The 72,089-nt window shown below is 41.0% G+C and overlaps 1 pseudogene; it reads right to left on the bottom strand.

The window, feature by feature from the left end:
- Positions 1-39,702: 39,702 nt before the first annotated feature.
- On the bottom strand, positions 39,703-39,859 carry LOC149474769 (U2 spliceosomal RNA; annotated as a pseudogene).
- Between the last annotated feature and the right edge of the window lie 32,230 nt (positions 39,860-72,089).

Below are 72,089 nucleotides of genomic sequence, written 5' to 3'. Positions count from 1 at the left end.
TTTTCCTTTTGTTGTTTTGCATACCTTGAGAAAATTAATTAGCATGTGTACCTCATCTTTTATGTTTTCAATAAAAAAAGCTCTAGGATGGGCTTTTAGGCAATTCCTCACATTCCCAGCATGCCTCATTTTTTAACAATGCATTCCTTTTCTCGCCTTCTCCTTTTTTCTTTTCAATTACTGCACATTATCAAAACATTTTCCATAAATCTCTGCCACATCATTTAGTAACCTTCTAATGGAGACGTAATCTACAAAATGTGTTGAATTTTCTGGTGGTGAGTTTTAATTCTGAAGTGTTTCTAAAGTCCGTGTTTGTTTTGGATATAGTATGCATAGCACCCTCTAGTGTGCTACTAAAATAGTGTAGTGTATTGTAGGTAAAATCATTGTGTATAACTCATGGTAATTGTGTGAGTCTGTGTTTGAGGTCAGGTTATTGCAGGTCAGCTGGATGACTCAACAGGTTGTGGCTCTATCCCCTCCTCCTGAATCTGGAGGGCCATAGAACCTTCCAGAAGTTGGTAAGCAGGAAGGGGTAGACCTAATCTGCATGTTTAAGGGAGTCCGATCAATCCTAGGTTTTGAGGCCCTGGTAGAGTGGTGGACTGGCCCATAAATATTGGAGAGTCAGGCTGACAGAGGAGTCGGGTGGAAGTTGGAGTGCTGAGAAGACTGTCGGTGCCTGGGAGGGGTCCCCTAGGTCTGTGGGGGCAGCCTCCAGGCTGGGCTAGGGCTGACTCAGTAGGATACATTCAGCAGTGAGATGTGAATTGTATTGAGGCCTGGAGCAGCAGGGAGCAAAGAGAACAGTGTGATACAGTTGCACTTTTTGGGATCTACAAGGGGAAAGACTGCCACATGTAGCAAGCTTTCTAAGGACAGCACTGGGCTCAATCCTTTATCCTTGTTCTGGGAGATCACCCAAGAAGCCAGGAGGGCTGGTAGTGCTTGCAGGCTGTGCAACTAGGAGCAGCTCTAAAGGGGAGAGTGGAAGACGTCTCTGCATTTAGTTACAAGTTAAGTTGATTTTTGAGGGGCTGCTACTTCTTCGACCATAAAGGGCAGCAGCTACTGATCCGCATCGACTGACAGCTTTCAGGGAAAAAACAGTCTAAGATCTTCTCTTTTTACATAAGAAGGAAGTATCCCCCTTCCATTGATTCAAGCCAAATTGGGCATCCCATAATCCCTATTTCCCTATCCAAGTTGATTTCCCCTAATAAAACCAAGCCTATGGACTGATCATTGTCTTTGGATGCAAGTTTGTGTGAGAAATACCTGTTGCCTGGCTGTGCAGAGAGAGGCTACACAGTGGCTTTCACAAAGGTAGTGCTACATATGAAAAGGTGAGAACCTCTGTCCGGTTTTTATTGCTATCTGGGTCCCTGCTGGGAGAATCACTGTTTATTGGTTAGACATCTAATACTATATGTTGTCATTGCAATAAAAATAGAGGTGATATTTTGCAATAACAACTGTCTAAGATGGGATTTTCCCTTACTGCCTGTTGTGTCTTTTGGATATGGGAATTCTCCCCAATGGGACACACATGGTGAACAAAAACAACTGTGTGGCATTTTAAAGTGCAACTGAACCCTTTTGATTTACTACTGTAAGGGTTACCCTGTGCTTCCAGCACATAAAAAATTTGGACAAAAAATTGAATACACCCAGCTCTACTGTTGTCCGATAAGCCTCACTGAGAACTGCTCTAATCAACATTGCTCTTGTGCCCTGAGCAGCACTGTTGATTAGGTGGTTTTCAGGTAAGAACATGGGGAAGGGTGAGTTGGGCTGCTTCTAGAGTGCAGGACTCTTTATGGTGAGGGTGAGACTTGAGGCTGAGACAGAGGGTGAGACTTGAGGCTGAGACAGATGCTTTAACATACCCAGCTCTACTGTGGTCTGACACATCCCACTGAGCACTGCTCTAATCGGCATCACTTTTGCTTCTTGGGCAGGGCTGTTTAGGCAGTTTTCAGTCACAGAGGGGTAGCATCAGATAGCTGGGCTGCTTTTAGAGTGTAGGACTCTTACACGCTGCCAGCACATAGGAAAGCTGGACAAAGGCTTTAGTCTGTGTTTGAAGTTACTCACCCGCACACCCATCACATTAGAACCAGAGGCTGTTTCTTCATCTGCATATGCTGCATCCAAATAAACTTCAGTGGACTGTCTACACATGGCACTTTGAAGTTGAGATACAGCAAAAAAAGCGACCCGTTAATGCTATATGGGCAACATTGCTGGTGTGAATGAGGCCTAAGGGGTCTATTAACGTTTTCACTCAAGATTCACATATTTCTTATTGGATTTAACTGGGAAAATGTGTGAGCCCTGTATGTAAGTTGTGTGAATCATGTCTGTAAACATGTATAAATAGACCCTAATATCTGTGGTACTAATAAGACCCCAATCTGCATAATATGTCAGTGCCTCAACATCAGTGTCACTTGCAGATCTGCTGAATGAAGTTTTGTAGGGAAGCCCTTCTGTGTATGTATTGTGGGAAATGCAAATATACAATCAACAATTCATTTTATACCAAAAATAAATATACATACAGAAATAATGTTTGACCTAATGAGAAAACTTATAACTCAAGTCTTTGAATTGTTCCTTTACCTTTAATACTAAACAAATATTGTTTTCTTTAGAATCAGGTTTTCTTCTCTCCCTACGGATAACTTGTTGGTTGCTGTTATTGTGCTAGAGGCAGATTTATCACAAACACCATCTGCCATGTCCAAGAAATTTCAGTTTTTCAAACAGAATTTAAAACATACAGGGACACTTTCCAGCACACATACAATAACCAAGATTGTATTGTCAACTCCATTCACAACTGTTGCTGTAAGGAATAGGATTTACTAGCAGCATAACAAATATCTGAACACAAGAAAAGATTCTTCATATGCCATCATTAAATGGCAATAATAAGTAGTGTTACAAAGCTGTTGGCATAGTGTATACATAGACATACATCTATACAGATATAAGTATATATAAGTAAATAAGACTGCCCTCTTCTTCTAATCTAGGTTCTAACAGTGTAGTTAAAGTGTTACTAAACCCACAACAGTAAAATCAGTCTGTATATGCAGTAAAGTATGCTTGTTATACCTACTGTACAACCTAAGGGGTTAATCCTCTGCATTGTGTAAAAACCCTGTTTGATCCAGAATTCTCTGATCCTCCCCTTCTTCCAGTGTCCCCCTTTTATCTCCTGCTTGGGAGAGTGCATGTGATCAGCACAGGGCCAATAATCAGAGGTCAGGGATTCTGCATCCTCCTACAGCAGAATGAAAAATTCTTCCTAGAAGATTTAACATATGCTCTGCTGGACACTGATAGAAGTCACAAGACTGCTCTAACTGCTGATGAGCAAATATATTTAGCAGTTAATATTTACTAAAATAATTGCATTTCCATGTTCTGTGTTCTGCGGGAGACCAGATATAGTGAACACAGGGTCCTGGATTTAGTAACACTTTAACCACTTCTATATCGGGCATTTTCACCCCGTTACTGCCCAGGACAATTTTTAGTTTTCAGCGCTGTCGCACTTTGAATGACATATGTGCATTCAAGCAACACTGTACCCAAATAAAATGTTTCTCATTTTTTGAGACACATAGAGCCAAGGCTGGATCTAGTTAGTATGATATGGAGGTGCAGTAAAAAAAAAAAAAAGTCGGGGGACAGATGATATGAGGTCATCAGGGCAGTGTACAAAAACAGGAATTATTAGCGGAATGTACTGGGGGTCAGCAGGTCAGAGGATAGAGGTTAGCAGAGCGGAGGTTTTTAGGGCAGTGTACTGATCGACTGTACAACAAGCCTCTAGGAAAATTCCCACACAATCAGCACCGCCAGTTACAGCTGGCAGCACTTATCAGTTTATTCTGGCAGCAGAGAAGTCTCTCTACTGTCAGAACACAATACCTCAGCGGGATTGATTCCCCCATCCATGTCAAATGTGTAGAAGTGGGAATCTAGTTTTTTTTTTTTTTTTTGTTGAACCTGCTGTTGAACAAACAAAAAAAGATTACTAATTTATAGTCTGCCTTACTGAGCCTAACATAAAGATGAATTTCATTAGATCCAGCAACTGTGGAGACAATGAACACCTTGGTCAGGTCTATTTACTGTATATCAATGCATAATGTACAGAGTACAGGGGTCAGGTGTAAGTAATAAACAAAACAACATATGGAGTGCAGCAGTTGGGATGAGTGCCATGTTTCCATCAGTGTCCCCAGAGTGCCACCACCTTACACCAGAGTCTGGCAGAGTCCCCCTTAACATCAGAGTCTGACAGAGTTCCCCTGAACATCAGAGTCTGACAGAATCCCCCCTTACATCTGAGTCTGGCAGAGTGCCCCCTTTAAACATACCTTCACCGCCAATGGGCATCTGGGGGGAAAAAGAGTTACAAAAAAAATCCCCTTGTCGGCTCTGAACTGTGCATGCACAGTTCCACAGCGAGCCAATCGATGAACTGTTGGGTTCTGCCTCAACTTGTGTGGCGGGGTGTGTGAATATAAGCCATGCCTAAAAAGTGCTATGATGTCAATGCACAGGTGCACACCCAGACTCACCACACTGCCAATCTGAGGCTGAGCTCAGCAGTTCTCTAATTGGTTGGCCGTTGTACTGTGCAGTTCAGAGCCCATGACCAGGAGGTTTTTTATGGGCCCTTTTCTCCTGTCCGTGAAGATTTATGGACAAGAGAAAAGTGCTGGTTGCCCAGTATGTATGTGTACCACTCTCCAGTATCAACATGCATGTCATCCTTCTGATGAAGCCACATTTTGGCTTAATGCGTAAGTGTGTGGAGTAAGTGACATGACCATCATCCATGGAGTCTGCTTGCTTCTATAGCACCAGTGAGGAATACAGAGCGCAAGTTGTTACCGGGGAGTGCTGCTCATACATACTGGGCAATCAGCATTTCCACAAGGTGCCGTCTTCATCCAGGACAATTGTGGAGTTACATGTTTATTATCTGCAGTGCACCAGTCTAGTGCACTAGCTGTGTGAGTGTATTTCTGTTATCTTTTATTTACAAGGTTTTTTATATGGTATACGCTATGATGGTTTATTCTTTAGGCATATATACTGTTCGATACCATGAGTTTTAAAAGGTGAAAGTACACTAGCCAGGAGAAAATGTCCCACAACCCGGGGACAAAAAGAGTTAAAGGCGCAATTGACTGAAATTCCAGTAGGTCAAATGATTAAGGTGAGAGGCTGATGGTGGTTGTGATTCACGAAAGTGGTGCTATGCAGTGCTCATTTCTTTCTACTCAATGTAAGTAAAGAGAGCGTTTTTATGAAGATTACCTAAGGAGGACTTGTATCAGATTTATATGACTTTATACTACAGATTATTTATTGCTATATGGTTTCTCTTTTGTTCTTTCTTTTGTAGTGCTGTTCCGATTTTGCTACATCCAATAGTACTAAAGTTGTCTCTGAGTGCTAACTAGGCATGAATGGGGGGGGGGGGGGGAGAGGAAGAAGGGGAGAGAAGGGAGGGAGAGAGATGGGGAGAGAAGGGAGGGAGAGAGATGGGGAGAGAAGGGAGGGAGATGGGGAGAGTTCAGCATTGTGCAGCTCACTCACCCCAGGCTGGCCTGGGTGGCTCAGGCCGAAGCTGCAATCTTGCAGCCACAATGTAGTTGCCGACTGCAGTGTTTCAAGTTACTCGCCCACACATCTCAATTACAGCACTGACAGGAGGAGAGGGGCGAGAGGAGGTGGAGGTGCACATGGATCTCTCTCTCTCCTCTCCTGTCTGTGCAGGGAAGGGGAGAGGGAGTATGCTGGCTGGACTCTGTCACAGACACTAGACTTGATAGACACAGCTCAGCTTCCTGAGTGGCCACAACTGATATCTAGGGGGACATAGCTTGCCCCAGCACCCCCCTAGATCCAGCCATGGATAGAGCTTTCTTTTGGCTAAACATGTAAAATAGACAGAAAATTTTGAAATAAAACCCCTTTTCTTAATTGCATATTTTTATAACAGAAACTAAGTGTAGGGGACCTACCAGATCGGTCCCCCTATATTTGATCCCAAGTTTTGATCCCCTAAGTGTACAAGTAGTCAGAATCAAGGTATTTCCATCTAGGGGATATCAAATCTCACTCAATCTTCAGGTAGTAACCAGGCAGAAGTTGTGCTTTTTGTTGTTTTATTTGTTTTAGTAGAACTGCGATAGGGATTGGGAAAAAAGCTTTGGGATGCTCGGAACTAGGGAACTTGCTGAGGAAACTATCTTGAAATAAATGACCACAAGGCAGAGTTTTCCTCCACAAAAGGGTAGCAACAGCTTTCAGCCCAGGGACGTTTCCTCTATGGTGCAACCCTGGCAGCTAGGTCTGGAACAGTCCCTCTATCCGGAAGGGGTGCTCAAGCAACAGTTATTCTCTCAGGATTCTCTGTGGCCTACTGTGATCCATGTTACAAGGTATGCCAGAAAGATCCACTCTGGACTTTGATTCACGCTTCTACGACTTCAAAAATATGACTTTTCTGCTCCTCGGTGAGCTAGAGACATCTGTGATTTCTTTAGGCCTCTTCTAAGCCTAGAACGGTTTGACAGCATTTCCAGGCTAGGTCAATCTCCTGCCGGCGAAGGGCCATGCTACTCTCCGCTCTCACCCTTATATACCACTCTCAGCCTTTTAGTGATCACTTGTCTCAACGAGGGATTGGCTGAGTGTGTATACAGTACAGAGCCAGCTCAGACTCTACCCTCGCCATCACTATGTTTCCAGAAGATTCTGAGTTCTGCAGCTGCAGGCTTACTGGTCTCCCCCTGTCTTTCCAGAGTATACAAAATACAATTATGTCTCTACTTCTAACAGCAGAACCGAAAAGCTTTGCCTCAATTCTAGCACCTAATCTAGGAGGATGCTACATAAGTATATTTTTTCTTCACTGGTGTGGTCTGATGAGGCTGCACTGATGAGGCTACACTGATGGGCACTGATAAGCTGCCTGCAATGATGGGCACTGATGAAGAGGCACTGATAAGGTGGCGGTGACGGGCACTGATATGCTGCACTGATGGACATTTGGCACTGATGAGGCTCCAGTGATATTCTGAACTGATGGGGCTGCACTGATAATCAGGACATTGATGATTAGTGCCCTGATTATCATTGAAAATGAAAGCCGATATCGGCTTTCCTTTCCTCATACAGAGACAGCCCCGAGGAAAGGAAATGCCGATAACCGGAATTTGATTACATGTGATCAGTTGTGATTGGACACAGCTGATCGCATGGTAAAGAGCCAATGTCCTTGCTCTGATCTGTGATGTGCTGTGTCCAAAATACACAGCTCACCACCGATTGGCACGCAGAAGCGACATGACTGGGAGGGCGTCATATGACGTTCACCCGCCTGGCCGTCAATCTGCTATTGGTCAGGCAAGAACCAATTAAAGTAAAATTCCAATCAAACCCCTTCTTTAGACTTGTGAGTGGAAAGTTTAGTGTATGTGTCACATATATACTGCTTTCAGCTGGAGAGTACTTCCCTTAAAGTGGTTGTAGAGGCTCAAGATTTTTTCCTTCATGCATTCTATGCATGAAGGTAAAAATCCTTCTGTGTGTAGCAGCCCTATCTGATACCTACCTGAGCCCCATCAAGATTCAGGGATGTGCACAAGAAGCTCAGCTCTCTGGGGACTCTACCTCCTCATTGGTTGAGACAATCACTGCCAGTGAGCCAATGAGGGGAGACACGGGGAGGGGAAAGCCACAGATCTGTGTGTGAATGGACATACGGAGTAGTGGCTCACGATTGAGCCTGCTTAGGTGCTCCCCTAGGCAAGGTGCTTGCTCTGGGGGCACTTGGTGGGAGGAAGGAGCCAGGAGCGCCGGAGGGGGACCTGAGAAGAGGATCGGGACTACTCTGTGCAAAACCATTGCGCAGAGAAGGTAAGTATAACATGCTTTTTTTTTTTAAATTGCTTTTAATATTACTTTAACTCCTTTTTTAATGCAGGGAATCTTTCCAAAGGAGAAAGACATAGGGGCTGGTTAACAATACAACATCATGCACCCTGCATTAGGCAGCTCATTCAGAATCCGTGGACTGCATCGCACCACAATGCATGACTGATTTTACTTAAGGAAAAATAAGCTGTTCACTTTTCAAGATAATTTTCCCTTAGTTTAGTGAATATGCTGAATATTCAGTTTGCACAGGGGGGGGGGGCAGTAGTTTTGCTTGCACATAAATGAATGGTGGAAGTCGATAGAGCTTAACCTCTTTCACTAAGCTAATGGAAAATTCCCTTGCAAATAAAACTTTCCCTTGCAAAGTGAAAAATCCATTTGCTTTTGGCAGATCAACATCCTTTTATGCTGCATTGTGAAAGTGCCTTGGGGTGCCATTTAAAAAGAACGGCACCCCAAAATACCTCCACAGCTCATTCCACCACCATGCATGCACAATGCAAAATTGATGGCACCACAGTACACCTGTGCACTGATGGGATTTACTGGGCATCACAACAAAGTTTTCTTTTCTCCAAATGTTACTGCAGCTGCCTACTGTGAATGGGCCCTAACAGTAATGTGAACCGTTGGCGCTTTATAAATACTGTATAATAATAATAATAATGCTCCATTTAATAGAGTGGAGAAAGGTTAGAAACTCACGTTTTTACTGCTCTACGTAGTCCAGTTGGAAAGATTTGTCTTTGTTGAGAGAGACAGGGGTTGGGAAGTAAAGGAAGTCTCCCCAGTGGGGTCTCATTTAACAATAGAAGCCCCACAGAGATTTTAAATCACCTTCACCCTTTTTTTGGTCTTCCAATGATTTCCTTCTTTGGAAATGGAATTGATTAAAAGGAAATTTTGGACCATTTTCATGGTTGAACTCATCTGTATCGCTTAAAAATAACATGCTCAGATGAGTCCATATTTAAAAAATAATTCCTGATAATTGATTTTAAAATCCATTGGGTCGTTAATCGAGTCAACCAAAGCTCTTCACTTAGCCCTGAATAATGGAAAGCAAAGAGGCTATGGTGGAGTGGATAGCTCTTATTTTAATTTATTTATTCATTGAGGAAGTCTTAAAAAATGTATATGAGAACAATATTTTACAACATTTCCATTTATCCAATTTGCAGGTGAGATAGCCTTCTTCAGTGTTGCAAATACTCTAAATATGCAAATTGAATTAATTCTGCTTCTGTTGTTTCAAGAGTAGAAGCAGAGAGATATTTACATAACAACAAGCTGTAATATGTCTTGTCTCTATAACAGCTCTTCACAATCATTTTAAGAATGTAGCTGGTCCGGGCTTTTTTTTTGTCAGAGAATAGGTGCAGTAATCCCCCCCTCCCCCCACCCCACATCAAATAGTGGATGTGGTCAAATTGCACTAACAGTGGGAGGGTCCTAAAGGGGCATTATTAAATAAAACCAGGAATGTGTTACACACAAGGTTCAGGTTTCGGGAGTGCTTATGCACAGAGTGCAGGGTTCAGGAGTGCACTACATACTGAGTGCAGGATTCAGGAATGGGCTGCCTGCAGGGTTCAGGAGTGTACTATGTACAGGTTGCAGTGTTCAGGAATGTGCTATATACAGGTTGCAGGGATTATTAGTGGGCTGCATACAGGGTGCATGGTTCAGGAGTGTGCTACCTACAGGGTGCAGAGTTCAGGAGTGTGCTGCATACAGGTTGCAGGGTTCAAGAGTGTGCTACATGCAGGGTTCAGCTGTGTGCTATATAAGGGGTTCAGGAAAGCATATCTCACTGGCCAGTTAAGAACCAAGAATGGTCCACCCCCCCCTATTCTCCCCAATCCCTCTCCCAGTACATAGCTCTCACCCCCAGTACAGAACTCTCCTTCTACTCCCACATCCCCCTCTACCCAACCTAGAGAGTGCCAAAGGGAGGAGCAGCTGCAGATGAACAGCTACAACTTACATCAAGAGGCTGGGGGTGTGAGCTTCAGGAGGAGCTGCTGCCTCAAGATTAATGCGTCTGTAAATCGCCCACCCCTTCCTCTGCTGTCATAGAGATTTTGTAGGGCAGGAAAGTTTCTGTGTTAACCCGCCTGGAGAGGTGCACTGTCACTTGTAAAAACAGAAGCCAGGCTCTGTGTTTACAAGTGACAGTAGTAAACCGTGAGCACATGGTTAATGCTGGAGGAGGCATTCCAGCTAAAAAATGCTCTGCATCTGGCACTTTATAGCATGATCCTTTGCAGTAACTCTGACTTTTAGCTGATTTTCAGTGTATTCTAAAGTGGTTAATTCTAGCCTTAAGTTAAGTGAATTGAGAGCTTGAGAAGTGATTATTCAAAGCTTCACGTGGCCTGATCTAAGCCCCAATACAATGGCCTGATGCAACATTTAGGTTGTGCAGGGCAACCCTAGCGGGAGGTTAAGAGGGTTTCCAACCATTAGTTTTCAGCTTGGGAAATCTGTGCGCAAACCAATCCTTCTAACTTCTCAGTGACCAAGATGCAAATGTCCGCATGCTAGGACATGGTGATTTGGGAGATAAGTGGGCTTTTCACTCTTAACTGATCCATTTTTATCCACCTTTAGGAAAAAAAATTGAGTATTAAAAAATTGCCCAATCCTGCTCTTTGGAGAGCATGGTATTATGATAAGTTTCATCTTATCTGTATGCATGTTACGCAGTCACTCTGAGCTCTGTGAAATATAAAAAAAAGTGCATCTATTAAGAAGCAACAGCTATTAGAAAATATGTTGCTGTTTATTCAGTGTTGAATAAAGTATCTTATTGGTATATATACCATTATTTTCTTTTATATTGCATTAGGAAGTTCCATTAACAATGATTAGTTTAGGGTCCCATTGACCTAGAATCATTGATAATAGTCATCATAGAAAAATAAGAACATTATCTAAACTGCAGCATAACAGCATTGACTTTTTGTCTGTGTCTTTAGGGGGAACGTTGCTGCTGACTGTAATGGTAATGAGGCATCTTTTCTACTATTAGAAAATAATATTCACATACTCCCAGGGTATTTGTAATGTGCTTGATTCATTAGAGCATAGTTAGTTTGCACAATTAGCATTAATCATTTACTTAGCAATTGTCATGAAAGATATAAAGTTAAGTAGCAGGAACATTAAAAAAAAAAGATTTGAAATGACAGAAATTAAATATATTCTTTATATGATGCTCTTTTCTGAGACAAGCACATGGTATACAGAGTTGGGGGTATTTAACCTTTATGCTACTTTACTGTGGGTTAGTATTTTAACATTATGACTTTAGACATGATGTCAAATCAATATTGTTTTTTTTTAAGTAGCAGGGTTCTTTACCTTGAGTTCTAAACTATGGAACTTTAGTTACATGATAACTTATACTGATCAATTCTAGATCAGCTTTTTAAATTGTAGGCATTTTAAATCCCAACTCCAGGCAGATGATATTACTATTATTATACAGGAGTTATATAACGCCAACAGTTTTCTCAGCACTTTACAATATAACGGGAGACAATACAGCAACAATACAGTTCAATACAAGAGGGATAGGAGGGCCCTGTTCCTTGGAGCTTACAATCTAGGATATGTAAAAGCGCTTTTGTAAATAAGATGTCCTTGCCAGGATTTTTTTTTCTTTTCATTTTTCCATGAGCCATTGTGTCACATACCTGGTGGAGGAGCATGAAGAGATGAGAGTGGCTTCTCTTACACCTCCAGCTCAGGGCAAACAGGTAGGTGACATTCGTGGCTGTCATCTGCTACCCGCCAATAAACAAGATTTCAGAGTATACACTGGAGCACTGGTTTTTCTTTGCTTATACAGATCGTTTGGATGAGGAGTCAGCTGCCACTGCCAGAGCACTGTTAATAAAGTTGCATTATAACACTGGGAGGTAGTAGCACTTACTTTCATGTATTCAAACAGGTAGAACAACCAAGTGGTACAAGAGCACAAAGTGGCAGGAGTGCTTCCAAGTTCTTGCTAGATGCTGCTGTAGGAAGACAGATGTCTCTGGTCTGATCAGCAATCTGTAACCCCCAAGCCCCCCCCACGTGATCAGCCGTGTCCAATGACACGCTGATCACCAGGAAATGCAAATGCCGGTTCTCGGCTGCACTTTCCTCACGCTGTCAGATCGTGAGGAAAGTACTGCCGAAAACCGGCAGTTGTCAGAGCGGGGATCGGCACCGATCATCAGGATCACTGATCATCAGTGCCCTGATGATCGGTGCCCAGCAGTGCCACACACAAGTTCCGCCCACCTGTGCACAGCAGTGCGCCCACCTGTGCACAGCAGTGCGCCCACCTGTGCCCAGCAATGCACCCACCTGTGCCCAGCAGTGTGCCCACCTGTGCCACCCAGCAGTGTGACCTCCTGTGCCCAGAAGTGCCACCTACCTGTGCCCAGTAGTGCCACTCACCTGTGCCCACCCACCTGTGCCCACCATTGCCACTCACCTGTGCCCACCAGTGCCCATCAGTGCAGCCCAGCAGTGCTGCCAGTCAGTGCCACCAGTCAGTGCCCAGCGGTTGTACCAGTCAGTGCCCAGCAGTGATGTCAGTCAATGCCACCTATCAGTGCTGTCTATCAGTACCCATTATCAGTGTTGCCTATCAGTGCCACCAATCAGTGCCGCATATCAGTGCCACCTATCCGTGACCTCATTAGTGCTGCCTATCAGTGCCGCCTATCCGTGCCACCTCATTAGTGCCGCCTATCAGTGACGCCTATCAGTGCACTTCAGTGCTGCATATCAGTGGCCATCAGTGCCGTCTATCAGTGCCCATCAGTGCTGCCTCATCAACGCATATCAGTGAAGGAGAAAAATTACCTGTTTGAAAAATTTTATAATAGAAATAAAGAAACTTTTTTTTTTTTCAAATTTTTTTGCAATTTTTTTGCTTATAGCACAAAAAGTAAAGTGCCCAGCAGCAATTAAATACCACCAAAAGAAAGCTCTATTTGTGAGAAAAAAAATGATAAAAATTTCATATGGGTACAATCTTGCATGACCGTGCAATTGTCAATCAAAGTGTGACAGCACTGAAAGCTGAAAATTGGCCTGGTAAACAAGGGGGTATAAGTGCCCGGTAGGCAAGTGGTTAATTTACCACATCTGTCACTTTTCAAAATGCAATTAGTGTCTGTGTATATATAGTTTGTTAGCTCTCACGTGGATGAACTGAGTAGGCTAGATGCTGAGCCGTGTTGAGCAGAAAAGAACTATCGAATGACCTGCATAACAAGGTAATGGAACTCTATAAAGATGGAAAAGGATATCAAATGATATCCAAAGCCTTGAATATGCCAGTCATTACTGTTCAATCACTTATTAAGAGGTGGAAAATTTGAGGATCTCTTGATACCAAGCCATGGTCAGGTAGACTAAGAAAGACTGCAGCCACAACTGCCAAAATAATTATTCAGGATACAAAGAAAGACCCACAAGTAACTTCAGTATCCTGATCAGACAATACTTAAATAAAAATGTGCTGCATGGTTGAGTTGCTAGAAAAAAGCCTTAGTGTGCCAAGTTCCATTATCTTGCTATGCTAGTCTTTTTGACAGTTTTTATGCTCCCAATGGCTCAGTTTCTAGCCCGCTCAGTGCATCCACGTGAGAGCTAGCAAACTTATTGACTACTGTATACTCAGGCACTAATTACAATTTAAAAAGCCACAGATTTGGAAAATTAACCTTTAATTGCCATTTTACCCTTTAATTGCCATTTTGCCATTTAAATAGGTTTACAGGGTATGTAAACCATTTGGGTGATTTCTGTTATTTTGTTTTAAAAAGGAGCCAAGCAACTATGTGATAATAAATGGCTTCATATGATGGCTATCCTTAAAAAAATACTATTTTTTGCCATAATCATTTTCATTATTTCAATTATCAGTGCCAAAATGTCATGATTTTCTGCCAGCGTATGCAAACGTTTGAGCACAACTGTAGTTTGTTGTCTTTTGCACAAGATGCAGAAGTTTCGTTGGAGATCGGCTTAAATTCATGCTGCAGGCCCAAAATTTGTGGAACATTACTTTTTATTCCAAACAGTGTGTCTAAAAACAAAATACAGACACAATTATTCATACTGAATATTTCAGCTCAGTTGAATGTTTTCAGCTGGATCAAGCAATGATCTCATAGGTGCTGCCAGATGCTGATGGCTTGTTTCTGCCAGGGCAAACAAGAAATTGGACAGGTTAGGAAACCTGTTGCGGCCACTTTTGTTTCCACTTGATAGCTTGGTGTTGGCAATGTTCTTTCCATTTATTTTTGTACTACCATTATAAACTTAATTTTGGTTCTGCAGTGCCAAGCTTTCAAGCCTCTGGGGCTCTGCAGGTCTTTGACCTGAGAGTGGCCAGATCATATCTGTCTCAATGCCATCTGAAGTCTTTGAACAGCCCACCTTTCTCAAGGCTTAATTTTTTGGACAGATCATTGCTAAACTTACAGTGGCCTCCAGCTTTATTGTACCAAAACAACAAAGGTGTATGTCAGTTAGAAACTCCACTTTACAAATGTTATTCGTATAGCTGGATGCTCTGCCAGCTGTGTGCCCGCTCTGCCAGCTGTGTGCCCACTCTCCTCCTTCTCCCCTTCTCTGCAAGAGTGGCTCTGTGTGTGTACTAAATTCCCCTGCTCCCCCCAGCTGCTGTGTGAACAGATACAGAGCAGCTGGAGGAGCGGGCTGTGCTTCTCTCATCCCTTGCTTCCCTGCTGTGTGAGCGAAGTGGACTGCGTGTCTTCCCTTGCCCCCTCTCTTCTGACAGCAGCGGCTCCAAGCCAACCAAGGCAGACAGAACTTGCTATGTATCAGCCAGTAGGAACTGTAGTCCTTCAAGGGGCACTGCAAAATACAAATCAATGAAGGCTATTGGAGCTGCAAACTTTAATACCCAGAATTCACTACACAACTGAAAGGGAGACACAGAACGGTGTCTGGAGAGATCTGATTGTTGTGCAGGAGAAAGCCAAGCTGTCCAGCCCTGTGGCCTTTGTGGGGACAGTGCAGACATCAGGGGCCATAGGAGTCTTTGCCAAGGGGTGCCGAGAGATTTCAGACGTATCGCTGAGTTGTCTGTGGCCACAAAAGACCAAAAAACTGAGGCATTGAGAGTTCTCCTGCTGTACTGGGATCCAAAGTTGGAGGGACCCATTGCCATGTATGCCTACAGTTGGGGAGAGTGACAGAGGACCTGATCATGAGGATTGAGACCTCTGGGACAACTGACCACCAAGTGAATAGGGCCAGACCTATTGATTTCTGTGAGCTGTGAGCAGAACTCTAACATTTTAATTTTTGCTGCACAGTTTACACATGAAAGATTGCTCTTTACTTAGCAGCCCATCAGCTGACTTTTAATATAAAGACACTTACCTGTCCAGGGATTCAGCGCTGTCCTCATCCCAGCCAATTCTTCAACCAGCTTTGTGTCCAGGAAGCGGCATCGTAACAAAGGGAAACTGACTGTAAAGCTTTGTGGCCTCACAGCTGGTTTCCCACTGCACATGAGTGAGCCACGTTGTGCTTTGTGAATGGTCCCGCAGTCTTCTGGGACCTGTGATGTGTCCCAGAAAGCTGTCGGTGATGGATGGGGGGGGGGGGACAAACTTCCGATCAGAAGCGCCAACTGTTAAAGATTAGGTGGGAGGATGGAAATAATTAAAACTTCTCCTTTTGGGGGAAGTTCCACTATAACCCTGTTTACATCAATTATAATTTGCATCTGCATGCTGATGTGAAATCATCTAGCACTGATTTTGTTAAAAACTGAAGATGCTGGTGAAGTAGCCCTGGCCGCACAGATGCCCGCTTGGAAGACAATGTCCCTAGTGCCTTCAGGGAGATTGTATTCTCATACTGCACACACAAGAGCACATAACATCATGTGCTTCATCTTCTGCATGTGCCGCTTGGCAATAAACTAATTTGCTTATTTTTTTTTTTTAAACAGATGAATATAATGTCATACGGCACATATGCAAGATGAGGCATATAACGCTGTGCTCCTTCTTTTTCATGCATGGAAGGACATATATTTTCAAAATGGCTAGGCAGGAGCAGGGCCACCAGCTGTCCTGTGGCAGCCTGAAAAGGTAATCTTAACAATGAAAGGCTGCATAGGCATAGGAAAGTGTACCTGTTTATGTACACTCTGTTACATATTATTGCCATTTTCTTGTGGGGGAAGGGGGTCCTCTTTAAGAATGCATACTTAAAATAGAATATTTTTAAACCAGATCGTAGAGTCACTTTAACAGTACAAAAGAAAGCAAATAAGAGAAGTAAAATTTTATGGGTTTACATACAATTTAAAAAATATATACAGTGAAGGAAATAAGTATCTGATCCCCTGCTGATTTTGAATGTTTGCCCACTCACAAAGAAATGATCAGTTTAATGATCAGTTGTTTTGCGTTTCTTCCATTTACGAATGATTGCACCAACTGTTGTCGCCTTCTCACCAAGCTGCTTGGCGATAGTTTGGTAGCCCAGTCCAGCCTTGTGTAGGTCTACAATCTTGTCCCTGACATCCTTGGGCAGCTTTTTGGTCTTTGCCATGGTGGAGAGTTTGGAATCTGATTGTTTGATTGCTCCTGTGGACAGGTGTCTTTTATACAGGTAACAAAATGAGATTAGCAGCACTCCCTTTAAATGACTGCTTCTAATCTCAGCTTGTTACCTGTATGAAAGATACCGGGTAGCCAGAAATCCTGCTGAATGATAGGGGATCAAATACTTATTTCCCTCATGAACATGCAAATCAGTGCATCGTTTGTTAGACGTGCATTTCTTTTGAATTTTCTGTTGCTATTCTGTCTCTCAGTGTTACAATACACCTACCATTCAGTTTTTAGACTGATCATTTCTTTCTTTGATCATTCAAAATCAGCAGGGGATCAAATACTTATTTCTTTCACTGTAAAATCTTTAAATCTTTGTTTTGCCTACCAGTAACTCCACCCAGGAACTAACCAAATTTATGTTATGTTGTTCATACTGGATTAAATGAAGGGGTGTTAAAAATCCATGATCACTAAATGCATATGGATAATAGAATATTGCTTGTTTAAGTCATTAAACCATTAAATAGTATGAGTATTCCACAGCCAAGTGTTATACTTTTAATTATAATTATACAGTTCAGGGTTAAATGAAGCAGAAGTTAATCGTATGAATCTCTAAAGAATCTTGACATAATGAAGTTTTGAAATTTTATATTGTTTCCTTGATTACTTTGTTGTAGTGCATGTATCTGGCTTATTTAAATGTACATAACTTTGCATCCTAGATCAGTCAGTCATTCTCTAGTGAAAGAGTTAAGGGACTGCGGTTTTCTTTGAACTCTTTGTGTCTTCTTCCTGTCACATACTCTGGTACCTGTTACTTAGGGAGGAAAATAAAGCCTGCGGATTTCCAAAAGAGAAAATTGTGGCTAGTTAGTGTCACAAGCAATAAGTCTGCGCCCTGTAACTTGTCTCTGCCAATTAATGGAACGTACATTGTACACACTCATCCCACTGTGGAATATATTGCCAATTTGCAAATAGATGGGCAACAATTATTCTAAAGAGAGATGGTGCAGGAAATATGCCTTTTAAGTTATGCGTTGGCTTAAGAATTAATTACCCCTTTAAATTACATACAGCTCCAAAAATGTGCATAAAGGCTGCGATTTATTAGTTTCTAGAAGGATATGGAGACGGAGATTGCTGCTTACATTTTTCTTCATTATGTTTCAACGTTCCATCCAAAGGTTTATGTAAACCCTGAAACAATTAACTTTTTTTTATTTCTCCCTTTTAGTCTAAAGCTGGCCATGCATGAATCAAAATTCGGTCAGTTCAGCAGAGACCAGACAAATTTTAAACCATGTATGGGTAGGTTGGTTGTACAGATGTTGATCTACCCATCGACTTCTGTGCAACCACCCTGTCTGGTTTTTCTTACCAATCAGTGCTGCTGGCTATAGCTGGCAGTGTATTCTAGCTGTCAATGTATTGTGAGGGTGGAGAAGTCTCCTCGCCATCAGAATACAATAGCTCAAATAATTAATGTATAGGCTGCCTTAGTATATCAGTGAAAACATCTTATATTGCTAGATTAAGTGCATATTGCTGTATTATTTAATAGTCAATAAGTTGACTGCAAGGCACTTCACCTATCCTTGTGAGCAAGCCCTGAATGGTGAAACGCATCGAGGAAGGTTGGTTCTTGGGAAGAGAGATTGGTGTCTGCAGTCAATGTATTGTTTAATAATAGAAGGAGCCAAGCAGAGTGCAGCTGACATTCTTTCACAGCACATGCACCTATCAAATTTAACCTGGAAGTAGAATGAAAAATCGAGACACTGACATAATACACACATGAAAAGTTAAAAATCAGTTAAGTCAATGAGGGCACCATTCAATGATTGGATGAGTAATTTTTTATACTTTCTCATCCAAATGTTTGAACACAATTCTACAGATGTGAGGCCAGCAATAGAACTACAGAATGTCTATGCTCTGGAGTGTAGGAGAGTGAAAGGTGTTCTGTAGTCCTAACACAGTTTCTTTCCTAAGGTGACAATGCTACTGCTCCTTAGATACGGTAAAGTGAGTGAGAGTTGTCACCCCAGAGAGAAAGATCAACAGGTGAAAAAAGACAAGAAACCCGAAAAAAAGAAAACAAATGCAGCTTGCTCATACAAAGACCGTTAAGTTGTGATATGTTGCATGTTTTTTCTTGAATTTATATTTTACACTTTAATGCCCCATCCAACTAATAAAGGCTGTCACTATAAGACTGTACTAATCATCCTGTCTCAGTATATCATTGTCAGTTGTATTGCTTGTGTTGACCCTACCGTCAAATTTAACAAAGGATCCTTGATTGGGAACTAACCTCTTGTCAGCCCCTACAGCCTATTTGACACAATACGCATGTACTAGTAGTTTTTCCCAGTATAGTTATCAATCAAATATTTTTTCACTATAATCAGCAGAAGTACTGACATAGAAGCTTTCAAATGACTGTTCCTGTTCTTCTTACCAAACACAAAGATACTGTTAATGACTGCTGGAAAGAAAAAAGCTGTGCAATTACATTTGTGAATTGCCTGTTAGAAATTTGTTAATATAACATACACAGTCATTTTTACAGATCTACTCAATAAAACCTTTAGTTTATTAACCACTTGAGCACCTGAGGATTTACCCCCCTTAATGACCAGGCCTCTTTTTGCTACTCGGCGCTGCACTAATTCAACTGATAATTGCGCGGTCATTCAATGCCGCACCCAAACGAAATTTACGTCCTTTTTTTCACACAAATAGAGATTTCTTTCGGTGTAATTTGATCACCTGTGTGCTTTTTATTTTTCACACTATAAACAAAAAAAGGCCAAAAATTTTGAAGAAAAACAATATTTTTTACTTTCAGCTATAAAAAAATATATAGTAAACTCAAAGTTGGTTATAAATTTAGGCCAAAATGTATTCTGCTCCATGTTTTTGGTAAAAAAAATTCCAATAAGTGTATATTGATTTCTTTGTGTGGAAGTTATAGCGTCTACAAACTATGGTATAAATACTGCAATTTACGCCATTTTTCTGCTATACAGCGCTGTGCTAGTTTAATGGGCAATTGCGCGGTCATGCAATACGGTACATAAATGAAATTTACATCCTTTTTTTCCCCACAAATTGAGCTTTCTTTCGGTGGTATTTGATCGCCTGTGCGGTTTTTATTTTTTGCGCTATAAAAAAAAAGGCTGACAATTTTGAGAAAAAAAAAACAATATTTTGGACTTTTTGCTATAAAACATGTCCAGTAAAAAAAAAAAAAATGCAAAAATCAAATTTAGTCATAAATTTCTGCCAAAATGCATTCTGCGACATGTCTTTGCTAAACAAAATCCCAATACCTGTAAATTAATTGGTTTACGTGAAAGTTATAGCGTTTACAAATGGCGGGAATTTTTAATTTTTATGTATACTAATAATGGCGCCGATCAGCGACTTTTGGCGGCAATCAGCGACATATGGCGGCGACCAGCGACTTATGGCAGGACTGCGGGAAAGCGGCGGACATTTTGTCACTGGGGGGGGAACTGACTTGGGGTCACTGACATCCCCAGTGACACCAATACAGTGATCAGTGAAAAAAACCCACTGAAACTGTACTAATGTCACTGGGGAGGAAGGGGTTAACATTTTTAGAATTTGCAGTGTAAGAGGAGTGTTTTACTAGGGGGCGGGGGTGTGTACTGGACAGGGGGGAGGGAGGGGGGAGCTGATCAAGGGAGAGAAACTCTGCAGCTTCTCACAAGCTGTCAGAGAACTGACACAGAACAGGGCTGTGTGTAAACAATGCAGCCCTGCTCTGTGTTAGCGATCACCGGCAATCGTGGGAAAACGGCTGGTAAAAACCAGCAGTCACCCGTCGGCTGACACCCGCTGCCGACACCCGCGGGACAGGTAGGGCGGGCGCGCGCCTTCTACCTGTTTTGAAGGCAGCCGTTTTAAAACGTGCTTTTGCCTACGAGCGCCGCCCTGCCACCGTTTATATGCGGTGGCTGGGCGGCAAGTGGTTAAAAATGAAAAAAAAATAAATGATACATTTGGCAAAACATTTATGAGAATAGAAAATTACCTGCATTAGAATTTTGTAACTTGGCAATACTGCTACAAAATTTGTGTCATGGTTAGGACAAGCAAAACAAGAATATGGTCTGTGTGAATTATATGATTTATAATATGTATAGCTTGGTATCACCAACCAGCCATATTGATAAATGCAAGTAGTCCTTTTATTATTAATATTATTACAGTAAGTCCCCGACTTACAAACATTCGAGTTGCGAACTTTCACAGATACGAACGGACCACGCATTACAAACATTCGTAAATGCGAACAAATCGCGGAAGTAGCTCACGTGTCTTCCGGACATTGTCACAGTTGAGCTGCTGTGTGCTAACTGTACAGTGCGATAGTGTACTGTACAAAGCCCAGAATGCCTGGAAGCAAGAGGAAAAGCAGTGGTGATGTGGCGGGGACTGCTAGGAAGCACAAAGCAATAACCATGGAAACAAAAGTGGAAATAATTGAGAAATTGGACCGAGGCGAAAAGATGGTAGACATCGTTTGTTCTTATAACATCTTTCAACTATCGGCACAATTCTAACAAGGCCAAGATCATGGAATATGTGAAGTCTGCTGTGCCTATGACATCAACAATAATATCCAAAAAGTGTGGTAAAGTGATAGAGGAGATGGGGAAATTTCTCAGTGTGTGGATTCATGATCAGCGTCAAGTCTCATTCAGCTTAATACTTATTCAAGAAAAAGCTAAAAGCCTGTTTGAAGACCTGAAGAAAAAATGGTGTGAACAGCGTGCTTCTTTTACTGCCAAGCATGGATGGTTTAACAGATTCAAGGCTAGAGCAAACCTTCACAATGAAAAAGTAAATGGTGAGGCTGCGAGTGCAGATACCATAGCTGCCCATGAATTTCCAGCCACACAAGGTCCTTATTTACCCCCACAGGTTTTTTCAATCAGTCAATGAGACAGGACTTTACTGGAAGAGGATGCCAGAACGAAGTTACATCAGTAAAGGGGAAAAGGTGATGCCAGGCTTCAAAACAGCAAAGGACAGACTTACTGTGTTTGGTGGCAATGCTTGTGGTGATATGAAACTAAAGTCTCTCTTAGTTTATCATTCAGAGAACCCAAGAGTCCTCAAAAACATAGCCAAGGGCTCTCTACCTGTTGTGTGGAAGAGTAACTCCAAAGCCTGGGTTACACAGGCCATTTTCCAGGACAGATTTTTCCACCACTTTATGCCAGAGATAGAGAAATATTGTTTGGAGAAAGATATCCCATTCAACATTCTTTTGCTGTTTGACAATGCACCAGGTCACCCCCAATTCATGGATGACTTTCATCCCAACGTCAAAGTAGTGCATCTGCCACCAAATACTAATATGGCGCTCATCCAACCTGTGGACCAAGGAGTTATTGAGACTTCCAAGAATTATTTACATCACACTTTTCATCAGTGAAGGCTATTGATGAAACAGGGACAACCTTGCAACAATTTTGGAAGGACTATAATATCAACAAAACCATAAAAAGCATCAAAACAAAAACATTTGCTTGGCGTGAGGTTTCGGCGGTCACCATGAACCTTTGCTCAGTTTGTTCATGAAGTTCATGGACTTGAGAAGATGGGTAAGGAGTCCAAAGAGGTCTTCAACAACTTAGTGACCCTTAGCACGAAGCTGGAGCTAGATCTGCAAGACAACTTCATTGAACTTCTTGCTGTGCAACATGAGGAGCTTACTAATGAGGACCTGATGGAATTAGAGGCCCAGCGAAAAGACTAAGAGAGCCAAGAGGAAGAGGTAACTGAATAACCAAAGAGATTCACAACACAGGAAATGGCAATGGGATTTTCTTTACTTGAAGAGCACTGTTAGTTTTTGAGGCACAGGACCCCAATGTAGAACGATACACAAAGGTTACAGCAGCCTTTCAGAATGTCATCCAGTGCTACAGAGTCATCTATGATAAGAAAAAAAGAGCTACTACTCAGACATCACTAGATCATTTTTTTTATCAGAGGGTAGAAAGAATTGAATCCATCAAAAAACCTGTCATCAACATCAGGTGTGAGTGAAATTCCATCTTGCCCTACATATCCTATTATTGATGATCCTTCTGCTCCAACATCATCAGGTGTGGGCCAAATTCCATCTTGCCCTCCATCTTCTATTACTGATCATACTTCAGCTCCACCATCTCCCACCTACCCTCTCTCCTCCAGTTAGTAACTCTCTTCCACTATATGCCAGTTGTAGTACTGTATTGTACCACCATTTTAAGGTAACTGTTAAAGTAAAAATAGTTTGTTTACAAATGTACTGTACCACCATAGTAACCACTAGCCTACAGGGCACTTATACCCCCTTCCCGCCCAGGCCAATTTCCAGCTTTCAGCGCTGTCACACTTTGAATGACAATTGCGCGGTCATGCAACACTGTACCCATATGAAATTTTTATAATTTTTTTCTGACAGAGCTTTATTTTGGTGGTATTTAATCACCTCTGGGTTTTTTATTTTTTCTTAAACAAACCAAGAACAACTGAAAATTAAAAAAACAAAGTTTTTTCTTAGTTTTTGTTATAAAATTTTGTAAATAAGTGATTTTTCTCCTTCACTGATGTGCGCTAATGAGGCTGTAGTGATGGGCACTGATAGGCTGCACTGATGGACACTGATAGGTGGCACTGATGGGCACTGATGAGGAGGCACTGGAAGGTGGCACCGATGGGCATTGACAGGCATCACTGATGGGCACTGAAAGGCAGCACTCATATATGGCACTGATAGGTGGCACTGACTGGTACTGTTAGGCGGCACTGATAGGTGGCACTGATGCACACTGATAGGCAGCACTGACAGGCGGCACTGACTGGCACTGATAGGCGGCACTGATTGGCAGCACTGATAGTTGGCACTAGCTGGCATTGATAGGTGGCACTGACTGGCACTGATGGGTGACACTGAAAGGCAGCTCAGATGGGCACTGATATGTGGCATTGATGTGGCACTGATGGGCACTGAAATGTGGCACTGATGGACACTGGCAGGTGGCATGGATGAGCACTGACAGCTGGCACTGCTGGACACTGAGAGGTGGCACTGCTGGGGCTACACAGATCATCAGGGCACACTGATCATCAGTGCTCTGATGATCTGTGTAGATGTCCCCTCCGAGGAATGCCGATCACCGGTTCTCCTCTCCTCTCGAGCTGTCAGCGTGACAGCTCTTGAGGAGAGAAATGCCGATAACTGGCATTTCCCTGTTTTCATGTGATCAGCTGTGATTGGACACAGCTGATCACATGACCGAACAGACATCTTCGGCTCTTTCCGTTGACCGGTGATCTGCTGTGTCCGAGGGACACAGTGCACCGCCGATTGCTGCGCTGCGCGCTCCTGGAGCCGCGCATGCGTGGTTAGAATGCGAGGACGTCATACGACGTCCTCCCAGAATGAGAGAACCGCCTTGGAGAACCGTAACCGCCTCCCGCTCACTATATGGTGTGCGAGAGGCGGTTAAGGAAACTGTAAAAGTAAAAATAGTTTATTTACAGTATTTTTGTGTTTGTTTTTTTATGCTTTACATTGTATATTTGTGTCAAAGGTGTCTAAGACTCACTTTGTCGGACTTACAAACTAATCCGATTTATGAACGTTCTCCCGGAATATTATAATTATTATTACTATTATTACAGGTACTTGTATAGTGCCATCAATTTTATGTAGCACTTTACGTATATATTATACATTCACATCAGTCCCTGCCCTCAAGGAGCTTACAAGGTCTCTGACTCACATTAATACATACACATACTAGGGTCATTTTAGATAGGAGGCCATTATTCTACCAGCATGTCCTTGAAGTGTGTCAGGAAACCTGAGGAAACCCACGCAGGCACAGGGAGAACATGCAAACTTCATGCAGGTAGTGTTGTGGTTTGAATTCAAACCAATGACCCAAGTGCTGCTAGTCGGAAGTGCTAACCACTTAGCCACTGTTCTTCCCATCTTTTACTTTCAAAACAGGTGAAACAGAAATAGCACAACAAAAATAAAGCAAACTGTCCATAACTTTGGTCAAGGTCATAGCTCTGTTTCAGGGTGTTGCAAATGCCATAGGGATTCAGCAAACCGCGCGTCAGTTGCTGGAAAGTCCACACTTGCAGATAGCTGTGAAGCTATCCACTCACAGACACCTGTTGGATGTTTCATGTGCATTTTATGAACTCTGTGTATGGAGATTTTTGTCATGAAGGGGTTAACCCAGCTGTAGCAGAGATTGGAGGTTCTTTCCCACATAAAATCTCTCAGAATCTCCAAATTCCAGGTCCCAAATGAAGACTTACCCATCCTAAAAATCCTGGAAATCAGTTCTGTCCTCTCCAAGTAGACTGCAACGGAACCCCTCACCCTGCATGGTTGAAAACTTATAGGTACTTAAATGTCCCTTGAACTCTCATTTAAAGTCACCACAACCCAAATAGTGGCACAATCTCCCACCTAGGACCCACACTCGGTGTTCTGTTCAGATCCTAGTAGTAGGGCATACCCTCTAACTTACTGAAGGGCTTGAGGGACAGAGGGATTTGGTATCAAAAAGGGACACATCCTTCCAAATGAGGGACAGCTGGGAGATATTGTAGGATGTTGTTTCATTCCAACAAGTTTGTGCCTATAAGGCCTAGTTATAGAGAGCAATAATATAAGTTCTTTCTGATTCCATTATGTCAAAACCCTAATACAAATCAGTGGTGTAGCCACAGGAATAGCAGAAAAAACAAAGTCAGTTGGTCTTGAGTGGTGCAGTGCTGAGGAATGCTCATCTCTTTACATCTCATTGTTATGAAAGCATCATGGTATGGTTATTAGCCAGAAAGCCATTTTATGTTCACAGTTTGTTATACTGTACAAAGCATTTGCTTTGTGCTAGTTGGTTTGCATCACAGGGAAGTGTTGGACCATGAATATGTTGTTGTCATTCCTGGCACAAATGCTTTCATTTATATGTTTTAAAATGAATATTCTGTGTGATATGTATTAATTTAAATATCCTTCTACACCCTTAAAGCGTTATTTATTCATGAGCTTTGCATACCCTGATTTAACACGGAGGATTGAGAATTGCTTTTTTCCTCGCAATAAATGGAGACATTTGGAGCAAACTAGTCTTAAATGGCCCTAACCAGCTATTATAGTCCTACTGATATCAAATGTGATATCTGTGTATTTGCAGTCTCCTATCTTCTGTAGTATAAGTATGTTCTCTGTAAAGTGCCAGCGCGATGTAATTGAATGCAATTAAAAAAATTGCAGCTGCATAGTAGAAAGCTAATGTCAGACTCACATTTCTATTTTCTGCCTACTTTAGGGCTGCTAGTGAACACAGAACAGTTGACAGTATCTCACATCCTGCCCATCTGGATAGATGCCCCCACTGCTAGCTCTATTTTTTTTTTTTGATTGGCACCTGTCAATTTCCCTTCAATTTTTAGGTACTTATTATCGAAGCCAAAGTGTAGCAGAGTGTGAAAGTGCAGTGGATGCACTTGCCATAATGTCCAAATAAGCACAAAATACTATGTTATGGTAAACTTACCTCTTTTCTTGCTCTTAATTGTTACCCCACAGCTGCCAGTGTCATCTTTGGTGTAGCCTTCTTTGGACATAGGATGGCCATTTGATTTAAGAAATCCGAAACTCCAGCTCGGATGAAGATGCTAAGCCTAGGACCTTGCAACTAATGCTGGTAGCACGATCCAGTCCTCAGGTCTGGTAATCTTCAAACTAACTGCAAAAATACACACAGTAGAATGAAACCACCTAGTGCACTACCACCTTCAGCATTTCTTGGATATGAATTAATTTGCATGCTCAAAAACATAGGTAAAAATAGGCATACCAAACTAAAAACTCCTGCCGTAGGTGACATCATCTAGCCATAGATGATTACGTTAGCCCTTAGGTTCATTAAGGAGGCCTCTGAGGTTGTATTAATTAAAGTGGAACTTTAGTCAGATAATTGTCTTCCTAGATCACTTCAGTCTGACCTCTTTTGCATGTATAGCCATGTAATACTTTAAAAATAGGTACCGATACTGTTTAAGAATCAATTTTTAGGCACTGTGCCGAATTTGTAGAGGCCGATCAGTTCACAGTTTAAAGATTAAAGCGGAACTAAACCTATCGATTTAACAGTTTCAAAAAACAGTTACATTCTTGGGATACCAAGAATGCTAACTGTCACATTTGCTTGTGTCCTCAACCAAACTGTCGAACCATCAAATGACTGGTGTTATAACTGATCAAATGTGCAGCACCATGACATTTGCAGATCAAACAGATGGCAGCTTTCTTGGCTGAAAAGGATAGTTCTGTTTTAACTGCTGCTCAGGTGTTTGGACTTCAACAAGATGGCAGCCTCCAACAAGAAAAAAACAGGAATAATGCTGGAATCAATTTACAGCACACACTAATTGGTAGCATAATTATTAATGAGCACTGTATGTAACCTATTAAAGAACATTATTTTTTATCAGTTGAGTAAAGTTCCGCTTTAAGTGTTACCATTGTATATGGTTAGGATAGCTCTGAAGAAGGTTTACCTCAAAATGTGTCAGATTTTCAACCGTTTGGTTTAGGAATAGATGATGTTGCCTACAGCTGGAGCTTCTAGTTTGATACACCTGTTTTTACGTGTGTTTATTATGTGTGTGCAATTGAATTCTTATCCAATAAATGCTGATGGTGGTAATGTGCTAAGCGGTTTCGCCCTTGTGTAAGTGTTTTTGCAATAGGATGGCAATTAATGGTGCAAGGGAGTAGCACCGGGCTGGCACAAGGTTCCACTCTTTGGCATCTTTCAGATGCTTAAAGTGAACACAGCACTGCTCAAACCCAGCCACATTGTAAATAGAAAAAGATTACTAACTTCATGCCTATATTAAAATATTAATTCATGACATTTGAAAAATTGCAAGTAAACTAAAGAATGTTTTTATAAATTTGATTTGAATCCTGTTATAAAAGCTTACTTCACTTAATAAGTAATACTTCCATTTTGGGTAGGTAGCAATTCACTTAATCACCTGCTGGTGGTCTTCTACAACGACTGATTCTCTGTATAGGAGTTCCCTGTACAGCCCTCCCATCAAATGTTTTATTGGAATACAGTGTTCAAGTATTTTGTGCAACAACTACATAAGTATTCAGTAGAGATATATTCTTCAGCCAGTAGCTGGCAGTGTTTATATGTTTGTAGCTGCATCTACAGTATGGTTTGTATTTTCTCTGAATAAAATTTCCTGGTTGCAGTGGAGCAGAAAAGCACATTTGGACTGTGTACTCTGTTCTGTAATGCTTTATACAGAATCATTAACTTGTTTGCATCTTTGTGCCTAACCTCCCCGCTTCTTTAGACTCTCCCAAAGGCGTTCAGCTGTTCTTCATGTACTCATCAATTATTATGTTGCCAGGGATCTATTAGACGATGGCAAGATACCATTATGGAAAGAAATGGTAAATTTGGGCTGGGATATCCTGCCACTTGAGTCACTGAGAATAAAGGATGTCAAAATTTCAGCTGAAGAACAGCTGCTTCATAAGCTAATTCTGGGTGGCATTCGTTTTGGGTAGATATCAGTTCACCTAATCACCTTCTGGTGATCTTTTACCACTTCTGAAGTTCTATGTAGGGGTTCTCTGAATAGCCACACCAGCAACTGTCTGTGTCATTGAGCCTTACCCATCCCCCCTGTAGGCTCTACCAAAGGCATTAGACTGTAATTCATGTATCCATCAATTATTATGTTGCCAGGAAACTATTGGAAGGGCATGATACCATGGTGGCAAGAAGAAGTTGGCTGACACATCTTGCCACTGTAATCACTGGGAAGTTATTGAAGTCAGTATTTCTGATGGTGGGAAGCTGCTTCATAAGTTTTGGCGTTAACCTTTAGCTTAAATCGGTCTTGGCTGATTTTAGTCAATGTGAACTACTCCAGTATTTTGCTTGGAGTGGGAAATCCTTGCAGAATTGTAAATGTTTTTTTCAGACTGTACAATTCCTGCGTTTGCACTTACTGTCTATTCTTCGATGTCAATACAAATTGGTTGGTTGCAATGTAAAACATTGCCATTCTGCAGCTCCCCTGGCCATTTTTCCCCTTTGCTGCAAAGATCACAGAAGCACATGAAATATTGATAGTTGTTATGGTGAATTACCCATGGCACTCAAGGAGGCCAAGCATCTAAGAAAGTGTTACATGGCCTCAAGGCAAATATGATGACATGGGATTCACACCTGTAGTTCATTTACTGGGGCTGAGGTCAGATTTCAGCACAGACAATTACTGGAATGTATTGAGTTCCCAAACATTCTATTGCACTGAATGTTTTTCTCCTGACCAGACCTGCCCTAAGGAGTGACCGAAATCGCTGCATTCGATTATGTGCCGCAGCCTTGTGATTGACAGGGCAGTTAACTGTACTTTTCAGCCAAAGGAAAGCAAGGCACATAACTGGGGTCATTTGTTTGATGGCTTCAAATGAGAGGCTAGGTAGAGAGAGCACTTTTACAACACTACAAAATTTCCGCTTGCTAAAGGTATTTCAAGAGAGCCATTACAGTATGTGGAAGTAAAACACTGTTCAGTCTACACTACGTTCACTTGTTAACAAAGCTTGTTTATTGAAGTATTGCACCAATAACAAAACATTGTCAGTATATACTGTATGTACGAAATACCACACAAGGTGTAGGTGTTGGATATTTTCTTTATAATTTTTTATTTTTGCATTACTGTGAGCCGCAGCATTTCCTCTAATGATTGCAGCATTACAAATTTATTGTACAGAAGGGGGTGGGGCTGCTGTCAAATTGGCCTGCATTGTTTATCTTGGTGGACATAATGCCGGGACATTCAGTGCCGGTTCACGTATATGCAAATTGGATGTGGTTTGAAACGATGACAATCCTCATGACATGTGAAATAACATTGCTTCCTATGGTGCCTGTTCACACATGTCCAGTGCACTGGTGGTGTGGATTCAGTGCGGTTTTAAAAAGAGTTGTGTACGATTTCTGAGCAGTGCAGCCCATTTCAGGTGCGGATTACAGCCTATTGACTTTTATGGGAACCGTTCCTAAACTGCACATGTGTGAACAAAATAAAATCCTGACCTAATCCTGTCCTGAACCTGATGTAAACCTGACCTGAACAGCTGAACAACTACTGTGTCAATTAGCTGTGAAACCTGAGCTTCAAACAGTGCTTCAATCCATGTGTTAATCAGCTCTTACTGAGAAAGGCTTCATGTCCTACTTCATGACCCTGTTATATACTGTACGTTGTAAGTATTTAGTGAAACCGTTTTAAAGAGACAGAAGGCTTAAAGTGATTTTAGTCACATTTTTTGCAAAGAGCAGCCCCTTCTGGAGTCCCCCATCTGCACTGTCGTTTTCTCCTCTTCTGCCTATGCCCATGTTCCTGAGTTGGGCTGTGGGCATCCATAGATGCACACAGTGAGGCTCGGCCACCCCCCCACTCCCTCCTCACAGGATTTGACTGACAGCATCAGGAGCCTATGGCTTCCAATGCTCCCAGTGTAGCCTGTGAATGCAGAAAGAGAAGCAAGTGGAACTGCTGGTGGGCACAGCGCTGGATCAAAAGAAGTGACAGGTTAGTGTTTAGGTGGGGGGAGGCAACAAATGGTAAATACATTTTGACTTTAAAACCACTTTAATTTGTGAATAATGAACTAACAGGTGTTTCCTATTGGAATGTCAGTGCCTAATGGATGTTTATAGACTTTTGCCTTTTGGGGTAATGTGAGTTAAACCCATATTTATAGACATATTAATATGTGTTGACATGCTGTATATGTGTATTAATAGCAAACTAATGTATGCTCTGTGCGCTACAGTACACTACATTGCCAAAAACTGTTGCAGGTGCAATATTTTGTACTTTCAGGTGGATTGAGAGCCCATTCAAAGTGAATGGCTTCATTCAAGAAAAGCATATTAGTAAGTGTAAACTCATGCCTTGACATACAAAAGGTGCGAATGGTCCATTATTGTGTATCTATGATTGTGTATACATCTATATACTTGTGTTTCCACATAAAGATACATCTGTACAAATATATATAATGTGCATACAAAAAAATACATACATATATGTTATGCCATGGATCTTGTTTTTGATAATTTGGCACGCCTATTTCAGCTCCAACAAAAACATAATTTTTAGATAATTTTTAGATGGATTTACCATTTAAGTTTTGGGTTTTGATTTGAAGGATCAGGGGGCTATGATTTTGTTAATTTTTAAATCGGTGGCTAAAGCTGGTTCAGCAGGGACAAGCTGTATCAGTGTGTGGCCTTCCCTGTTTACCAGATGTTGATCTAATGATCGATTTCTGTCAAACGGAAACATTGGAATACTTTTCTCGTTTAGCGGTCAGTGTATTCTGACTGCAGCAGTAGCATCTGTCAGAATACAATATCCTGACAAGGGGAATTTCTCCATTCTGATTTTTTCATTTAGCCCTCTGGCTAAATGGAAAAAAAACCCGTCTATGCCCAGCTTTATTCTAACTACTCTTAAAAATGTTACCTCCCTCCTTCCTCCCACCTATCCTGCACACCCTATAAAAAAAAAAAAAAAAAAAAAAAAACGTCTCTACACCTATCATTAATCTGGTCCAGTCTGTGATTCAGCAGCTCCAGCTCCCTTACGTAAGGGAGCGCTTTACAATGGCTGTGGATTCCCAGAGGCGTACTGTCACTCATAGGCTCCTAGGGACCAGCTGCTGTCAGTGCTCCCTCTTTTCCCCTGCCGCAGCTGCTCACTGACACGGGAGCTAGAGTTGCTGGATCATGTGACTGACTGAACCAGATTAAAAATAGTTTATTATACATCTTTTTTTTTCTTTATACAGGGTATACAAGATAGGTAGGAGTAGGGGTGAGGGAACCTTTTTAATACTAGTTATGCTGGCCATACATGAAACAAAATTTGGCTGGTTCAGCAAGGACTGAGCTGGGACCAATAGACTTCTGTACAACAAGCCTGTTGGGAAATTTCTGCATGATTTACGCTGCCAGCTATTGGCGGTAATGCGTATCGGTGTATTTACGCTACCCACCTATAGTTTTCTGCAGGCAACCTGTTGTGGATGGACCTGCTGGGCCACATCCACTGTTCTTCTCTCTGTGTAGACTGTGTGGATAGGGGAATTGGGCATTTGTTTTTCTTCATTCAACCTACTGGTTGAAAAAAAAAAAGAAAATCGTCTATGGGCTGCCTAAGAGTTAGCCTAATCGTCCATTCTTATTTTAAGGTTTAGTTTCAGTATTAGAGTTTGTTAGAATAAGTGTTAGAGATAGGTGATCCTTGGAGATATACACTCACCAGCCACTTTTAGATACACCTGTTCAATTGCTTGGTAACACAAATTGCTAATCAAACAATCACATGGCATCAACTCAATGCATTTAGGCTTTTAGACGTGGTGAAGACTGAGCATCAGAATGGGGAAGATAGGGGATATAAGTGACTTTGAACGTGGCAGGGTTGGTGGTGCCAGACTGGCTGGTCTGAAGTATTTCAAAAATTGTTGATCTACTGGGTTTTTCACGTACAACCATCTTTAGGGTTTCCAGAGAAAAAGAGAAGAAAATATCCAGTGAGCGGCAGTTGTGTAGACTAAAATGTCTTGGTGATGTCAGAGGTCAGAGAATAATGGGCAGACTGGTTCAAGATGATAGAAAGGCAACAGTAACTTATGTCAATATGGACCAAAATCCCTGAGGAATGTTTCCAACACCTTGTTGAATCTATGCCACGAGGAATTAATGCAGTTCTGAAGGCAAAAGTGGGTCCAACCCGGTACTAACAATGTGTACCAAATAAAGTAGTAGATGAGTGTAGGCCCACCAACACCCCAAAAGCTGAAATTTCATATTTTTATAACTCTAGAATGATTATGCTTTGAATGCAGCAAAATATTTCCTTTCTATGAAGTTTTCTCATTTGTGTTTTGAAAAAGATTATGGATAAGTTGCCCCCAAAGATTAGGATGTGTCCATGACCCCATTATTGCTTGCACAAGCAAATATCATGTTAATACAAGAGGTATGTGTATTGTTAGCCTTACTGAAATGCTTGGAGTGCCGCTCTAAGGCACTAAAGTCTCTGCTGCAGTAATCCACACTGGTATGGTTGCCAACGTCACTAGAAGTCTCAGAAATAGCACGTGTAAACAGTGTAAGAGAACTGAAATCCCAACAGCCTGATCTCAACATATACTAAGGAATGGCCACAGCTCCTCCCCAGCCACACCCCCGATGTATTTCACCCCGCCTCTGTATGACTAAGCCCCGGTGTGGGACAAAACATGTCAGGGGGTGTGGCTGTTCCTTACTATCGTGTATGTATTGTTAATTTTATGTTGCTGTCTTTTGTGTATTAATCCACCATGAAACCACTCCTGCACTTTACCACTGTGCAAGAGTTGCCCTTTAATCAAGACCAGTCAGTGCTGCTCTCCCTACTTATACTGGTCTTTTCAACTGTCACCTATAGTTTTCTGCAGGCAGCCGTTGTGGAAGGACCTGCTGGGCCACACCCACAGCTCTTCTCTCTGCACAGACTGTGATGCTACTTTAGCAAGGTAATATCTGGTGGAAATGGGAAAAGTCCTGGAAGTCACATCTCTGCAAAACCCAGTAAGAAGATCTATGACAGCCTCAACCTGGGCTCCAACCAGACCACACCCCCAGTGTATTTCAATTTTCCCTTTTCCCTAGATGTCTAGCGCTGTGACGAGCTCTGTCTTTGTCTGCACTCCAAGCGGTTGCTACATAAGAGGACCCGGCGGAGCCTAGACATCTGTCAATTTAGTTTGGTAATATTTGGGTTTGGAAAGGTGTTTAGTGAACACAAAGTGAATTTCTATCTTTTATGAGGGATATAGATCAGTGAACGTGTTTTAGAATATAGTTCCGCTTTAATTTGTTAGAAACGCAGTATAACAATATATATTTTTATTGGTTTTTTTACTGACTAAGGGTGGAACAGAATTTTACCTACGCACCCAGCAATTTTTTCTCAATAACCTTCATGATACATTTTTTTTTTTTACTGGTTTTCTGTAATGAACAGCTATCAAGAAATTTGTAGTTGTTCCTAATTGACAAAACCCCTTTATTACTGAATGACAGATTGTTTACATCTCGTGAATGTATATGCTTCTGTCCCATTAAGCTGAATCACTCATAAAAACCGTTCATGGAATAGATGTTGACATTAAATTGCAAAAGACATCTAATCTCTAGATATAATGTAAAAATAATTGCCAAATTTCAGGTCTTTCAGTGTACCAAACAAAAGATCTATCAGTATATGTCTATTTTATAATTTTCTGTCTGGCCATGAGTGCTGATGTGGAACTTTTTGATGTAAACTCTTTGTCCTGTCATAGGTCTTGACAGATAAATTAGACCTCAGGTCATTCACTAAAGGAAGGACCACATCAATTGAGGTCACTTTGGAAGCACCTGGTGATAAATTGGAGAAAAGGAAATGACTATCTCACTAGCTGTTAATATTACATAAGAGAAACCTGTTTCTTGACCTGCTGTAGTCTTTCATAAGCTCTACGTATGCAATATCAGTTCTGTCATGAAGGCTTTAATCTTACAAAATTGCCAACTTATATCAAGTTACACTTTAAACCAGCCTTTCTCAACCGGAGAAACCCTTGAAATAATTGTCAGGTTGAAAGGGACTCCAGTTAAAATTATTTTATAAACAATGGAATTTTACAGTGATCTGGAAGCTGTAGAAATCTTTATATAAAAGGGCAAATGTTGTGACATACCTAGAGTATTTGACATCCGGGGCAGCTTAATTTTCAACATCCCGCTTACTCTACATGACAAGAATATTTTAGTACTATTGATGAAATGGATGCTATAATATTAATGAAAAAAAACCCATAGATAGTAAAAATTGTAGTGTCCTCATACACTAATGATGTATTGCGTTGATGGTTATTGGAAAATTGCTCCTATACATTGGTGGCCAGAATAGGCAGGAGATCAGTCCACCAATGTTCACTTGCCAAGGAACCCCTTGCAACCTCTAAAGGTTTCCCTGGGTCCCAGGCTGAGTAATGGTGTTTTAGACTATTAAGAATTGAGGACTTGCAGACCTCTCACTAAGTACAAGTGGTGAGAGTCACAAGAATCTCTACTCCTATCTACATAAAAAAAAAAAACAGTATGGCATTGCTCTTGGAGAGGCACTGATTGGCACATAAATCTAAATGAAAACATTTACCCCTGGCACCTAACTTATCCTTGATTTGTCTTCCTTAGATCTACCAATGACTATGTGTATTTATTGGTCTGGTAGGCTCAGGGGTGGACTGACAACTCATGGGGCCCCTGTGTCCTTGTCCAAACTCAAAAAAACCTATGCAAAAGGTACCAGGGGCATCTCATGGGGCCCCCTACTGACCCTGGGCCCTCGGGCAGTGCCCGAGTTTCCAAATGGTCATTCCGCCCCTGGGTAGGCTCTTATACTGCAGAGTCCAGTCATAGCAAAACCTAAAACGTGTATTAAGCAGAAGTCCGATATTACATACACCCTAGTGGGAGAGTGACGCTTAAGGAAATAACTCAATTCAATGTATTAACAGATGTGGTTGGGAAGAGGTGCTGACAGTGTCTGTTTGGAGGATTAAATGCGGCCTGGCTGGTCAAGTTCCAAAATTTAAGGCTTCTGTAAGGTTAGCATGTCCCTAACCTGTCCCTCCTCATCTGGATCATGTCCCTACTACTAGTTACTGTCCCTAACATGCATAGTCTCTCCCCTTACATTAGCCACTCGCACTAAGCGCACCAAAACCCAGGGACAGGGACTTAAATAGACCATGCTGACCCAAGATGGTCACCAAGGTTCACATGGTTGCAGCGTAGACAATCAGAACGCTGCTTCATTGACCCAGGAAACCATAGAGAAAACATTTTTCCCTTAGACTTCATCTCCAGGCTGTGGCACCACTTGGGCTGAGCGCCACCTACAGTGGAGAAAGCAGACTGCACCTGCCTACAACTAGATACAAGCTAAGCTCAAGTCTGTTTTTATGTTATTAAATATGACTTTTCAATTTCAATTTGCAAACAAAAAAAAAGTAGTCTGACAGTCAGGTTTTTCCTCCTGTGACAACCATGAGACTGATCATATGACTATAGCCTCCCAATCCTCCCTCCCATTCCACACACAGTAAAGGGGAAATGCATAGAATTCATGTCACAACTAAACAACAGAAGGTACAAAGAGTCTCCAATAAAGTTTGCTAAACTCCTTTCCATTTATATTAGGACATCTTTAAATGACAAAATGGTGTGTGTAGCAATTATGTATATTTAATATCATTTTTTTTAGCAAACATATAGTTACATTATAGTTTAAATTGGCTGGATTAAGAGATGATCATCATTCGTCTTAGGGCACCTAGGCATGAAGTGTGACATTTAATTAGATAGTAAATCATCTTTATGCAAGCAGCTACTTTTTGTTTACTAACAGATTCTTTTAATTTTACAGCTGTGCCGGTACCAGGAGGCACTCCTGGTTGAGTTTGCTACTATTAATTGTGCTGCTTGCAGACATTGCATTATTAATACCGATAGCTGTGATTTGTAGGTCGTCTTGTATTATACAGCTTGTTTAGTATTTGTGTCCTGCAGGGAGATTTCAGCATCGCTTGCTATTTTTTTCCCTGCTCGTTGCTGACATGCCGCTTCCAGCAGCTGTCCATCCAACACTGCAAATATATTTTTCACGGCAAATTGCTATTATTTATTTAGGGAAAGTATAGATCTTGTCGGCAGTTGTGCTTATGTTGTACATCATTCTGTGGGTTCAGGGACTTTATGCTTCGTATTGTTTCCGACAATTGTATGTACCGCTGTGCATCTATCATGGCGATGCGGTCAGGATTTATATTGCAAGATAATAATCTTTGGGAAGTGAAAACATTTGGGAATTACTGAATAGTCAATCTGCTCTATTTTCTAAGTCCCCAATAAAGACAAATAGCATATGAGATCTTCAGACAAGTGTAAAGTCTTCTATTACATCTGTATATACATTCGCTGCAAAGATGTGTAATGTGTTTTATGTGGAATTACCTATAATATTAATTTAACATTAAATTCACTTCATGTCGTCAGCTTTGCCTTTTTTTTAACAATGGGAATTTTTATAAAATAAGCAGAAATTCTTCCAATTGTTGCTTTCCATGGGACTTTATATGGCAAATAAACAAAATATATAAAAAAACATGTATTTTACTTTATACAATTTAAAATAAATTTATATTAAAACCTAACTCTTGGCAGGTTAAGACATCATTCATATAGTTGCAAAACCCATACATAGCTGGTGGGGATTAATTACATGAATATTACAAGGCACCCCATAAAATAATTTCTTCACAGGGTGATCCCCAGCCAAAGAAACCAACGCCTTTCAATTAGTTCCTTTTGCAAATCTAAAGGGAAGGGTTTGTCAATCTACATAAAGATGTGCAACAAATGATCCTGTTCCCACAATAATATTAATTTTAGGTACTTATATAGCGCTGTAAATTTACGCAGCGCATTACATATATATTGTACATTCACATCAGTCCCTAACCCTCAAGGGGCGTACAGTCTAAGGTCCCTAACTCACATTCATACATACTAGGGCCAATTTGGATAGGAATCAATTAACCTATCAGCATGTCTTTGGAGTGTGGGGAGAAACCGGAGTACCCGGAAGAAACCCATGCAGGCACAGGGAGAACATGCAAACTCCAGGCAGGTGGTGCCATGGTTGCGATTCGAACCAACGACCTTAGTACTGCCAGGCAGAAGTGCTAACCATTTAGCCACTGTGTTGCCCATACATACAGTATTTGATGTGTTATCACAAAAAAATTCAGCCAAAAAATGATGAAAAACAGGATGCCTTATCTTCAGGCTCCTGGACCTTCAGCAGCCATCAAGAACAGTGTGTGAGCACACAGGGGTCCACAGATATGCTGCAAATCCAGCCAGGAAACAGCCACCCAATCAGCCTAAAGACTGTAACAAATAAAATCTTTAAATGAACAGAAAAGCATGTAATGTGGCTGGACCATTTTTTTAAATCTTTTTCCATGAGTTTTTTTGTGGTAGCCCCTCTAATACGTAAGTGTATCAATCAAGGAGATACTGTACATCCACATTATTGTAAAAATAAGATTTTTGATGTATTTCATATCTTTTTGTAGATTGCCAAACATTTAACTAAAGAAGATTTGCAAAAGGAACTAAGTGAAACACACTGGATTTCTCTGGCTGGGGAACACCCTGTGAAGAAATTATTTTATGGGGTGCATTGTAATATTCATGTAATTAGTCCCAGCCATCTGTGTATGGGTATTGCAACTATATGAATGGTGAATTAACATGCCGAGATTGTGGTTTTTATGTAAATTTATTTTAAATTGCATACAATAAAATATACTGTGTTTTATGTATTTTATTTGCCATATAAAGTCCCATGTGAGGCAACAGTTGGTAGAATATGTATATGTAGGGATTTTGGCCCATAGATAGCCTCATAATATCTCAATCTATTTACCAGAGATAAGAGAGAATACAGAGAAACTGAGTAAATGGCCCAGTTTAATTCTGCAGTCTCCTGGGATTTTTCATGTTTAACCTTTTGGTGCCGAGCACACGCAAATATGCGGCCTCTCTGTGGCTGGGCCTTGGCACTGAGGGGCCGCATATATGCGTACCCAAAGTAAACAAAGGATGTGCTGAGAGCGCATGCCCTGCGTGCTCCTGGCACATTTACTGGCACCCTACAGAAAGGTCCCAATCGCTACTTGTGGTCAAGAACTTTTGGCTAATGTGACCGCTGTGATAGCCAATTACAATGGTCACATGACCCTAAACCCCACCATGCCTCCTGGCTTCACAAACCTCTTAAAGAGCCGGGAGGCGCCAGAGCCAAGGGGTTAAGTGCTTAGAGGTTAAGGGTGCATTGGGGTTGATTTAATAAAGGCAAATACACTGTTTACTTTGCAAGTGAAGTTGCGCTCTGGAAAGAAATTTTCCTTAGTATTTATTGATGAAGTTTTACTTTGCATAGAACAGCCAATCATGTGCAAAGGGGAAAAGCATTTTTGGTTGCACTCAATTGGATGATAGAAGTCAGTAGAGCTTCTTTTTTTTTTTTTTTTTTTAAGTCCGCAAACGTGCAACTATAACGAAAAAACCCGTAAGTGTTCACAAAAAAAGTGCAAGTGCAAAACACCACACGAAAAAGTGCACTTAGGGGTGTGCTGTGTCCTACCCCTAAAGGGGCTTGGACCGCTTACCCTGATCCCCCGGGGCACGAAGCTCCTGACGGGGACAAGGTTCCCAATTGGTCCTCCTGGCCAAAAGGCCTGGTGGACCACCGTTCCCTATGCCCAGCCGAAGCCGGACATCCAGTACTAGGCAAGGGGACTCTCCCGAAGAAGAGTCCCCTAGGGATCAGGGGAGGAAGGAACCGTATGGCCACACATCCTCCCCCTAGACTTCAGGGTAGGCCCGAGGACCCACACCCTCCATCCGTGAAAAACACACACATAAGAGCAAAAAAGTGACAAACGTGGGAAGTGCATAATAAATAAAGAGAAAGAAAAAATAAAAAAGTGGTACCGTGCCGAATTGTGCACAGACCAGGCCCTGAGGCCCGTAGCAAAAATTGCCCTGGACTTAGCCAAAAGGCCTGGTCCTTAGGGCGCTGTGCAAAAAGATGTGTAAAAACAGTGGCCAAGTGTCATTTTCACACCGTGGGGTCCCACACCCAAGTATTACTAGTGACACCCCTGAGCGCGTCTCCCCAGGGGGCACTGAGTTTGCGGACTTTTTGCGTCCCCAGCCCCTGGCCAGACCAAGGTAGCTTGCTCAAATCAGGAGGTACTGGGTCTTTCCAGCCTTCCCAGAGGAATTACTCCCGAGGCCCCAGAACGAATCATGGCGCTCCCCGGATTCTGTCCCTCCGGTCCAGCCTTCCGGACCCCCATCATACCAGTGAGGGTACTATCCAACCAACCCCACAAAGACAGAGTGGTCGGGAGCACCCCCACTGGACACTGATAAGAACAGATACTACACTTGATCTTAGCCAAAAGGCCGAGAAGTCAGTAGAGCTTCACCTCATCCACTGAGCTCTTGCGACAATTCCCTTGCAGAGTGTAACGTCTCTTGCAAAGTGAACGGTGTAGTTGCCTGTAGTAAATCAACCTATAGTGTTAAAACCTAAGTATGAATAAGATCATTTTTCTTAAGAATTCCTGTGCAATTTTGAGCCAAATGTCCTGCTGGTTCAATAAAAGTTTTAAATATTGTTTTATTACAAACTGTTTGCAACCTTTTGTGTGGGAAACGCAGGCACAGCAGCCCATTCAAATGAGCGCAAACATGGGCCGCAAACTCGCACAGATGTGAACCTAGGCTAACATTTCATGGTAAGAAATTTTATCTCAAATTTCAGGCCCTGGGTGAAGACTTTGGCCAAGGACAATAGGGTTTATTTACTACAGGCAAATGAATTGTTGCACTTTGTAACAGAATTTTCACAAGGGCATTTCCCCTTAGCTTGGTGAATGTGGTAAAAATTCACTTTGAAAATAATAACCAATTACATGCAAAGAAAAAGAAAGTATTTTGCTTGCACATGATTGAATGATGGAAGTCAGCAGACCTTCACCTCATTCATGTAGCCAAGGGAAAATTTCCATACTAAGAGCGTTTTAATCTGAACATTAATTTAATTTTAGTAAACCAACCAGGGCCGGACTGACAAATCATGGGGCCCCCAGGCAATAGGGGATCATGGTGCCCCTGTGTCCTTGCCCAAACTCAAAAAATCCTATGAAAAAGGTACCAGGGGCATCTCATGGGGCCCCCTACTGGCCCCGAGCCCTCGGGCAGTGCCCGAGTTTCCAAAGTGTCAGTCCGCCCCTGAAATCAACCCAATTGAATATAAGTATACCTTATCTTGTATCCCTTTCCAAAACTTTATTTTTGTAATATTAGATAAGAGTGGTGAAGGATTAGACCTTCTGCAAGTATTGTTGTCTGTGTCCCCATTGACAAGAATCCGCCCCTTTCTTTCTTTCTCCTGCTGACCATTGTCACTGTGAAAGAGTGTAAAAGGAAACCCAAAATTTTATAGATGACCCCAGCACAAGAGATTAGGAAAATCTTCCAATGGGGACACTGGTTTAGGGACAGCTGCCTGAGAGGAAAATTCTCCTTACTTTGGGAGATTTTATGTAAATGACTGTTGCCTTCTCACCTTTAGGGCAGAAGAGAAGAAGACAAAAGCATTTGCTGTTGTGAGGCTGTAAATTAATTAAGCATTGCTCTCTACTAAAGCCCAACTTCAGGAAAAAAATTAATTTAAGTAGTGTATTATGCATCAATTACCTTGCTTCTCCTGATTCCAAACAACTCTTTCTGAGCCATCCTGCAGTGTAATGGACCAGTCAGTTTCCTCTATGAGCAAAGTAATATCATGCCCTGGGGACCATGCATTTTTCCCCTACTTGTTATTTTCTTGGACAATGGTCCCTCACCAGCCCCATGAGACCTCCTGCCTCTGAAGCCTATGAGAGGATCCAGCCACTGGAAGTGTTGCCTCCACCAATAGAAGGTGTGCCCTCAATCAGGCAGCAGTATGGACACCCAATTAAGTACCCCAGGAAGTAAAAACAGAAGAAGAGAGGGGGATCATCATGTGACCAAGGTTTCAGTTGGTAAAATGGACATTTGGATAGGTATTTTTCCCCATTCCAGCTGTTAGTTGGTGGAAGGGTGGATGGAAGGTAGGAGGAGAGTTTGCTAATAACGTGAAGTTTACTAAATTGTCCCTTTTAATACTCAGTACAGTATATCTTTCTTCAGTTGCTATTAAATATGGCCCAATGTGATTCTGTGATTTGAGTCCTATTGAAATGGTTAATCTGATTGCAATGCTGAGTTCTCATGTATTAAAGTTATTAAATATAGTGTATTGCTTATCTTTTCAAAGCAGAAGAGATGTAAGATTCCAAATGTACAAAACGTTTTCGCCGGCTTTATATATTCCTGCACCCTGGAGGAAACATTGTTATTGAACTTTGCTCTGGACACATGTATCACTATACATCAAAGCACAGTTGTTTCAGGATGAGACTGTCTTCTCATTCATGTCCATTCATCTGTGGAATGGAGGTGACCAAGTAACCTTGCACTGTATGACAATAGGTCCAATATTACCAGTTTCAGTTGTTGAGAGATGATGCTCTCCTGATCACAGAGAAAGAGAGCAGTGGGGAAGTCTGCCTCACAAAATAGAGATGAAGGTGATACAGCAAGCTTTAAATCAAAATCATTACACATATTTTATTTATTTTATATTCATTTATATCAAGGGGACATATTTTGGAAGGCTTTACAAGGAACATTGAACAAAGCATTGATAATGGATGTGGATGGGAGTCTGTGTACTTACATTGTGTGATTATTGCATTGCTGCATTTAAAGCTTTCCTGGACTCTTTAATATATTCTAGAGCTTCATTTGTAACGCAGATCACACCAAGGAAATGTATTATTTATATTAGTCTTTAAACAGCATAGTTTAATGGTACTCCCACTGTCAACGCACTATGGCCAAATTGTGTGCAACTTAATGCTGATCATCCACTATACAATATGATTGTAGAATCTCCTTTAGATCTACCATACCTAGATTGTAAGCTCGAAAGAGCAGGGCCCTTGAATTCCTCGTGTATTGTTTTGTTACTGTATTGTCTCATGTTCTGTCCCCCACTATAATGTACAGTGCTGAGCAAACCTTTTAGCGCTATATAAATAATGTATAATAATAATAAACTATGAATTGCAAAGAACTGTCTGATTTGATACGTATTGCATATTTAGATTTGTTTATTACATAGCCAAAGGGGATTGTACAGTGAGATTGTACAGTGTATAGCCAATTTAATAGGGAGAAGCAAAAGAGAGTTTACATTTTCCCAGAATTTCAGAGAAAATTCAAAGATAGCAGCAACATTTTGCTGTTTTAGCTAAATACGTAGGGAAAAGGCCAAAAGAGGAGTTTTTCTGTGATTTTAAGGTTGAATGGGCTTGAAATGGCTATTGGGTGTTATGGAAGCTCCTTTCAACTATCTGGACCTTTTCTAGTGACAAAAGTCAAAATAAAAGTAGAATATAAAAGGTCATAAAAGGAAAAGAGAAAATACAAAGAACATTAAGCATTCTGTCCATAAATGTCTTTACTCAAAATTCACACAACATTCACTAAGGACTCCTAGTCTGTTAGAAAATTGTGTGACTTTTGTGTAAAAACATTTATAGATAGACTAAACTACATTACATACAATATATATATATATATATATATATATACAGTTGTGTCCAAAATTATTCAACCCCCAATGCTGTAAAGGGGTTTAGGGACTATAGTGTACATTTGGAATTGTATTCAGAATCAAATCCTACAAGGACGTTGTAACTACCCAAATGCAACTAAAATGACATCAATTGTTTATGTAATACAGTAGTAAATGGTTCTTATGTGGTTTCTTCATTGCCACAATTATTCAACCCCTTAAAGACTACCACTCTGAAGAACAGAGGTTCATACAGGTGCTTTCCATCAGGTATTGAAAACACCTGTGGATGTCACCGAGCAGCAATCAAGCATAATAAGCACCAATTAGGCAGCTTTAAAATGACTGTGATACTCAGCTCCTTCTAGACATTTACTGGTGTGGTTACAAACATGGTGAAGGCAAGAGAATGGTCCAGGAAGACAAGAGAAGAGGTGATTTCTCTTCACAGGAAGGGCAATGGCTATAAGAAGATTGCAAAGATGTTAAACATACCAAGAGACACCTTAGGAAGCATCATTCGCAAATTCAAGGCAAAGGGCACTGTTGAAACGCTACCTGGTCGTGGCAGAAAGAAGATGCTGACTTCGACTGCTGTGCGCTACCTGAAGCGTAGAGTGGAGAGAAGTCCCCGTGTGACTGCTGAGGAACTGAGAAAAGATTTGTCAGATGTGGGTACAGAAGTTTCAGCCCAGACAATAAGACGCACACTGCGTAATGAAGGCCTCCGTGCCAGAACTCCCAGGCGTACCCCCTTGCTGTCTCCAAAGAATAAGAAGAGTCGACTGCAGTATGCCAAAAGCCATGTGGACAAACCACAAAAGTTGTGGGATAGTGTTCTGTGGACTGATGAAACAAAATTAGAACTGTTTGGGCCCATGGATCAACGCTATGTTTGGAGGAGGAAGAACAAGGCCTATGATGAAAAGAACACCTTGCCTACTGTGAAGCATGGTGGAGGGTCAATCATGCTTTGGGGCTGTTTTGCTTCTGCAGGTACAGGGAAGCTTCAGCGTGTGCAAGGTACCATGAATTCTCTTCAGTACCAGGAGATATTGGATGGAAACGTGATGCAGTCCGTCACACACCTGAGGCTTGGGAGACGTTGGACCTTTCAACAGGACAATGATCCCAAGCATACCTCCAAGTCCACTAGAGCATGGTTGCAGAGGAAAGGCTGGAACATTTTGGAGTGGCCATCGCAGTCACCAGACTTAAATCCGATTGAGAACCTCTGGTGGGACTTAAAGAAAGCAGTTGCAGTGCGCAAGCCTAAGAATGTGACTGAACTGGAGGCCTTTGCCCATGAAGAATGGGCGAAGATACCCGTAGATCGCTGCAAGACACTTGTGTCAAGCTATGCTTCACGTTTAAAAGCTGTTATAACTGTAAAAGGATGCTGTACTAAGTACTAAGATTGAATGTCACTTGGGGGTTGAATAAAACTGATAATGCTGTGAGCACAGAAAAGACATTTGTGGTTATTTCATTATAACTGTTATGTTATATTTGTCTGACCTACAAGTGCCTCTTTAATGTAAATGTAAGCAAGATGACTGAATGATCAAAAGCAATGTCAAACTGGCCAAAACACTCAATTTCAGTGGGGGTTGAATAATTTTGGACACAACTGTATATATATATATATACACACACACTGCTCAAAAAATTAAAGGAACACCTTTTAATCAGAGTATAGCTATTTTTCACTAGTTTAGCATTTGGCTAGGCTCAGTGTCACTACTGGTAGCATGAGGCGATACCTGCACCCTACAGAGGTTGCACAGGCAGTCCAACTCCTCCAGGATGGCACATCAATATGTGCCATTGCCAGAAGGTTTGTTGTGTCTCCCAGCACAGTCTCAAGAGCATGGGGGAGATTCCATGAGACAGGCAGTTACTTTAGGAGAGGTGGACAGGGTCATAAAAAGTCCTTAACCCATCAGCAGGACTGGTATCTGCTCCTTTGTGCAAGTAGGAACAGGATGAGCACTGCCAGAGCCCTACAAAATGACTTCCAGCAGGCCACTGGTGTGAATATCTCTGACCAAACAATCAGAAACAGACTTTATGAGAGTGATGTGAGGGCCCGACATCCTCTAGTGGGCCCTGTTCTTTCTGCCCGGAACCATAGAGCTTGATTGGCATTTGCCATTGAACACCAAAATTGGCAGGTCCACCACTGTTGCCCTGTGCTTTTCACAGATGAGAGCAGGTTCACTCTGTGCAAGTTCAGCCTGGGCACATGTGACAGACATGAAAGGGTCTCGAGAAGTTGTGGAGAATATTATGCTGCCTGTAACATCGTTCAGCATGACCATTTTGGTGGTGGGTCAGTGATGGTCTGGGGAGGCATAGCCATGGAGGGACGCACAGATCTCTACAGGCTAATGAAATGCTTGGACCCATTGTCACACCCTATGTTGGTGCAGTGGGTACGGAGTTCCTCCTGGTGCATGACCATGCCTGGCCTCATGTGGCAAGAGTATGCAGGCAGTTCCTGGAGGATGATGGAATTGATACCATTGAATGACCCCCACACTTGCCTGACCTAAATCCAATAGAACACCTCTGGGATATTATGTTTCGGTCCACCCAATGCTGCCAGGTTGCACCTCAGACTGTCCAGGAGCTCAGTGATGTCCTGGTCCAGATCTGGGAGGAAATAACCCAGGGCACCATCCGTTGTCTCATTAGGAGCATGCCCCGATGTTAGGCATTCATATAAGCACGTAGGGGCCATACAGACTACTGAGTTCCATTAAGAGTTGCTGCAATGAAATTTCAGCAAAATGGACTAGCCTGCTGCATAATTTTTTCACTTTGACTTTTGGGGTGTTTTGAATTTAGTCATCTGTAGGCTGATAATTTTCATTTCATCAAATGATGGGGCATTATTACATTCCTAACACATTACCCAGTCCATATCAGTATAGATGTCCAGCGTGATATTTTTCCCCATTGAGATCTGATATGTTTTCAAAGTGTTCCTTTAATTTTTTTTTTAAGCAGTGTGTATGTACAGGTGAAACTCGAAAAATTTGAATTTCGTGCAAAAGTTAATTTATTTCAGTAATGCAACTTAAAAGGTGAAACTAATATATGAGATAGACTCATTACATGCAAAGCAAGATAGTTCAAGCCGTGATTTGTCATAATTGTGATGATTATGGCTTACAGCTCATGAAAACCCCAAATCCACAATCTCAGAAAATTAGATTACATGCAATCAATAAAACAAGGATTGTACATAGAACAATATCGGACCCCTGAAAAGTATAAGCATGCATATGTACTCAGTACTTGGTTTGGGACCCTTTTACAGCAATTACTGCCTCAATGCGGCGTGGCATGGAAGCTATCAGCCTGTGGCACTGCTGAGGTGTTATGGAAGACCCAGATGCTTCAATAACCGCCTTCAGCTCTTCTGCATTGTTCGGTCTCATGTCTCTCATCTTTCTCTTGCCAATGCCCCATAGATTCTCTATGGGGTTCAAGTCAGGCGAGTTTGCTGGCCAGTCAAGCACAGTAATCCCACGATCATTGAACCAGGCTTTGGTGCTTTTGGCAGTGTGGGCAGGTGCCAAGTCCTGCTGGAAAATGAAGTCAGTATCCCCATAAAGCTCGTTTGCGGAAGGAAGCATGAAGTGCTCCAAAATCTCCTGGTAGACGCTGCGTTGACCCTGGACTTAATGAAGCACAGTGGACCAACACCAGCAGATGACATGGCTCCCCAAATCAACACAGATTGTGGAAACTTCACACTGGACTTCAAGTATCTTGCAGTGTGTGCCTCTCCATTCTTCCTCCATACTCTGGGTCCTTGGTTTCCAAATGAGATGCAAAAGTTGCTCTCATCAGAAAAGAGGACTTTGGACCACTGAGCAACAGACCAGGTCTGTTTTTCTTTAGCTCAGGTAAGACGCTTCTGAAGTTGTTTGTTGTCCAGGAGCGGCTTGACAAGAGGAATACAACATTTGAAGCCCATGTCTCCAGCCTCAGTCCACTCCTTGTGAAAGTCCCCAACACTCTTGAATGGCCTTTTCCTGACAATCCTCTCCAGGCTGCGGTCATCCCTGCTGCTTGTGCACCTTTTTCTTCCACACTTTTCCCTTCCACATAACATTCTATTAATGTGCTTTGATACAGCACTTTGGGAACATCCAACTTCTTTTGCAATTACCTTTTGAGGCTTTCCCTCCTTATGGAGGGTGTCAATGATGGTTTTCTGTACAACTGTCAGGTCAGCAGTCTTTCCCATGATTGTGATTCCTACTGAACCAGACTGAGAGACCATTTAAAGGCTCAGGAACCCTTTGCAGGTGTTATGGCTTAAGTAGCTGATTAGAGTGGGACACTTTGAGCCTAGAATATTGCACCTTTTCACAATATTCTAATTTTCTGAGATTGTGGATTTGGGGTTTTCATGAGCTGTAAGCCATAATCATCGCAATTATGACAAACAACAGCTTGAACTATCTTGCTTTGCATGTAATGAGTCTATCTCATATATTAGTTTCACCTTTTAAGTTGCATTACTGAAATAAATGAACTTTTGCATGATATTCAAATTTTTCCAGTTTTATCTGTATATGTATGTGTGTGTGTGTATCTATCTATCTATCTATATACAGTTGTGTTCAAAATAATAGCAGTGTGTTGAAAAAAGTGAATAAAGCTCAAAATCCTTCTAATAGCTTTTATTTCCATACACACAAATGCATTGGGAACACTACATATTCTATTCCAAATCAAAACATGAAGAAAAATATATCAAATTTGTGTTGTTCCTCTAAAAAAATTAAAGAAAGTGACTATTAGACTGTTCAAAAAAAATAGTAGTGTTTGTATTCTTCTTTACAAACTCAAACATTCACTATATAAACTGAAAAATGTTTGAAGATTTTGCTTTCCTTTGAATCACTTAATTAATATTTAGTTGTATAAGCACTGTTTCTATGAACTGCTGTACATCTGTGTTGCATGGAGTCAACCAACTTCTGGCACCTGTGAACAGGTATTCCAGCCCAGGATGATTGGACTACATTCCACAGTTCTTCTCTATTTCTTGGTTTTGTCTCAGAAACTGCATTGTTGATGTCACCCCACAAGTTTTCTATTGGATTAAGATTCAGCATTGGATTGGGCTGGCCACTCCATAACGTCAATCTTGTTGGTCTGGAACCAAGATGTTGCACATTTACTGGTGTGTTTGGGGTCATTGTCTTGTTGGAACACCCATTGCAAGGGCATTTCCTCTTCAGCATAAGGCAGCATGACCTCTTCAAGTATTCTGATGTATTCAAACTGATCCATGATCCCTGGTATGCGATAAATAGGCCCAACACCGTAGTATGAGAAACATCCCCATATCATGATGCTTGCACAACCATGCTTCACTGTCTTCACAGTGTACTGTGGCTTGAATTCAGTGTTTGGGGGTCATCTGACAAACTGTCTTCGGCCACTAGACCCAAAAAGAACAATCTTACTTTTATCAGTCCACAAAATGTTGCGCCATTTCTCTTTAGGCCAGTCAATGTGCTCTTTGGCAAATTGTAACCTCTTCAACACGTCTTTTTTTCAACAGTGGGACTTTGCGGGGGCTTTTTGCAGATAGCTTGGCTTCACATAGGCGTCTTCTAATTGTAACAGTACTCACAGGTAACTTTAGACCTTCCTGGTAACTTTTGATCTTCCTGGAGCTGATTGTTGGCTGAGTCCTTGCCATTTTGGCTATTCTTCTATCCATTCGAATGGTTGTTTTTTGCGTTCTTCCACGTCTTTCAGGTTTTGGTTGCCATTTTAAAGCATTTGCGATCATTTTAGCTGAGCAGCCTATCATTTTTTGCACTTCTTTATATGTTTTCTCCTCTCCAATCAACTTTTTAATCAAGGTACGCTGTTCTTCTGAACAATGTCTGGAACGACCCATTTTCCTCAGAATTTCAGAGAGAAATGCACTGTAACCAGCATGTACAACATTTGCTGCCTTCCTTCCTTAAATAAGGGCAATAATTGCCACCTGTTTTTCAAAGAATGAATGACTTCACTGATAGAACTCCACACTGCTATTATTTTGAACATGCCCCTTTCAATTAGTGATTCAATTACACAGAATCAGCAGCATGCATGTCATGACTGTTGGGTCTGTTGGATTTCTATTACTCTAGTACACCTGCTAGTAAATTATTTGCCATGTAGTAATATAATTTCTATCAAAAACAGTGATTGATCAGGTTAGTGATGTCTGACTGCTATTATTTTGAACACAACTGTGTGTGTGTGTATATATATATATATATATATATATATATATATATATATATATATGGTCTGTAGTCTCCCCTGCAGGTAGTGCTGGATCACAGCGGCAATGCAGAGGGGAGAGGAAGTGGAAGGAAATGGTGCTTCTCTACGACTTCCTCTTTCAGACAAGACAGTGGTCTGGTTGGATACCCTTGTCCCATGTGACCCAGGTGGCCATCTTGGGTCAATCAGAGTCTATTTAAGACTCTGACCTTGGGCTTTGGTGAGCTTGGTCCAAATGGCTAGAGTAGGGACATGTTCTCTATCTGGCAAGGACACTGCTTGTGATAGGGAAAGCTTCCGCAGGAGTAGGGAAAGAGCAGGGACTGCGTCTACCCTCTCAGGAAGCTTCCCCTTTTGGGTTAGATGGGCTATGCCACACTTCACACCTCATGGCAGATGCTATCAGCATCACTGATTCATCTTACCGCTGTTACTTCTCTGAAGTACTGTGAATGTTCCTGGTTGGGTGAGCCTCTTTAACTGGCCTAGTTGTATTGTTGAATGACTTTTATTTTATTTTATTTTTTTATTATTATAAATATTTATTACATTTTTCCAATTCATATACAAAACATTTCAACATTTCTATTAAAATAATTATCCCAAATGTTTTCTCTTCTTACATAAATTATCCCTGTATATGACTTTCTTTCCTTGCCCTCCCCCCCCTTCCACCCCCCCCATCTCCTCCAACCCCTCCCACGCTCAACATTCTTTTTACTCTCGTTAACTCCATATTATTCTGTTGTTTCTAAATCTCAGTTCTAAGCCAGCTTCCAGGAATATTATCTCTTCATATATTTCACCTTTTCTCTGTATTCTTCCCAGCCTTTCCATTTTTTATTATATAACTCCAGCTTGTCCTCGTGCGTGTAATACAATCTTTCTGTCCCTGAGATCTGATTTACTCTAGCCATCCAATCCTCCTCAGTTGGCACCTCTCTTTTCTCCCAGAACCTGGGTAGCAGACTCTTCGCTGCGGTCAAGTAATGCCATATCCCAGAACTCTTATATGTTTTCACTGAGAGTTCTGAGATATGGAGGAGACATACTTCTGGATCTAATCCTATATTATTTTTTTGTGATTTTCCCTATCAAATAAACTATCCTCCGCCAAAACACCTGTATTTCTGAACACTCCCACCACACATGATACCACGTGCCCACCTCTCCACAACCTCTCCAACACATCTGTGAGATTTCTGTATTCATCTTGTGCTCCAGATAGGGGGTAATGTGCCATCTATTCAAACACTTATAGTTTATTTCCACTTCTCTCATACTAATATTTTCGTGAATTAATGTGAACATCTTCTTCTTCTCCTCCTCCTCTATTTTTTCTTCCCATATCTCTTTCCCATTTCTCTATGTGCATTAATTTTGTGTCTATATCAAGTTCCATTAATATCTTGTGTATTTTTGCCGTACCGTGTCTACCATTTCCCCGTGACTCAAAGATTCTCTCAAATGGATTCCAGTCTTTTCTAGTTCTTATTGGTTTTGGAAGGCTTTCAAAGAAATTCTTCAGTTGGTAATATCTTAGTCTATCCATCTTATTAAAGACTTCACCCTTTCTTTCCTCCATATCCTTATATGACCCCATTTCCTCTCCTACCATTATATCTCTCAATTGCGCCTCCTGTTTTATTATCCATTTCCCTGCTATACTATCTTTTCCCGGGATGAAATATTTTGTGTTCCTAAGTGGCATTAGTTGTGAATTAAAAACCCACCCCTTTTGTCTGTGTAATAAATCCCATTCTTTTAAAACATTAAGAGTGTACGTGCTTGTGCTCTCCTCTAATTCTCTATATTGTGCAGGGACCCAGATACTATTACTCAAACTTTTTCCACTCAGTGCTTTCTCAATTTTAACCCAAGTTTTCTCCGGATTATGAATCCAGTCGAAGATTCTTGCAATAATCCCTGCTTTGTAATATCTCCTAAAATCTGGTACCCCCAATCCTCCTCTTTCTTTGCTTCTGGTCAGCGTTTCATAACCTATTCTAGGCTTTTTATTCTTCCATATGCATTTTATTATCATTTTCCTCAGTTCTTTAAAATATGCCTCTGGGAGTTTGATTGGGATCATTTGAAATTTATATAATACTTTGGGGACTATTACCATCTTTAGCAAGTTTATGCGACCTATCCACGATGGATTTCCATTTCCCACTCTTCTCAACTCCTCCTTGATTTCATTTAATAGCGTTATATAATTGGCTTTATAAAGGTTCTTATTTGAGGCTGATAGTTTTATTCCTAGATATTTTAATTCTTTATCTCTCCAAAGGAAAGGGAATTCCTCTTGTAGTTTTTCTTTTTCACTATTTTTGAGATTTATGTTTAAGATTTCGGTCTTTGTCGGGTTAATTTTTAGGTTTGACAGGTCTCCGTACTCCCTCAATGCTTTCATTAAATTTGGGAGTGATGTTCTAGGGTTTCCTACATTAAACATCAGATCGTCCGCATAAGCCACTACCTTGTGTTCTCTATCACCTATCTTTATTCCTTTTATGTCTACATTCCTCCTAATCATGGACAGCAAGGGCTCCAGTGATAACACATACAGCAATGGAGACAATGGGCATCCCTGTCTTGTACCATTTGACATCTTAAAGTACTCTGATCTTCCTCCATTTACCATTATGGTAGCGGTAGGCCCTCTGTACAACTCACTAATCCACCCTCTCATTCTATCTCCCATTCCTAATGCTTCCAGAGTATCCATCATAAAACCCCAACTCACTCTGTCGAATGCCTTCTCAGCGTCTATCGACATCAGTATCATTGGGGTTTTCCCTTTTTTGCCCTCCTGTATAAGCAACAATGATCTCAAAGCATTATCTCTACCCTCTCTTCCCGAGACAAACCCCACCTGATCTCCATGTATCCACTCAGGCATCAGCTCTTTCAGTCTATTTGCCAGAACCTTTGCATATATTTTAGTGTCTACATTCAGCAGCGCTATTGGGCGGTAACTCGCACATTGCGAGGGGTCTTTATCCTCCTTCTCTATCAATACTATATTCGCCTGTAAAGACTCTCCCCTCATCTCCATTCCCCAAGGCATTCATATAGGTCTTCATTTTAGGTATTAAAAGCTCTTTATATTTTTTATAGTATTTGGCCGTATATCCATCCGGACCTGGGCTTTTCCCTCCCGCCATGCTTTCTAATGCTATTTTTATTTCCTCTGAAGATATTTCTGCCTCTAAAGAGTTCAGTTGTGTTTCTCTAATTTTCGGTAGGCCTGCCTCCTCTAGATATTTCTTTCTTTCCCCTCTATTTACTGTTTCGATTTTCTTAAACGTATCCTGGGGTATAATATTATACAGCTCATTATAATATTCTTTAAATGTTCTAGCAATATCCTTGGTTGAATGTACAAATTCCCCCTTGGGATTTCTTATTTTCTCTATATAATTTCTATTTTTCTTTTTTCTTAAAGTTCTCATTAAATACTTTCCCGGCCTGTCTCCCCATCTATATCTTTCACTTGTTATTTTATTAAAGATTCTTCTTTTTTCTTCCTCCATTACATTCTCTAATTCTTCTTTCTTCTTTATTAACATCTGCATTATCTCCTTAGATCTTTCCCTTTTATGCACTTGTTCAAGATCATATATTTCATTTAATAATCTATTTATCTTTTCTCTTCTTTCTTTTTTCTTTTTTGCTCCCATTGCAATGAGTAGACCTCTGATATAAACTTTATGAGCTTCCCACACCGTTGCAACCAAGACACCCTCTGTTTCATTCTCTCCAAAAAACCATTCAATTTCCCTCTCAATTCTTTGACCAATCTCTTCCTCCATGAGAAGTGCCTCATTCAACCGCCATACATAACCTTCTCTCCTTTCTCTCCCCCATCTCAACTTCATTGCAACTGGGGCGTGATCTGACAGGGTACTTCCTTCAATTTTTACTTCTACTACCAGCTCTATCATTCGATGTTCTACTAATATATAATCTAGTCTAGAATAAGTCTCATGAACGTGCGAAAAGAAAGTATAATCTCTCTCCTTCATATTCCTGATTCTCCAGATGTCTACCAGCTGACACTCATGCATCAATTTCTTTAACATTCTCAAAGATTTGCTTTCCTCCCTCCTCACAGAGGAAGTGGTGTCCATCCGCGGGTCCATACAGATGTTTAGGTCGCCCGCTACTATCATGCATCCACTTTTAAAATCCATCAATCTCCTCAACACTTCTCTCATAAACCTCTCCGGCTTCTTATTTGGGCTGTATATGTTTGCTATTGTACACTCAATTCCCTGTAATTTACCTCTCAAAAACAAAAACCTTCCCTCCAGATCTGTTAATCTCTCCTCCAGCTCAAACCTTATATTCTTTGCGAATCCTATAGCAACTCCTTTTGCTCTTTTAGTTGGTGAATCCGCATAGAACCATGTTGGAAAATATCTAGTCCTCAGTCTAACCTTCGACTCCATCTCTAGATGTGTTTCCTGCAGGAATACCACTGAGGATTTTCTATGTTGGAGTTCTTTAAATAACCTGAATCTCTTTCCTGGACAACTTAACCCTTTTACATTATAGGTTATATATTGGATTTCTTCCATCTTACTCTTTTTCTACCGTCTCCTTCTTCCTCCTTTCCTTCTTCTTTCTTATTCCTATGGAGCGTTTTTATCCCTCTACCCTTTTCTCTCCCCTTTTCCCTCCCCCCCTCTCTCCATGCGCCCCTCAATCTACTCCCTCCCTTCCCTCCTCCCCCCTCCCCCCCCTCTTTTTAGGCCTTCACTTTGCCTAACCGTCACCTGTGGAGGCAGTATCCACCTTTGACTTAATCCTCAGGGCTTTACTCCTCCCATGGACGGCCTCCCCTCCCTCCAAATCCCCCCCTTGACCTCCTCTCTACTTGTACTTTCTGAGAAAGGAAAAGAAAGGAGTCAGGCTGAGGGGACAAGGGAGAAAAAAAAAGGCAACGGGATGGGAGCAAGGATAGAGAGAGAAAAAAAAAAAAAAAAAAAACTTCTCTCCTCTTCACTCACCCTCCCCCCCCTCCACCCGCCCCTCCACCCGCCTCCACCCGCCTCCACCCCTCCCCTCTTTTTAATCTATTTCCCCCAGAATCTTCTTCCCAACCGTTTATTTCAATTTTCTGCATTTCAAGTCTATCACAAAAATTTCTCAAGTCCTCTGGGAACCTCAATTGGGCTGTTATTCCATTTTTCCATCCTATTAAACTCTCCGGAACTCCCCATCTATATTGCACCTTCTGTTTTTTCATCTGCTCCAGCAAAGGCCTCAAAGTTCTCCTTCTCCGGAGAGTCTCTAGTGACAAGTCCGCATATATTTGAATATCCATTTCTCCATACTTTATAGCTGATTTTCCCTTAGTTTTCCTCCAGAGTCTTTCCCTTTGCTGTACTTCATAGAATTTTACAAGTATGTCTCTCGGCCTGTCCTTCTCATAATTTCCCTGGAGTTTCCCATTTCTCGAGATTCTTTCTATTTTAGTCCTTTCCATTTCAGAATTTTCCATTATATAGTTCAGAATTTTGCAGACCATCTCTTCCAATATTTCTCCTTTTAAACTTTCCGGTATCCCTCTTATCCTTATGTTTCTCCATCTTTCTCTATTCTCTTGGATTTCCGCCTTGTACTGCAATTTTTCCTGAATTTTTTCCATATTAATTATCCTCTTCTCTAATTCGGAAATAATCTGGTTCTGATTTTCAACTTTCTGCTCTTTTTCTTCCACCCTTAACAACAGCTGCCCCAGGTCATTCCGAATATTTACCATTTCTTGCTTTATTGTTCTCTCCAGATCTTTAAACATTTCTGTCATCTCTTTTTTATTTGGGATTTGTAGGTCTTTTTCTGTCTCTGATATTTGCTGATTACTGATATCCAATTCCAGTGATTGTTTAGGACTATTTTACATACTTAAATCAGACTCTCTATCATTTCTGCTCTGGGGCCTTTCTGGGGTCACATTTCCCTGGGATGTATACTTTTTAATTGTCCCAATTTGGATCCCCTTAGGCCCGGTTCCTTTTGTACTTTTATTTTTCATTTCTTCTGTAACTTTTATTTTCTTCTCATAGACTTATACTTTACAGAAACAGGGATACTAATAAGATATAGAGGTAGAATTCCCAGCTCTGTCTTCCCACCTTTCTGTACGCCTTTTGGCTACACCTTGCGCTCTTCTCCTTATTTTTATTATTATTCTCTGGGGGTCCCCCCCTTTTCTCTTTCTCCCAGCTCTATACAGTTTTTTTTTTTTTTTTTTTTTTGAATATTTGGGGCCACCGCCAGACTCACTCACCCTTCCTGCGCTTCTTGTGAGACAGCTTCAGGCTCTACTCTCCATCTCTCTCGATAGATCAGCTCTCTTCCTTTCAGGGGGACCCTCCAGGACTTTCCTCCACACTCTTCTACTTTGTTGGATTGTTGGGCAGGCTCACCATTGATCCCCTGCCAAGGCTCCAGGGATAGCAGGTCGTCCGACAGAACGGGGATCTCTCCTGCTCTCTGTCAGCCTCCGGCCGGGCGGCCGGCTACCTTGCCTCCCAGGGATGCACCGCGGCCGGTCACGTGTCCCAGCCGCGCCTCCCTGTTTCCCGGCAACCAGGCTCGGCGTCCAGGATCAGCGTCCCCGCCTCTCTCTGCCGGTCTCCGCTCTCAACTCCCCTCACCGCGGGTAGCCACAGGAGCCAGTAAGTCCCCCGGTCAAGGAAGGTCTCTGCCTTCTAGTGCTCCATCTCCATGGGGGGAATGTAGAGGTCCAAGGGGGGGTAGGTCGGAGGGGCCTCGTGCGGGAGCTCCTACCACGAGTTCTCCGCCACCGCCATAGTTAGGCTACGCCCCTCTCTGTTGAATGACTTTTATGATACATCCCCTATTGCAGAAGTACTGCTACAGGGCTGCGCAAAATCACGTATATATACGCAATCTGCATTACCGTGTAGGGAGTGCGCGCGGGTCGCCCTACCTGTGCCGCCATTGGCGCCTAGACATGTCAATCACCAGGTCCCAGCCGGATGTTCCCCACTACCACCTGGCGATTTCTACGAGCCTCTTCCCTGTCAGCATGAACATGCTGTTTTGTATTTCTCTGTACAACAGAGTGATACAAAACAGCATGTCAGCACACCAAACGTAATGCGTGTACTACTTTAGAAATTGGTGCAGCGCCAACCAAGTCAGATCTGCACCATTATGACCTCCGTAGTTACGAACAATAGGGTGAAACTTGGCATGCGATTTGCAAGTCGCATAGCATGCAAATTGCATGCTAATTCACATCTAGTGTGACCGGGGACTTATATGCGAGTATGAGCCCTGGGGGGTGTACAAGGTGCATGGGAGTGCAGGCACTGAGGAGGGGTTTACAAGATGTATGTTAGTATAGGCACTGAGAAGGGGGATGTATAAGGTGTATGTGAGTGGGCACTCTGAAGGGGGAAGCAGGGATGTACAAGGTATATAAAAGTGTAAGCAAGGTGCATGTGAATGTGGTCACGGCAGAGGGGGGGATATACAAGGTGTATGTGAATGTGGGCATAGTTGTACAAGTTAAATGTGAGTATGGGCACTAGGGGCATGTAGGGCAAGTCCTGCAACAAATTTAGATGGGGGGGGGCAATATTAGTCTTTCCTAGGGCAGCACAAAACCAAAATACACCACTGCCTTTGACATGTGTGTTGTAAAGCTAAGCAGACATGTCATAACAAGCAAAGAATTCAATGAGACTGTTCAGATCTATGAGGTGCAGTTTAAAAAAACAAAACAATAGACCTGTCTGCTTTTTTGTGAATTTTTATGCACTGTGATGCCCAATAGAATAATGGAAATACTTACAATCATGCTACAACCAAGTTAAAACGTGCACAAAAAAAAAATTTAAAAAAGCCGACACAGATAGAAGAGAACCTGGCCTAAAAAAATATTTGTGGCTTTTCTGACTTCTAAGCTTACTTTAGCACATTGCTCTTACAGTATATCTTTTTTTTCTCATAATAGACCTATCATTTCAACATGTCTAGATGTTTTTTCCTTTCTTTTCATTTAGGATCTCTTTGCTACTAATGTCTGGAGTTTTAGAAGCCCTGTGGCAATTGCTTTGACTTCTGTGAACAAAATTGTTCTTTGTTGGGTTGCAATAAGACAGAGTGATATTGTGAATGGGTTGAGTTTTAGTATAAGCCTCTGTTATTAAAATCAAACATTAAAAATGATCCGCAAAGGAACTAACTACTGTGGGAAAACAAATGCAGACTAAACAAAATTTAGTAGGAATGGAGGGTTCTGGGGAAAAAATATGGATCAAAACAATTACATTATTGCTTACCAGGTTCCATTGTCTGTAATGAGGTACTTACATGCAAAACCAGATCACATGCAATGGCCAGTCATCCTATAAAGCATATTACTTAGGCTGTGTCTCCCTTTTGGTTTTGTCAAAGCTTTTGGTTATTCCCATTGCTAAATCTCAGTTTCCTAGTCTGTAGCACTGTTCATGCCTGTCTTCAATTCTTACATCAAAAGGTGTGTTCTTTTTGTTACTCCATAATATAAAATAAGCTTTAAATCCAACTGTGACAACTCATAATCACAGCTCCCAACAGCTAACTCTTAGCTGACTAGGCTTTTTCACATTTATTGAAAAGCAATTATTGTGTTTTGGGTGAATTGAAGCAAAAAGGGCACCAAACCAAAAATATTAAAAAAGCTTGCTCATCAAACCACATTAACCACTTACTGTTCCACCATCTGTATAAAAACTGTTCCCAGTGCAATACCCCCTGCTGGAAACTTGTTTTTAACATCCTCCCTGAAAGCCAGCAGCTAACACTTTCTGGTCCAAACCATATTAGAAAATGGTTGTTGTCACTGCCTAAATAGCCTAATCACAAGCAATATAGGAAATTGTGAAAAAACATTAAACAATGGGAAAAATAACAATACAGAAAATGATGACAAATGTGCATATATAGTCCACCCCAATGTCCAATCAGGGCCTGAGGTCCATCTAATCTATAGACCTTTTGAAATATATGTGTCAATGTGCAGTGCTCCCAGAACACCAGACCGCCAACAGTGCCAGCTCCTTACAGGACATATTTAATTTCTGTAATAATAAGAGATCAAATTCACGTTAACCAATGAATTGAATCCCTCTGGAGCCAATGCTCCTCTCCATATAAGTCTCCACTCATGTACCAGTCCAATAAACGATTGCACTCTTCTCAGGAATGTTAGGAAGGAACAAAGGAAAACTCCATAGAGTAATATCACTAAAACTCCTCATTTATTAAAACTAGAAAAGGTACTCACTAACATCCCAGCATAAAAAGTATAAAATGCTCTGCCATTGTACAACAGCAAGTGTGATGATGTCACATCCTGCAAGTTAAGAGGCCAGTGGTGTCAGTTATAGCAATGTATAGACCTTTGCTAGTGAGAGGGTCACGTTTCACACCCATATCCAGAACTGAGACCAACCGGAAATTTTGGGGCTGCCCATGTCTGGAAATAAGCACTGGCCACCATTTTAAGGACGTCTATAGACCAGGGATCGTGAAAAAACTGGAAGTGACACAGCCGGAAATACTTGGTTGGCCATATTTGGATGATACATTAATATACACTCACTGGCCTCTTTTATTAGGTACACCTGTTCAATTGCTTGGTAACACAAATTGCTAATCAGCCAATCACATGGAAGCAACTCAATGCATTTAGGCATCTAGATGTGGTAAAAACAACTTGCTGAAGTTTGAAGCGAGCATCTGAATGGGGAAGAAAGGGGATTTAAGTGACTTTGAACATAGCATGGTTGTTGGTACCAGACAGGTCTGAGTATTTAAAAAAACTGCTGATCTACTGGGATTTTGACACACAACTTTCTCTAGGGTTTACAGAGAATTGCCTGAAAAAGAGAACATATCCAGTGAGTGGCAGTTGTGTGGATGAAAATGCCTTGTTGATGTCAGAAGAGAATGGGCAGACTGGATTGAGATGATAAAAAGGCAACAGTAACTCAAATAACCTCTGATTACAACCAAGGTATGCAGAATACCATCTCTAAATGCACAACACGTCGAGTCTTGAAGCAGATAGGCTACAGCAGCAGAAGACCACACCAGGTGTCACTCCTGTCAGCTAAGAACAGGAAACGGAGGCTACAATTTGCACAGGCTTATCAAAATTGGACAACAGATGACTGGAAAAACATTGGCTGGTTCAAAATCTCTGAAGAATATTTCCAACACCTTTTTGAATCTATACCACAAAGAATTAAGGCAGTTCTGAAGGCAAAAGGGGGTCCAACCTGGTACTAGCAAGGTGTACCTAATAAAGTGGCCAGTGAGTGTTTGTATATAGCGGCCAGAAATAGCATAACCACCACATTTCCTTAGCCCAGAAGTCCAAGGGCAGTAGAATTCTGGGCTATGGAAATAAGATGGTTGTACTATTTCTTGCCAATATATACATATATTAAGGTGCTATCCAAATATAGCCAACTGCATCACTTCCAGTTTTTCAACAATCTCTGGTGTATGTACTTTTGGAAAATTGCGTCTCCAAACTCATTTCCGGATATGGGCGAGTAACTTGACTATCACTAGTAAAGGTCGATATATTACTGTAACTGATGCCACTGGCCACTTACCTGTCCCCTGAAGATGTCCTGCTGTCAAAAAAATGTGTAGGTAGGGGCTTGCAACCTGTGACATCATCACAACTACGGGTGTACAACAGTGGAGTGTTTTATGCTTTTTACGATGCGATGTTTGTGAGTACCTGATCTATTTTTAATAAATAAGGAATTTTAGCAATCTTATTCTATGGTGTTTTGCTTTGTTCCTTTCTATTATCCTCGAGGAGAGTGGCAGTTTATTGTAATGGTACATGCCTGGAGGAGACATATAAAATGTACAGCACTGAGCAAACTTTTTGGCGCTATATAAATACTGTATAATAATAATAATATATGGAGAGTGGCAGCAGATCCAGAGAGATTCAATTCAGTGGTTAAAAAGCATTTGATATCTTACTAACGCAGAGATGAAATATTTCTGGTATGGAGTTGGCACTGTTGGTAGTCTGGAGTCTTGCGAGCACTGCATGCTGATTTGCATATGTTTACAACCTCTATAGATTGGAAGGCCCTTGGGCCTTGATTGGACACTGGGGGGGGACTGCCCATATTTCATTATTTCTTATTGTTTTCTTTATTTCTATTTTTTGACTGGTTGTTCACCATTGTGAAAGTGGGTGATGTTTTGTTAAATCCACATATATTGACACCTTTAAAGAGATTGCTCACCTTTTTCAGTACTGGTTTGATTTTTCCTGTATTTGGAGTTATTGAGTGCTGCATTCTCTAAGTACACAAAGTGCATTAAATTACTAAACCTAAAGAGACATTTCACCCTCATCCCTTATTTGGATCCCCTCATTTTATTTTCTTCCCTGCTTACCTGATGGTTGGCTGTGCACATTAGAGATACACAGCAGATCCAGCATCATCCTGCTGTAAGACCCTCTCCTCAGCAGCTTCCGCTGGGTCCCATGTTGCATCATTCTCTGTGATATTATTGGAAGGCTGCGCTGGCTCTTCCGGGTTCAGGTGCAGCCTCCCATTCATGTGCAGGGTTCCCAATGCCTCCTGGGATACGAACATCACATATCCCATGAGGCATTGGGGACATGAACATCCTTCGCCTAGGTGAATGATGGAGGATGGGACGTCCAAAACTAACTCTAAAAAAAACCATGATATGTGGGGGGGGATGGATGGAGAAGATGCAAGTCAATAAAAAAGGGTGAAGATCCACTTTAACTGCCTAAATAGCCTAAAAAGTGTGTTTTCAGAGATTTGGATGTATACAAACCTCCAAATGGACATAGCAATGAATGTCAATGAATCCAAAAAATGTTACTACGAAATTAACAAATGCATGTGTTTCATTCGGATGACATCACATGATGCGATAGTAGTTCAAGCCCATGAGAAAATAAATTACGTTTTTGAATTTATTTGATAATTTGTATTCCAGTAAATTTGTGATTTAAATTGATTTAGTAATTTTAACAGTCAGTTCAGTTCCATAATCTAATGCAATTCTTTGCTGCGGAATTTTGCATTGTTTATTTTTTTGTGTCCGAAAATATTGAATCCTTCCGAATAGTTTTGATATATGAATAACAAATCCACCCAAAATATTGAAACCGAAAAATAACATATAGCCGGGGTCCCCAAACTATGACCCTCCAGTTGTTGAGGAACTGCAAGTCCCATGAGGCCTTGCAAGACTCTGACAGCCACAGGCAAGATGCGCAGAGGCATGATGGTACTTGTAGTGCTTTAAACAGCTGAAGGGCCATAGTTTGGAGACCCCTGATATAGCAATCTTTTGTAAAACTGCAAAAATTAGAATAAAAATAAATAAAAATGGTATCATTTCCAGCACACTTGATGAATACAAGATAGAAGTCATCTTGCATTTAGGCTGCGTTCATACATGTTGTGGTGACAGGCATTTTGCTGCACTATAAAATGCCTGTCACTGCAAAGACACACAGAAAACTATTTTTTACATTGTGTCCCATTAACAGAAACCATGCTGCATTTTATTGCAGTGCACTGTACAGAACTGGATAGCACTGTACAGCAGCGCAGTGCATTGCACTCCTGTACAGTGATACAAATGAAGTGTACTTTTGTACACTTCAAATAAATAATAATTTAAAAAAAAAAAAGAGCTGTGTGGTGCGCTGAATCGTGCACCACACTGCCCTCTACTGCATTCAGAACAGACAGCTGCCGAAAAGGTATAGTTCTGTAGTAGCTCTCTGTTCCAATGTGAACACTTTGCAAATCTAATCTAATTATCACGTTTATTTCAATTTAAGTATTAATGAGATTATAGGTCATCCTTAAGAAATATGAATATTAGGCCTGCTATTGTTAACCTTTGAACCGATTTGACCGGCATAAATAAGTCTCCATTAACTTTGTAGAGTGCATATACTTTGCAGTTTCCATTGTTGTGTTTAAATCTTTCTTTTTCTTCCCATTATCTTGATACACTTATCAGAGTACTAAGGCTCGTCTGCATCTAGAGCTGCAGATCTATGACTGTAAGTGCCATTGGCCCTTTAAGCTGAAGTGCAGCCTGGTGATTTTCAAGAGGGCATTAAGTGGAATACAGTTCCATCATCACATTGTTAACCTTTTGAGCTGCTCATCTCCTAGAGCACAGATTGATAACAGCATATTATTTTATTAATTTCCCCTATTCGTTCACCATGGATATCAATTATCTGTACTATGAATAATGTAAGACCCATCTATCACAGCACAGCTGTAGAACGTTGGGAGTCAAGCCTCGAAACCAAGGACTTGACATATTTGTTTAGAGATCACACAACTCCATACTGAAATTTATCATTTAATTAATTCACTTTTTCAATGCTATGTTCCTTTCATGGATCCCACCAGGGATCGAATTGTTTTCTTGAACAAGGAAATATATTCATATTCAATGCAGCCAACACTTAGACCACAACTGTTTTTCAGTTACACTAAATAATCTCCTAGATTGATGTGGTTTTAACTAAAGAGGTGAAAGAAAGGACATTTTTTCTTTCAAATTGTTTTTTTTTCCCCGAGTAAAATATATATGTCTCTAATTACTGTGATACTAGCGGTAATTTGAAGCAGACAAAATAAATTCCTTTCTCTTTTTGTTTGGAGTGGCTTTTGGTTTGGATTTATTTGATAGGCTCTGTCCTGTTTATCCAATCCCCAAGAATTTTACCTCAGCTATTCACATTAGTATACGGCTAATGCAATTATATGTGCATGTATATTGTTTTAAATGACTAAGCTGTAATAGCGTGCACTCCAAACTCTGGGTCCAACTTGTATTTAAATTGGTGCATTGCTCTATAAACAGAGCTGAAAAGCGCACTTTTCCAGCGGTGGGAGGCTGTCATTCTTTCAATCAGGCTTCGGAGATTTAAACTGTCTGAGGAGGTCTAATGCTACAAAGGCTTTTTAACATATTTAGAAGAAAACCTAATCTGCTGACTGCCACTTTAACCACCTCCTAGCACATGTTTGCCGGTTGACATCTGCTGATACGGTTTTGACTAGAGGGCTTTATCAAGTCTAAAGTGGTTTCTATTTGCCTCGTGTATTGTCACTTAAAGAGAAAAAAAAAATTAAAAGAAAGCAGTGTTTTAGACAAGATGGCATTAAGAAAATATAAACTTCAATTGACAAAAGCATTAACCTGAAGGTGAGGTAAAATCACACTAACAATGAGGCCTAGGCCTTCTAAAGCTCTTCATTTTGTAAATGTCAAGTGATTTCTTTGTGCCATAAAAATTATTTCCTCTTTCCGCTCCCTTCTATTCAGCTAAACAAATATGTATAGAATGGAAATAATGTGTGTTATATATACAGTATAATATGAATGCACAGCCTAATATGTAGGCAATGACAGTCCTTGCTTTGCCACCAAGCCTAAACTTGAGTTAAAAGCTTGTCAATTCAAGTAATATAAAGAATATGTTTGCATTATCATAAAATGGGTTGAGATATTGCATGCATTTTATTTTTTATTTTCTTTTATTAATATAATAGCTTTTTTTCAGAGTAGCATTAATGCCACTGTTGGCTGATTTATTTATTTTATAAAACCAATCCTTTTCCATTGTCATAATAAAGAAAAAAAAAAGCCTTTAAGCTGTGGAAGTTACAAAAAACTTGCATTGGCTTTCTTTTATAACGTACAGATGAAAATGAATAAAGGCTTTACCTTCAGAAGCAGAACAATGTTTTTATGCCTCTGATGTGAGATGTTTTGTCCTAATGTTCAGTCATCTCTGTTGCAGAATTATAGGAACCTTTCATGTTACAAATGGAAATTTTGGGTTTATGCTGCACTGAATAAAAATTAGGCATAATAAGCACAACTGCTTACAATGTATTGCTAAATAAAATATATATTACATACAGTATACAATGAGTAACATAGCTGTGAGATCTGGCCTGAAACTATGGGAGAGATTTACTAAAACTTGAACATGCTAACTTTGGTGCAGCTCTGCATAGAAACCAATCAGCTTCCAGGTTTTATTGTCAAAGTTTAAGGTGGTTATAAAGCCTCCCCATTTTTTACCTTAATGCATTCCTTGCATCAAGGTAACAAATGTTTAGGCATCAGTAACCTCCCTCAGCCCCCCTTTAACTTACCTGAGCTTTCACTCAGTCCAGCACTGTGCACATCTTCAACTCTTCTCTCCCCTCAGTTCCGGGTCTCACAGGCTTTGCTGGGGCAACTGGAACAATTGGCTTCCGCTGCTGTCAATCTAAACCAGTGATGAGGGAGCAGAGCTGAGTTCCGCTGTCTGTGTCAATGGACATTGACAGCAGGGATCAGGAACGAGCCTACTCAACTGCTTCCTATGGGGGCAGTAGACAGAGAGAAGGAGCCAGGAGCACCTGTGGGGACCCAAGAAGAGGAGGTTTGGGCCCGCTCTGTACAATTCCATTGCACAGAGCAGGTAAGTATGAACCTGTTTATTTAAAAAAAAATAAGTGTACAACCAGTTTAATTGAACAAGCTAAACATAGAAGAAAATTGTCTACCATGCACAGCTGCACCAGATTCTGAGTGCTCTAGTTTTAGTAAATCCCCCCCAATGTGTTCTATCTAAAGATAATTACACCAGCTAGAAAAGGCAGGTCACTGTACTAACAGCCACACATGGACAGTAAATGAAAAGTCTCTGTGGACTTTACTTGAAGTGACTCACCATGAAAGAACATTCATCTGTAGGTTATAATATTTCTCATCAGTTAACTGGAGGAAAAATCCTGCAGTCAAAAATTTTAAAGTGTACGTCAAGCCAGAAAATATTTTGGTGTTTGGATAGAGTGATCCCCTGTTTGGTTTTTACTGCCATCTGGGGCTATCTTTAAAGCTTCCTTGCTATTCAAAACAAAACAAAAAATGTTTTGCTAGATATACACCTTAATTAGTACGGAGTAAGAAACCTTTCAGGTCACTCAGGTATGTAGGCCCACTAATGATGACTGCTGCATTCCCTGTTTATATCACAGCAACCAATCAATCAAGTCTTCTGAAAGATGTTATAGTTACAAAAGGTACTCTTTGTATTAGAGGCAAGAAGGAGCTGTGAGTGGGTGTTCCAAGGCCAACCGATTACAGCAAGATTCGATAATTGTCTTTTCTTTAGATGTTCTCAGTCCCCTTTAATGGCGGTGAATTCTTCTTTCAGGCTCCATTATATACAGTATGTATAAAACCTAAGTGCATCCAAAAGCAAAAACAGAAAAGTCTGCACAAGGGGCATAACTTACAGTCAGTAGCTGTGCCCCTTGTGCCAATTCCTTTCTTTTTGTAGTAATCCTTCACTATCTTGTCCCCCTACCCATACTACCATAATCTTTTGATAGGGTTTAATAAAATAAGGGACTGTCATAGGCAGCCTGCCCTTTCCACCTAGCTGGGCAATTCATGGAAACCATATTACAGCTTCTGTGAATGGAACAGGATCTAAGAATTTAGGACAAGCAGATGATAGATCAGCCCCCTCCATTTATAGTTCCTGTTTCATTCATAGAAACTAGTAGGGCTTCTGTGAATGGTGCAGCTAGGCTGAAAGGACAGTCAAAGTCAGGGCTGCCTTCATGACAGCCTGTGACAACCTGTAGTGTTAACCCCGCTGCACCGTAAGATTACAGCAGTGGGGGGGTGAGGGGCATGGACAGGACAAAAGAGAGTTACTACTAAAAGAAGAGGAATCAGCACAAGGGTCACATACTATAGAATGTAGGTTATGTCCCTTGTACTGATTTTTATTACTTTTGGCTGCAGTTGGACTTTAATATTTCCGCTTTTAACCTTGTCACAAGCCTGGCCTGTTCAAACTGAAAAGAAGACAAAAAGTCACAAATAGAAGTTTCATTCTGAATTTATGTGCAAATATAGACTTTTTTTGTGAAAGACAAACTTGGCCCTGCCCTTTCTATTCATAATTTTATACGATGTGTGGCATTGTTGACCAGTATGTAGGCTTAGGAAGTGGTGAAGCGAAGCCCCTTTTTCCACAGAGGATGTTTAGGTTTGCATAAACCTTCAGCTGGCTATATCTCTGGACCTACTGATCATTATGTCTCAGAGCTTTTTTTAGTGAATGCAAAAACTGATGTTTATTTCTTGATTCATTTCAGTCTGAGATTTGTGAAAGCTTACTTTAACCTTTTTTTTCTCTAAAAGAATGTTGTAAAGTCTTTAAGAATAACCTTTCTATATCACATTCAGTAGTAAAATCTTGAGGAGATTCAATATTTTGTTTGAAAGTGGAGAAAAAAGGCATACAAGACTGTATATCTGTATGTACTGTATTAATTTTCACAGCAGGCATAATTCCCGTCTGGCTCTTAGATTCCTCTGGGTTGCTTGCCTTTGCAGTTTACTTACATGCGTTCCTCAAAGAAGCTTGTTGGCTTGTCTTATTTATTCGGGGGATCATCCTGGTATATTGACAGTGCCTTTCTTTCAACCATCTCTTCCTGTCCTACTGATTCCTCAGGGGATGTAACCGCAATGTTTTTTGACATACCGTTATAAAAGAAGTGTGCTGCTGTTTTCATGGTTTCTCTCATTGACAACATTGTATAACTCTGTAGTGGTAGACTATGGTGATCATCATCCATTTCTTTTCAATGCTTGGTAATATTAGTTTTAGGAAAGGAAAATATTAATATAATGGGAAAAAATACTAGCTTTATTATTTTACACATTTTTTATCATATAAGGAAATTTATGTAGTGTTTATGTACTATTGCTATGTGATCAATCACACATTATTGTTTAGAATTGTATTGTTTAATAAAGTAATATATTAATGTATTAATATGTAGAGCCAGCCAAAAATGTTTCTTGTTTTTTTTCAGGAGTTCAAAATAGATTGAGAAACATTAAGTACACCAGCTGAATATTTACTGTTATCTGGAGCTCGGATAGAAAAATTTCCTGACCCTTTGTGTACTGCTGGCAATGTTTTAACAGACAGGAAGTGAGAGGAAACCTCCAACAGCAACACAAAAAGAATAAAAACACTGGGGAGGAGGAGAAAGCTAGAACTTCTGTAAAATTTGTATTTGAGTGAGAGTCCCTATTTCCAATTTTGCTCACTTCCAGTCTGTTTAAAACCATTGTCACCAGGACAGAAAGTGAGAGGAAAATATCTCTAAGCAAGCCCTGGATAGCAAACCTGATGAGGGTTCTAATCCTTCCTTATGCTATACAAAACTTAAAAAAAAAATTGGCTTGACGTACTTTTAATTGTAACTCTATTCATAATAACTTTAATGTTGTAATAATATCTGAGCATTACAGTGTTAAACAGAGGTACACTGTTACCTTGAGGGTGCTGTGCTAAGTGCAGGCTAAGGGTTACTTTTTTCTAACTTAGTGATCACATGATGAGGAATCATTCTGATTCCCAACTGCTAGTAGGGGCAGGAGCTACCTGCAAGTTAGCAGCTGGGCATAGTGTCAACTACTAGCTACCAAAGGAGGGAAGTACAGTAGGTTGATATTCCATCAGCATAGAGCACTGTGGAAAGGGAACATTCATTTTCAGATTGCAGCTGGGAAGCCATAAAACTTTCCATAATTTTAAAATAGATGGACAAATAATATATTTTTCTTAAATTCAAATTAGTAGCAGCTTGTCTGACTCCTACAAACCTCACTTGAGGGTTACCTATTGAACTCAAGTATTGACATTACCACATGCATTTGTATCCTGAGACAAGCATATGTAACAGTGTCTTACAGAATGCTTTTGTTGGAAGAGAACATAAAAGGAGTTTTTACTAGTAATTTTATTACTACAAAGGTCCAGACTGGTCTGTATTTTTAGAAATTTAAAGTAATTTCCATACAAGAATAGATAGTCCATTCCATGTTTTTTTAGCTATCCAGTATATGTTAAAGGATACGTACACCTTTTTAGGGGAAAATAATAAATGCACATTTGTTTTGCAGTTAAAAAAAATGTGCATCTATTATTTTTATCTACAGGAGCCTGGAAAGCATTGTACCAGCGATCAGTAGATCACTGATGCTGTGCAGGTCTCCTGCAGACCTGTCAGAATATCTGGTTGGTATATGGGATGGCTCTGTGGAGCACTGTGGTAGTTCATTGAAAACTACTAGCCGACAGCCGCTAAGACTATCGGGACTTGCAGTTCATTCATTCACGGAAGTCCGTGAATTAATAATGCAGCCGTGTTGGCGGAGCCCCGCATGGCTGCGCTGTTTTCAAATCTGACAGATAGTACGGGGAGGCTTCTCCCCGTACTATCTGTCAGAGGGAGGGGGCGATGGGCACAGCTGCGGCTATGAGAACATGTTACATGTTCCATACTAAAAACTGGTAGAACATGCAACATGTTCCCAAAGGTGAACTTATCCTTTAAAATGATTTCATCTATACATTTTGTTACAGAAACCTTGAACATATGTTTTGTTTGCATTAACAGTATGTACAGTATATGGGACCAGCCATATTTGTTCATATGCAGTCTCCTCTTAATATTTTCAGTACAAATTAAGTCTAAGAGTACACAAATTAATTGAAAACAATGTTCTCCCCATGTGGCTGATATGTTATTATTACAGCAAATATTATTACAGCTAGGACTGAGTTATTGCACTGAGCTATTAAGAGCTTCCTCTAGTGGCCAAGCTAAACGTCTCTACATTCAATTTATTAACAAATGTATGGAGGGTAAGCATATAAAAGGACTCATATCAAATATTGTTTGATATTATTAGCTGAACGAAAGTTTCACTTAGAAAAACTGCTACATTAGAGTTTGTTGGCAAAAGAGATATGCAGCATGTCTTTTTTATCAAATAAACTTTTCATCGCGAGCTTAACAATTTTTTTTCTTAAAGGATAAGTTCACCTTTGGAAACATGTTACATGTTCTACCCATTTTTAAGGTGGAACATGTAACATGTTCCCAAAGCCGCCGCAACCCCCTCTGACAGATAGATAGTACAGGGAGAAGTTTCCCCATACTATCTGTCAAATTTGAAAACATCGCAGCCTTGACTTTCCGGAATTCCGTCAATGAATGAACTGCACGTCCTGACAGCCTTACCAACTGTCGGCTTGTACTTTTCAATGAACTACCATAGCGCTGTGGAGTGCCGTGGTAGTTCATTGACGCTTCCTGTCAGAATATCTGCTTGCTCGTACATCCCATAAGGCAATCAGGTATTGCTTTCCAGGCTCCTGTAGACAAAAATAATAAATTTATTTTTTTACTTGCAAAAAGTTGTGTATTTATTATTTTTGTCTAAAAGGTGAACTTATCCTTTAATAATATAAAGAAGAGAGAGCGCCTCCATCTAAGTGTAAACCAGTTAATATTTTATTCATGTATTAAAAGAAGGAGGGAATAAAAACATATGCACTGTCTGCATGACAGATAAGATCAATATATCTTCCCCATACAGATACGTTGATCTTCTCTATCAGGCAATGAGTGCATATGTTTCTGTTTTTTTCTTTAACAAAAAAATGGTTTTACACGTAGATGGAGGTGCCCTTTGTGACGATCGCGGCGTCAGACCCCAGCCCTTCTCACCAACTCGTGACCGAAGGACTAGCCAATCTAAAACTGAGCTGTCACATGCGTAACAATGCCACGCCCAGCTGCACCCTGCTCAAAGATTTTCCAGCTAATGGATCACAATCTGTGTGTCTGCAGCCTTAGAGCGATTGTTACTGGGTCAGGTTAATTACGCAATTAACCCTTCACACTGCCACCACCTCTTTTTTTGTAAAGAGAAAGAGAAAACTCGGCAATATCAGCAATAACACTATGATGTTGAATAATCGTCTGTATACCACTGTCACCGCGGGCAGGATATACAGAGGTTTAAACACACACGGTAGCGCTCTTCAGAGGCAGTTGTTCTTAGTTTGCATTAAAGAGCTTTAGAAACAGTTCAACACTTTCAGAAAGTAAGATTTATTACTAAAAGGTCAAAAGGGTGCAATGCAAATATTTACAGAAAAAGATGTAGCCAATATATATATATTATTATTATTATACAGTATTTATGTAGCGCCAAAAGGTTTGCTCAGCGCTGTACATTATAGTGGGGGACAGTACATGAGACAATTCAGTAACAAAACAATACAAGAGGGGTTCGAGGGCCCTGCTCTTTCGAGCTTACAATATATAAATATACAGAGAGCAATAACACAGCAAAAGAGATAACAGAAAGGAATTTAGATAAAGTACTTGCCAAAAGCCTTGGTTTAAGCAGCTTCCAGTTTTCTAAGCCAAAAGGGTGCTTTATCTCCCAAAGTTAGTTCCGATGTTAGAAGGGAGCTTCTTCAACTTCAACTTCAACTCAACTCAGCTTAGCTTAATTTCCAGCATAACATCCTTTTTCTAGGAACTTAGCAGGGTGTCTCCCTGCTAAGTTGGAGGCGGGGAGCTCGGTCTCTGACCAGAGCCCTCACAAATTATACTATGGTTGATAACGTTTCCTAGGTACATGTAACATTCCACCCACAGGAAGATTAATACGCAGAATCGTCTGCTGAACATCTAGGTATGAAATATGACATACCCCCTGGGATGGTTAAGGAGATATAATTTTCTGCTTTCCTGGATCTGTCAGCTAGAGGGTGTAATATATCAGGCGATTTGTATTAAAGTGAGCCATCCGAATATGTGCTCCATGTTTGTATAATTATTTCCTATTTGGAGATATAAAATTATATGGAAAACTGGGTTTTAAAATGTAAGTCTGTTTCACAGCTAGCTGGAATGTCTTTGAACTCAGTGAAGGCTGGGTTTATGGCTTTACGATCCCTTTCCAAGCAAGAGTTTCGCAGACATATGGGGGTCAGGCTAATTGGGGTTTATGAACAGGAGCCAGGCGCTGTGTAGTTTTGTGATAGAAATAATACACCTGGTATGGAGGTGTGTCTTTAATAAGTCATATGGTAAAACAATAATAAATAACCAGCCTGTGGCTTTAGGAAGCCAGGTTCCAAGATGGACGGCCCGTCCGCTCAGAGGGAAGCAGTGGAGTAGAATGCCTGTCAGTGCAGGGACCACGTTTACCCGACGTCCCAGCGTCCTGGATGACGTCACCACGATGTGGAGAGACAGAGGGGGGGAACTCTTGCTGGAGCCGCAGCTTTAGAAGGAAGAGGCCGTTTGCTGGGACAACATGTTTCGCGCGCATGCGCTTTGTCAAGTCTCAGAGACTTGACAAAGCGCATGCGCGCGAAACATGTTGTCCCAGCAACCGGCCTCTTCCTTCTAAAGCTGCGGCTCCAGCAAGAGTTCCCCCCCTCTGTCTCTCCACATCGTGGTGACGTCATCCAGGACGCTGGGTAAACGTGGTCCCTGCACTGACAGGCATTCTACTCCACTGCTTCCCTCTGAGCGGACGGGCCGTCCATCTTGGAACCTGGCTTCCTAAAGCCACAGGCTGGTTATTTATTATTGTTTTACCATATGACTTATTAAAGACACACCTCCATACAAGGTGTATTATTTCTATCACAAAACTACACAGCGCCTGGCTCCTGTT

The sequence above is a fragment of the Staurois parvus genome, unplaced genomic scaffold (genome assembly GCF_062004578.1).
Source record: "Staurois parvus isolate SC_StPar_1 unplaced genomic scaffold, SC_StPar_1.0 ptg000001l, whole genome shotgun sequence".
In the NCBI taxonomy this organism is placed as follows: domain Eukaryota; kingdom Metazoa; phylum Chordata; class Amphibia; order Anura; family Ranidae; genus Staurois; species Staurois parvus.
The sequence above is the reverse complement of the archived record's forward strand: the minus strand, read 5'-3'. Positions and strand labels throughout refer to the sequence as shown.